General features: G+C 45.0%; 2 protein-coding genes and 1 pseudogene across 3 annotated transcripts; all 3 read left to right on the top strand.

Moving 5' to 3' along the window:
• Positions 1-4,789: 4,789 nt before the first annotated feature.
• On the top strand, positions 4,790-29,027 carry LOC117719285 (cytochrome P450 2D3-like). Its single transcript, XM_076912311.1, has 6 exons — positions 4,790-4,874; positions 13,397-13,503; positions 26,426-26,597; positions 26,738-26,885; positions 27,103-27,286; positions 28,992-29,027. The coding sequence occupies exons 1-6, from the start codon at positions 4,790-4,792 to the stop codon at positions 29,025-29,027; spliced, it is 732 nt and encodes a 243-aa protein (XP_076768426.1).
• A 1,569-nt stretch (positions 29,028-30,596) lies between these two features.
• LOC117718592 (cytochrome P450 2D26-like) lies at positions 30,597-40,306 on the top strand. Its single transcript, XM_034516340.2, has 9 exons — positions 30,597-30,878; positions 31,419-31,590; positions 31,855-32,007; positions 32,086-32,246; positions 38,493-38,669; positions 38,853-38,994; positions 39,171-39,358; positions 39,729-39,870; positions 39,991-40,306. The coding sequence occupies exons 1-9, from the start codon at positions 30,690-30,692 to the stop codon at positions 40,167-40,169; spliced, it is 1,503 nt and encodes a 500-aa protein (XP_034372231.1). The 5' UTR covers positions 30,597-30,689; the 3' UTR covers positions 40,170-40,306.
• A 196-nt stretch (positions 40,307-40,502) lies between these two features.
• LOC117718698 (cytochrome P450 2D3-like) lies at positions 40,503-48,342 on the top strand (annotated as a pseudogene). Its single transcript, XR_013103389.1, has 3 exons — positions 40,503-43,690; positions 44,424-45,032; positions 45,114-48,342. The product of XR_013103389.1 is annotated as a cytochrome P450 2D3-like (transcript).
• Positions 48,343-60,948: the final 12,606 nt, after the last annotated feature.

Genomic DNA, 60,948 nt, shown 5'->3' with positions numbered 1-60,948 from the left:
AAGTCAGGACTGGGACTCAAGCAGGTCAGGAAGCTGGAGCTAAGTAGAGGCCATGGAGGGATGTTACTTACTGGTTTGCTTCTTATAGAACCCAGGACTACAAGCTCAGGGATGGCACCATCCACAATGGGTCCTCCCGCCCCCCCCCCCCCATCACTATGGAGGCATTTTCTCTACTGAAGTTCCTTTTTTGTGATAACTCCAGATTGTGTTAAGTTGACACAAAACCAGCCAGTACAAACAGGATGGACATGTGCTGGTTTCTAGCAGCAGCATTTTGGAGATGTTGTGGGGGAAGTGGACACAGAGGAATCCACAGGAAATAAGGAATGTGGGTAATAGTACAGAACAGTTGGCAATCCTTGGTTTGCTCCAGTGTGCGAGTGTGCATGTGTTGTCTTCCCATTATGGGACTGAAAGGCATGAGCAGTGGTGATGTTGTCAAGTCATGACTGTCCAAGAAATCACTGAAGCAGTGGGAGACTGATGAGTTACTCCACTGTCATCCTGTCTCTTGATAACTTCACCAACTGGCCTGGTAAGTGGTGTGGACAGGATCCAGATGTGGGCAAGAATAGAGGCACAACCTCTTGACTTGCTTAAAAGTTGTTATGGTTTGTATATGCTTGGCGAGATAGGGAAATAAACAGAGCACAGCACAGTGTCCAAGAGGTACCTGCCAAGGTCCCATTTGTCCTCTTCCAGGGTGACAAAGGACAGCAATCAATTATCTGTAGAAATGACTTCTGAGAATGGCAAACCTGGGAGATTTGCCCCGTGATGCCCAGAACTCAGCTTCCTGCTGTAGACATGGCACATCTGTGCTGCTGACATGAATATGCAGACCCCAGGCCCCTAAAGTCACATGATCCTGACAGACCACAGTTGTTCCCATGGCTGAGAGGGCATGGACTGAGGATGAAGTGAAGTGAACAGTGCCAGCAGGCAGAGGATTTGCAGAGCATCCAGGTCCTCTCCCAAGAGCTGGAGACAGAAAGGAAACCCATTACAGCACATACTGTATGACATCCATCATCTGTCACTTATATAACAAGGGCTAACTTATATGATGCAGGAAAATCCAGCCTGAGTCACCCCATCCCTGACTGGGGCCAGTACCAGTAAAGCACTGCTGATTCTTTTTGATAATATGATGTATGACAGACAGGTAGAGATGAGAGGCCGAGTGTGTTGTCCCAGCACTGACAAGCAGGTTTAATCACCACATACCAGAACGTACCCTGGAAGGGTCCTGGAGCAAATCAAGAGGAACCCAGCAGCCTGAGTCTGTCAGTGAGCTTAGCAAGTTGTCTCTCTAGTCTCTTTTCTGACCTTGATCCATGCTGGTGTCTTGACTCCTATGCAGGTCTCCTTTTAGGCCAATTGGAGCTCAGGAAAGTTTCTTGTCTCTGTCCCCACCTATGGTGCCATTCTATGGAACTTGGGTAGGGCCAAGAAGCATGGGCAAGAAGAGGGAGCAGGCTTTGAGCCATCAGGACAAGCATAAGCATGGAGTCACCCACAGGCTCCAGGGACACAGAGATGTGGAGTGTAGGGACGGCATGTTCAGCAGAGAGGAGAAGATTCCTGTGTAGTCCTTGCTGTGGGGCTGCATGGTGTGGTCTCTGTTCAGCCCCTGCCTTCCTTCTGCCACACTGATGGTGCAGCAGAGAGAGCCTGCCTGGATTGCACTGGGACTTTTGAGCATTTGGTCTTCAGAAGTCTGGATCCAGCAAGGACAAGGACTGAGCCTCTGCTGGCCCTAGTGGATGGTGAGCTGGCATGTGCAGTGTACCTAGTAGTGCCCAGCACAAAAGCACTCCTTGTAGGAAGACTCAGGAGTCATCTTTCTGTTTTCCTCGAGGCAACCCAGCCTGACCACAGGCCTCTGGCCTGAAGAGAAAACTACCTTACCTATGTCCATGCGGAAGACTGTTGCCAGGAGAGATTGAGCCACCAAGAAACAAAGGGTGAATAAGAGACAGAGGCTAGCATGTGACAAGTCCCGGAACCAATTTAGTGGCCCCTCAAGATTCTCTGTCTATTTCTAAGCTCCTTCAGGGTGGGTCTGAGAACTCCCGTGTTGTATGTGTTTTTGCCTGATTAACAGGATGACCACAGACCTGTACTGAAGACAGTACAGGCTCCAGCTGCGCTTACCCACTGTCCCTCACTCACTCACTCACCCACCATGATTCCAGCTGCCATCCCCCACTGCCCATCCCTCATCATAGGGTATCCAGTCTCTTTCCATCAACTGCAGGAGACAAAACCCCCACTGCTCACACACACCCAGAAGCCATTGACTGGATGCTGGGAATTTAGGAATAGGAACAAGAGCAAGATCTGTACTCTGGAGTCCCTGGCTAGAAAGGCAAGCAAGGTCAAATATGGCAGGAGTGCCTATAACAGCCACTACCTACAAATACAGGTGACAGTGTCTGTACAGGTCACTTATCACATATCCCTGTCATAGTATTAATGAAAGCTGAGAAGCTTCTAGGGCTGAGGTTATATTACAGGATCCAGTGTGTGTGGTAGAGGCTATGCCTGTGAATTGGGTGACTAGGGTCTAGTAAGCCTTACCCTGTCCATCTTCACACTGTGTGTTTCCTGCCAGGGAACCCTCATCCCCAACCTGTCCTCTGTGCTGAAGGATGAGACCGTCTGGGAGAAGCCCCTCGGCTTTCATCCTGAACACTTTATAGATGGCCAGGGCCACTTTGAAGCATGAGGTCTTCATGCCATTCTCAGCAGGTGCCTCTGGGGGGCCTGGCTGACTGGCTGTCCCCAGGATGCATTGGAAGGTGGAGCCCCAATCACATCCCAGACTGACTGAGCCCCTCTCCAACACACAGTGTGTGGGGCATGCCTGGGGGACCCCCAACCCCCACGGAGCTCTTCCTGTTTTCACCTGCCTCCTGCAGCATTTTGGCTTCTTCGTGCCAGCTGAGCAACCCCTTCACAGCAATAGTGGCATCTACACAATGCCAGTTACCCCAGAGTCCTACCAGCTTTGTGTAGTGGTTCCCTAGCAGGAGCACCGGCTCCATCCTTCTCCCCAGTTTGGGCTGATTGATATCCAATAAACATGTTCTGTGTGTTGGTATCAGGATTGACTCTAAACCCAGTGACATCACACCCAGGTGACAGATTGCCAAGGCTATGGCCATCCATTTCCAGAATCCACTTGGCTCACCTCCCACCTTTACCTCTGAGTGGCTATTTCCCTATCCAAATTAAAGGCAGACCCCTCTGATGTCTCTCTCTCTTTCCGTCCCCACCTCTTCAATGCCACCTTTGCCCTTTTCTCATACAATAAACCTTACATGGAACTGTTTTGGCCTAGTGTGGTCTCTCAAGATGCCAGCCGCGTTTCCAACATAACATTGGTGCAGAAGACTCCAAGAATCCCTACCCAGGAGAGCTGCGGATTCTAGGCGGCCGTCACCTCCTGATGTGACTCCGAAGCTGCCTGCTGCCACTGCTGCACCACGTGTACTGCATTTGCTGCTGCTGCCGCCATCGCCACACCTAGTGGATTTCCACTGCTGAGGTAGACCACTGCCTCCTGCCACAGTGAGACTTAAAGAGACTTATTTCCTGTGAGCTGTGCTGCTGCGGTCTACCGCCAGGTGGAGCTAGCCTCTGCCACATGGGTTATGCAGCGGGCCAAGTCCTCACTAACCATACAGTTCCACATTTCCTGCCACCAGACTGCAAATTCCTGCAAACACACACTCTCATATTGATTGGTAAGGTGTTTCTCCAGTCGGTGGTAGGAACCCTAAATGCCCAGATAGGGCCTGGTCAGCCTTTTTTGGGCTCAGGGGGTGGCATTTCAATGCTGCCGTCTTTATGCCTGGCCTCCTGGCTGACCTACAAGAGAGGACTTAGACCCTTGGGTGACTTCCCTTCTTGAAAGCGGTTCATAAATCCCTTGGGCTCTTGCAGCCACTCCAAAATTCCTAGATCTAGGTGGACCGCTTTCTGACAATTCCAGGACATCGCTGTAGCCTCTGTTATTCATGTGATGACCTGAATATCAAGCTTGACTATAAACTCGTGACCTGTTACTGACCTGTTCTCGGGACACCTGTATGAATAGTTCACTAACAACCAAATCACCAAATAGGTGCTAAATTGTCTTTGAACATATCACCAGGCACCCCACTGGGATGTCTCCTGGAAAATCTCAAATCTCTGACTTGATGCCTGACTTGAGGGCATCAAAATCGGTACACCTCTGCAATAAGGTCTGGATTCAGTACCCGCTAGATAATAGCTCCAAATCTCCACTTAATGACACATTAGGTCCAATTATTTTAAGGGACCTTCATACATACTGCCAGGGGTCTGGTAAATGCAAGGAGGTCCCCTATGTTCAAGCATTCATCTATCTTTGCTCCCTCTCCTCTTTGTGTTTTGCTTGTTCCCCAACCCAACTTCTCTTAATCATGAAACCTACACACCACCACTAGATGATGCTGCAACCATGTATGCAGCAAACGGATCATCTCCCTTCCACCACAGACCTGTTTCCATGCCTCTGAAAATCCAAACTGCAGCCTCATTTTCTCCTTCTCACCAGACAAACGAACATCAGCTCCCATGTCCCCCTCTCTCCTTATCTCTCTTAGCTCCTCCTCTTCCTCCTCTCTTTACGCCTCCTCTTTCTCTCCTTACTCCTCCCACTTTAGCTCCTCCTATAAGTTCCAGTATATTACTCAATCTTACAGCTTGACTTTCCAGGATGTACATATGATCCTTACTAATAATTTACTTCCAGATGAACGCAGATGAGTTTGGGAAGAGGCAAGAATGCATGCAGTGCCTGGCCAGGATCCTCAATGGAATTATAATTCTGGTAGCTGGTAATTTAGCCAGAGATAGATTTATAACGTGCCTTCTGGATGACCCAAGAAAGGCAGCCTTAAAGCCAGTAAATTTTGAAAAACTCTGAGAGGATATCCAGGAAAAACAGGAAAACCCATCTCAATTTTTAGAACAGCCCACAAAGGCTTTATTGCAACACACTAATCTGGATCCTGAAAACCCAGAAGGTAAGCAACTTCTGATGACCTAATTTTTTTCTCTCCCAGAGTTACCTTGACATAAAGCTAAACTTAGGCTTTTGGAGTGGGGGCCCCTAACTCCATAGGCAGAAATCTTGGCACTGGCCTTCAAGATATACCACGAGAGAGATGAGAAAGCCTCAGAACAAAAATACCACATGCCAGCAAGGCTGTCTGACCAGCCTCAGCTGCTACAGCGGTCTTCTAAGACTCAGAGATGGGCTGGTGAGATGGCTCAGTGGTTAAGAGCACTGACTGCTCTTCCAGAGGTCATGAGTTCAAATCCCAGCAACCACATGGTGGCTCACAACCATCCATAATGAGATCTGATGCCCTCATATGGGTGTCTGAAGACAGCTACAGTGTACTTACATAAAATAAAATAAATTCTAAAAAAAAAAAAAAAAAAGACTCAGAGACAATGAGGCCTCTGCTATAGGTGTGGTCATCAAGGTCACTGAGTTAGGGCTTGCCCTATTTCGTGCAAGCCAAGAGGGCCATGCCCTAGGTGCCATCAGGAGAAACATCAGGGTATCGATTGCTCTGACACTGTGCAGGACAGAGGGGCATCACTATCAGGTAACCCTCCAGCCAATCTCCTAGGCTTGGCTATAGATGTCTGAGGAGGCCCAACCTCTCTCAACTTGAATGCTACTATCACTAGCAGGGAGCCCCGGGTAGCTATCATGGTATGTGGGTGGCCCATCTCCTTCCTCTTGCACACTAGGGCTACTTACTCAGTCCTGATGGAGTTTTGGGAACCCACCTCCTCTTTGCACAATTTTTAATCATCTGCATAGGACCACCAGACCCCACTTTTTGGTAGTTCCAACATGTCCTGTTCCCTTATTGGGAAGGGGTCTTCTAGCTAGTTTGGGAGTCTCTATTTCCTTTGCTCCCCCAATTCACCTAAACCCAAGCTAGCCAGTCAACCTACATCATTCTCCTGTTGTCATCCAATTACTGGACTCTACCAGGAACATCACCCAAGCTCAATTCTCTCTCTCTCTCTCTCTCTCTCTCTCTCTCTCTCTCTCTCTCTCTCTTCTCTCTCTCTCTCTCCTCAGGGGACTTTAGCCTATCATTTCTGACCTCTTTGTGCTATACACTCCTTCGCCCCACCTCTTCCCCCTTTAAAACCCCTATACTAGCAATACTAGCAGCTAAGAAACCTAATGGTACCTATCGCCTGGTTTAAGATGTCAGATGCATTAATTCTGCAGTGGTTCCCCTCCATCCTGTGGTGGCTAACCCTTATACACTCCTTTCCACTATCCCCTCGGGAACTTCCCATTTCTCATTCCTAGATCTCAAGGATGCATTTTTCTCTATCCCTCTAAACTTCCAGTCACAGAACATATTTGCCTTTACCTGGACAAGTCCTGACACCCTCTTTTCTACCCAACTTACGTGGACTGTTGTTCTACCTCAGGGATTCTGGGGCAGCCCACACCTATTTGGCCAGGCCCTGGCTTCTACCTTGCTCTCTTTATCTTTCCATAAATCTAAAATTGTGCTTTACATAGATGATGTCCTCTGTATCCCCTCTCTAGAGACTAGCCAAGCTGACACCTCTGCTCTTTCAAATTTCTTTTCAGTCGAGGCTACAGTGTTTCACCTTCTAAAGTCCAACTGTCCACTCCTCAGATCACCTATTTTGGACTAACAATTACTGTTGTGGTAAATCTCTGACCCAAACACGTCCGGTCAAGGAAAACACAACTCAATATTTATGATTATAAACTTCAAGCCTTGGATTGGGCAGATTTACCATTGTATTACTCTATTCCCCAGCTATGAGATCCCTTAAAACCTGTGGTTTTCTAAGCCATGTCCTTCTCTTCCTCCTTGTCCTTCCATCAACGACTCCAAGGGCTCCTCTCCTCATCCGGCTCTCTCTTCTCTCTTGCCTCTCCCCCAGCAACTCCTCTTCTCCCTCCTCCTCTTCTGACTCTTCCCCTTTTTCTCCACCTCGCCTTCTACTGCTCAATCACTGGCTCTAGCCTTTATTTTACAAATTCAATTGGACAGAAGGTTCACAAGATTCACTCCTTCTCTGCAGCCCCTCCGAGGAGTAGAAATACCATGAAAACAAAAGGCTGGGGCTATCCACAACACTTCCCCCTTTTTGTCCAAAGTCAGCCTATTGCAAGGAAACCTCTCAGAGAAGGAGACTTCTCTCTTGGATCTCCAAGAGCATGCTTCTTCCCTGGCTTCCTCGGGACTAAAAAAGGACTCACGGCTCAAGACCTTAGAAATTGCTCTTGAGCAGAAGAAGGAAGAGTGCCTAAATATGGAGAGATCTAATCGAACTCTAAAGGAGATGCTTAACAGGCAAAAGGAATCAATAAGAACCCCCAAAGATAGATTATATATCGCTTTATTAACCTTAAATTTTTTGAATGCTAATGAACAAAGCACCACAGCCGATGAGAGACATTGGATGGTGGAAAAAACTACTGAACTAAATCAACTTGTTTATATTAAGGATATTCTGACGTCAGAATGGAAAGTGGGAAATGTGTTACGCTGGGGGAGAGGTTATGTTTATGTTTCCACAGGAAAAGAAAAGCTGTGGGTTCCTTCCAAGTTGATAAAAATCAGACATGACAAAGGGAGACCCCCTGAAGACCTCGTCGACACAGAAGAAAAGGGAGACTAACTCAACCAACCAAATAGGTGATGTATATATGGTGTTGTTTATGCCTCTTTGTTGTTCCAGAGTTGTTTATGACAGTGCTGGAACTGGCTGGGGCTAAAATGTCTATACAAAGCCAAGAACATTTAATTGGGTACTAATTTCTCATGACTTAATACATGCCATCCTTTATGAGGACATGTATACAAAGTTATATTATAGTTTGATTAAGTGATGAAACTAACCTGAAGAGGGCAGTTGCCTTTCTTTATTGATCTTCATTGACCACAAGCTGTGTGCCCTACATGCTCCACGTGAATGCTGCTGCTTTTAAGTTTTATATGTTACAGGATGAAAGAAAAGAAACACAGCCCTAGCAAGATTTATACTCGGGGATGCCGAGACTCCAGGACCTTCTATTCCAGCTTTGTGCTTGATTCTACTTCAACTACATCGAAGCTGTTTCTTTTAAGGACTTGCTTCCAGAACTTTTCCAGAACAGCTAGCTTGCCTGTCCAGCCTTTCTGATTGTCACAGTCATGGTGTCAGCTAAACAATGAACTTTCTCAGCACATAGTGACTTCAAGGCAAATGATGCCAGCTAGCTCTCCTTTGACTAAGCCAACTTTCCTATTTCCTCTTGGGCCCCCAGATGGGAATTCTTCACCCCAATTCAGCTGGAAGCAGACAAAAGGAGATCATCATCCCAGTTCCTTATGTTGGGGTGGATGGTTCTGGTTACTTTAGAAATTATACATGTGTTGTCATTAAAGAATACTTTACAAATGTAGCTTCGGACAGGGAGGGAACTAGAGAGCTTAATCTCAGGGATTTCTACCTTTCCTGTCCTCTTCTCTATCCTCCCTTCTTAGGTAAAATGGAGGAAGGAAAGAAAGGGGGAGACATAGTAATATCATAGAAATAGACAAATAGGGTTAGGTTAGCAAATTTACTCTTAAGTGAAACATTACATAGGTATATCTTACATTGGTAGAAATTTTTATGATTGTTACAAGGTTGAAGTTATAATCTCTTATATTGGTATAGAATTTATTTTGTACAAATTTAGGGTTTTCACTGGTGTGAGTTTCTTATTGATATAAAAATGGGATTAATATTTTTACTCTCATATAGGCATTGTGCCTGTATAACTCATTTAGAAATACAAGGCTTAGACCCAGTCCTTTTTAAACATTAAAAAAAAACTGATTTGAGATGGTTGGCTTGTGAGTCAGGGGCCTACAGCAATTGCATGTCTCAGAGCTTACCGTTAGGGTGTTTTCTAGATTTTAATTAGAAATAGTGAAAGGAATTAACAGACAACAGTTCAGATTGCTTTACATAGATAGTTGGTTTTCAAAAATGTCAGAAGTCCACAGAATTGATGTTACAAGCATTCCTGTATTTTATCTCCATTTTATTATCTCCATTTTATTGGAGATCTGTCTGCTCCTGACAGCTTCCCTGTCTTGGATTCTAAGAAGAAATTGAGCATCTTTGAAGTTACTCCAGTTGTGGTGAGACAGCCACTAGGCAAGAATTGCTTCTTTTCATCTACAGACGAAATACTGTGCAGAAAAAAGACACACTTGCAGAATAGTTGACTGATTATATCTGTCAAGACAGAGTAATCAGCCCTTAGTAATTCTGCATCACTAAGGTCTGTCAGATGATTCTGGGCCAGAAGGGTGAAGATTTGATGCTCCAACATTCTGTAGTATAGGGGCTTTCCAGGTGTTCAGCGGTCTCCATAAATTAGCTAGGTTTTAGAAGCTATGCTTAGTGCTTCCCATACTTTCAGTTAACCCAGTCATTCTGGATTTCTGACGGGGTTGAAAACCTATAGTCTCATAGCCAATCCTGGCTATTTACTTTGAGAGAAAAGATCTGAGTGGATGGTTTTCAGCTGACATTCATTCTGAAGACAGGACATAAGCCAGGTTCAGAACTAAGTCTTTTAGTTGAGAGAGATGGCAGAGGTTCTATTTAGTTAACAAAAATGATGGACTGGGTATTAGGCCTATCTTGTACTTTAACAATTACAGCATGGTAATATAGTTTGTGTTCAATTTATATCTGAGAGAAAAGTCTTTTAATTGGACAAAAAGGGGGAAGTGTTGTGGATACCCCCAGCCTTTTGTTTTCATGGTGTTTCCACTCCTGGGAGGGGCTGCAGAGAAGGAGTGAATCTTGTGAACCTTCTGTCCAATTGAATTTGTAAAATAAAGGCTAGAGCCAGTGATTGGGCAGTAGAAGGGGAGGTGGAGAAAAAGGGGAGGACTCAGAAGAGGAGGAGGGAGAAGAGGAGTTGCTGGGAGAGAGGCGAGAGAGAAGAGAGAGCCAGATGAGGAGAGGAGCCCTTGGAGCCTTTGGTGGAAGGACAAGGAGGAGGAGAAGAACTTGGCTTAGAAAACTGCATGTTTTAAGGGATCTCATAGCTGGGGAATAGAATAGTACAATGGTAAATCTGCCCATTCCAAGGCTTGAAGTTTATAATCATAAATATTGAGTTGTGTTTTCCTTGACCGGACGTGTTTGGGTCAGAGATTTACCACAACAAATTACCCCAACCCACCAGGATGCTACCTTAGATAGAAAGAATTTGATTCAGGCTCTAACTGTTCTTTCTGCAAAGCAAGAGATTTTATCATTCCTAGGAATGGGTAGCTTTTTATGTTCCTGGGTTTCTTCCTTTTTCTTCCTTTGTCGCCACTTATATTGAAACAGTGTTAGGCCCCACCCATGAACCTCTTCTTAAACCTGTTATGAAGCCCTTTCAAAGGCTCCAACAGTCTCTCCTTAAGGCCCCAGCCTTGCAGAACTGACTCATCCTTTTTCTCTTTACATAACTGAAAAAGACAGATTTGTCCACCAACTGGGACCTGTAGCATGCTTGTCACAAAAGCTAGATCTAACCATCCAGGGATGGGCACCTTGTATTTGTACCTTAGCAGCTGCTGAACTCCTTATTCGAGAGTCAAACTAACCTTGGGGTCACCTATAACTGTCCTCTCTTCTCATAACCTGTTACAGTTCCTAACTTACAAAGACTTACAGACTCTACCTCCTCCCCAGGGTTTTTTCTCTTCAGGTAGCCCTAATAGAAGACTCTACACTCACCTTCCAATCATGCCCACCTCTTAATATTTCCAATCTTCTTCATCAACCGGATACGAACCAATCCCTATCTCACTCCTGCACTGATACATCTATACAGATTCCAAATATGCTTTTAGTATCCTCCTGTCCCATGCAACTATCTGGAAGGAGCGTGGGTTACTTACCACAAAAAAGGATCAGTAACTAATGCAAACCAAATTATGGCTATGCTAAAGGCTTCCCATCCCCTCACAGCTATTGGAATTGTTTACTGCAGATCTCACCAGACAGATGACTTTATTGTCTCCAAGGGAAACAACTGAGCTGACTAGGTAGCTAGAGCTGCAGCCCATAGGAGCCTAGACTCATCTCACCCTCCTCAGGACATCCTTACACTGCAACCCACACCCCCACCTACACCCCCTGACACTAGTCAAACTTTGTCCTATCTTCACCAACTCTTTCATCTTAACAGCCAAGTGTTGTCTTATTTTGTTAAGACTCACCAACAGCCTACTTATGAAGACTTAAGTTTCTTGAAATCTATCACTGCTTTTTGCAAAATCTGTCAGATATTAGACTCCAACTCAAGTTATCATAACACCCCTTTTTCCTACCCATCAGTCTAGAGGTTCCCTTCCTGGAACTGACTGGCAACTTGAATTTACCAACATGTCTATTGTCAAACATACCAAGTACCTCCTGGTCTTGGTGGACACTTTCTCAGGGTGGGTGAAGGCATTCCCTACAACTAACAAGAGGGCTCAGACAGTCTCTGATCTCCTCCTCTGAGAGATCATCCCCTGATTTGGTGTCCCAGCCTCCCTTCAGTCAGACAATGGTCCTGAATTTACTTCCCAGATTTCTTAAATTCTATCTAAGGCCCTAGACATCCCCTGGCATTTTCATATTCCCCACTACCCTCAATCTTCAGGTAAGGTAGAAAGAACCAACCACTCTTTAAATACCACTCTTGGTAAGTAGTCACAGGAACTTCACTTTGATTGGGTAAAACTACTTCTGGCTCTTTTCAGGCTACTTGCTCTCCCCAAACAGCTTCTCCTTATCTTACCCTTTGAACTCATGTATGGATGTCCAGTCTTAACTCCTGGTCTTTCACCTATATTCCCTCCCCTCCCTGATCATCTACTCACCCTATTACTTTGCCACCTCTGTTCTCTCCTTTGGAACTTTGCTGACCAACATATACCTTTGCCACACACTGTCTCCTTTCCACTGCCTGACAACATTGAAGACCAAGTCCTTCTCTCCCATTCAAGTCATCATCCATCACCGTCTCTCCCAAATGACAGGGCCATTTTAAGGTAATTCTTGTGACCCCTACAGCTGCTAAACTCGAAGGACTCTTTCATTGGGTCCACCTGTCTCACCTCAAACATTTTATCCTTCCACATAAAAATGTCTCTTCTTTATACATGTCGACCCTAACATGACCATGCTCCCTTAAGCTCCAGAGGATGCTGAGACCACCCACCTTGGCCTGAATCCCAGAAAATGAAAGAACTCCAGCAGCCGAGCTAGACCTCACCAGACTAGACATAGATATCTCATTCTTCCCCTGCTGCTTGTTTCTATTTAAGTCAGCCTTTACATCTGGAGTTTCAAGGTCCAAGAGACCACCACAGATAACAGTCTTTCCAAATAGGGTCAGGAAATAGCTCCATAGCCAGATTCCAGAAACTAATCCCAATTGCTGTCATTCTTAAATCTGTTGTCCCATCTAAATATTATGATCTCTATACTTGCTTTCTCTTTGACCAGAAAAAAGCATTATTATAAAAAAATGGCCAGATGATTATGGAAGCTGCCCATATTGGTCTTGTCAGATACATATGCTAGGGTCACGGATCAATCATTTCTTCTATCAACACCGTGAGACATTCTTTTTTTTTTTTTTTTTTTTTACATACAAGATCCATAGGATTCCAGGTAGGAAGACAGGAGTTGTTGGTAAGCACTAGTATAAAAATCAACCCGGGTCCCCAGTAAGTACCATCCACATCCAGAGAAAATATGTCTCAATTGCCCAACCTCTAAATATTGGAAAAGTAGGGGAAGTAATCAAACATTCCTCTGAGGTTCTTACCTCTTTAACATCACCCCTCATAAATGGCACTGACTTGTCATTTCACCTTTTGCTTCAGACATTGACCTCAGCATACCAACTCCTTAATGTCACCAGACCTGGTCACTTTAAAGATCGCTGGTTCTGTGTACCTCCTGGATCCAATTCACAATTGCTACTTACAGCCTCTCTGGTGATTCTGCTGAGTAACCTTACCTCACCTTTGGCCAGCTGCCTTGACTCTGATGTTGCCATGACTCTTTACCTTTTGTCTATCCTTCTTTTGGGCATGGCAAACTGTTTGAAGACTTCCAGGACATGTTCTGTAGGAATGCTAAGCTCCCTAGACTGCAATAGAACCACAACCCTTGATATCATCTCTGCCACAATGCCCTGTAGTCCAAAACATGCCAATTCTTTGTGGCACTCAGGTATATCATCGCCTACCTGCCAGCTGGTCAGGTGTTTGCATGTTGGTACTCCTTTTCTCTGAACTAGGAGTAATCCAGGGAATCGAGCTCCTGCCAATTTCAGTTGTTGATATGATCGCTGCCCAATGTAAGAGGGCAGTTCAGATTGTGCCACTCTTGGTCGCTGTGGTGCTGGTACTGGAATTGCAGGGATAATGACTTCTATGACCAAATATAAAAAATTCACTTTCAAGCATAACAGCAATTTTCAAAAAATGTCTGAAACCATGATTATTATCCAGAAACAGACTGATTCTTTGGCAGCTGTGGTGCTTCAGAACCGATAGGGGCTAGATGTTCAGACAGCTAAAGAAGATGGCCTTTGCCTGTTCCTCCAAGAAGAATGCTGTTTCTATGTCATCGAATCAAGGTAGTGAGAAATAAAATCCAGGAGCTACAATTAGACATACAGAATTTCAGTGAGGGGCTGGAGAGATGGCTCAGCAGTTAAGATCACTGATTGCTCTTCCAGAGGTCCTGAGTTCAGTTTCCAGCAACCACATGGTGGCTCACAACCATCTGTAATAGGATCTGATGCAATCTTCTGGTGTCTCTGAAGAGAGCAATGGTGTACTCATATACAAAAATAAATAAATAGATAAATAAATAAATAAATAAATAAATCTTTAAAAAAAAGAATTTCAGGGAACATGAGACTTCCAGTTCTGGGTGTCAGGAGCCTTAATGGGACAAGCTAATAACTAGTAGGTGATCATCCTGAAATAGCTTGCCTTGGATTATTATGTAATCTGCGACAGGTGCACCCTTATTCAGCAAGGCTGTAAGGGGTTCACTTTAGGAAAGATTCCTGCTATTAATATGCTTTTCCTATTATGATTAAACATATATAACAATCACTAAGCAATAGCACACCCCTTTGGGGCAGATCTCTGTAGATCCACGAAGATGTACTGTCTTGTAGTGATGCTATATTGACAAATAGTTGACTTCGTAAGTCTTAATGATTATCCTATAAGATTCCTAAACTTATATGAATAATTATTAAGCTCTTTTATAATGGGACTACTATTAGGTCTTTTTCTGATAGTCTAAACTGTGATGAGAACTCTGCTAGTCCCCCAAGTGTCACCAGTTAATTACTCTTAGATAGTAACCAGACTTTCTCCTACTCAGAGCACATTCCAAGAGGTTGTAAAACAATTAACCAAAGGTCATAAAAAGGGAACCAATGATTTATTATAGGTGCTAAGACAGAAGATAAAATATTGCCTGACTTTATCTATACAAACTTAATTATAGTTATAAAACTTCAGTGAACCTGTGGAGCTAACAGGTGATGGATTTTTAGCCAGATAATTACTCTTATGGATATGCATATAAACACTCTTTGTTATAACCTTCTATTTCAATTTATGATTTGATTTTTGGTGTGAACTTGTGATGAACTTTGTAACATGTGACCATGTATTCTAAAAGATGTATCAGTACTGAAGACAAAGACAAAGAGAGGTTCATCCCTTTCTTTCCTTTTCCCCAGCCTAGAAGAAATTTTTCCCTTAGAATAATTTTTTTCCTTTTTGCCACTTAGGATCTTTCTGCTTTTCCCCTTAGATAGCTTTCATAGGAAACTTTTTACACTTAGTAATTAACTCTATAATCACTTCTCTAAGTGTCTTTTCTTCCTGGGACCTCAGACTAGCAGGTTAGAGCTCAGTAAGTTCTAGTAAGTTAGAGCCCAGCAGTTCCTACTGAGATAGTACAAAGGCTATTTACATAATCCTTTTCTGTTTTTAGAATGAGGTGATAAAGTGCCAGAAACTGCAGTTTCTGGCCTCAGAGGATCACAGAAGACAGGCCAGCTACAGTAGCATAGTAACTTAGATTTAGACAAGTAAACTTCTATTATACAGCAACCCTAAATCTCTTATAAGACAAAGTCTTACCCCCTGACAATGCTCTTCCCCCTCTGCTGTTTCAAGAAGAACCAAAAAGAAAGAAGATCATCACCCGAAGCCAAGGCTGGCCCCCAGCATCTGGGATTTTCAAAAACCCTATATGGAAGTGGGTACTCCCTGTCATAACACCTCTCCTAGTCATCTTCCTGGTTTTATTATTTACTCCCTGCCTCATTAATCTTGTTTCTACACTCCTTCAGTGACAAATACTAAAAATTCTAACCAAACTATTAATCAGTTCCTGTTACAGTATTACCACCCACTGTCCACAGAGGAGCCACTGTCCACAGAGAAAGCAGATGGAAATGTTTACCAAGTGGACCCCAATGGTGAAACTCAGCTACACCACAAAACTGACAATGCCCTTAAACAGCAGGAAGTAGTTTCAGAGACATGGTGCCCTCACTACCCCTTCACCATCGGCTTCCCCCTCCACTTTTTTCTTCTCTTTATAAGAAGAAAGAAGGTATGTTGGTTCAGGATTGGTTCCGAACCCAGTGATGTCACACCCAGGAGACAGGAACCACACATCTGTTGCCAAGGCAACTACCACATACTCCCAGAATCCACTTAGCTCACCTCCCATTTTTACCTGCAAGCAGCTATGACACTATCCAAATAAAAGGCAGACCCCTCTGACCTCATCCTCTCTTCCCCCCTCTTTTTTGCTGCCACCTTTGCCCTTTGCTCCTGCAATAAACCTAATGTGGAACTCTTTTGGCCTCGTGTTGTCTCTCCAGACGCTAGCCACACTTCCAACACAACACTGTATCTGCAACACAGATTCCTGGTCTAACACACAGCCTTGTCTTGATTATATCATAAGACAACAGTCTATAAACCTTCTTGCCCTCTGCCTCAGGCCAACCTATAAACAACTTTAATGTGTTGAGAATAGAGTTTATTACTCCAGGAGCAGTGGCCTTCAGCAAAGCAAATGGGAGGACTATGCAAGAAGATGGCAAGTTCAAGACCTGCATTGGCTACGTAGCCTGGACTACTTTACAAAATCTGTCTCAGAAAGGGGAGAGGTGGGTAGTCATCAGGGAGTGCTGATGGGAGAAAGGAGAAGGGAATGAAAGGGAGGAGAGAGGGGAAAATCCAGAAAAAGAAGGAGGAGAGTTAGTTGTGCTGATGTTCAGTACTTGACCCTATATTACACAAAAAGAACCACAGTCAAAAGCATGCATGGCAACATGCAGTGTGTGACTTCAGAGAGAATGCCCTATTGCTTGAACTGAAAGATAGAGGTGGGAATGAAGGGCAACAGAGATTACAGAACCTGTAACAATGTTGCTGAAGACACAGCCTTAGCAGTTTCCTGATGACAGGCACTGCAGGGTGTGAGGACACATTGCTGTTTCTCAGTGTAAAGTGTAAATAGAAACACCAGGAAGTGGGCAGGACATGAGAGCTGATCTGGTCTATGGTTGCACAAGGCAGAATGCATGGAGACTCAAGTGTCTTTTGCTTTCACTAATAAAGTCTTGAGAGTATGGAAGATGGATAAGGGTTTAATGTATCATTTCAGTCAAGAAATCAAAGGGAGAAAGACACTGTGTGGTTTAAGACCTCACTGCCTAGCTCAAGACACCTGACATAATTCATATATGGTAGAGGTTTTAGAGGTCCAATGGCCATTTCCAGGCTCTGCTAAGGTCACAGCTGGGTGGTCATATCTGAGAAGACCTAGAATACGCGACATTCCTAGACACAAGGTCCAGATCTCAGGATGTGAATGTAGATCAGTGATAGATCATTTGTCCAACACCCCTGAGGGCCTGGGTACAATAAGTACCAATCACACAGGAAAAGGAGTTTTGTGTGCTGAGAAAAGACATAGAGTCTTATGTGCCAAATATGATTGTTGAAATCTGATTGATGTCTTCTTTGGAGGTCTTCTGACCCTTGGCCTTATTTGCTACAACACTGCAGAGATGTGTCCTATTTACAATTGGTCTTTAATATGGAGGTTCTGATCAATAGACAGAGATTTCTGCAGAAAACACTGGTGCAAACCATCTGTCAGTGTCCACAGTTGACCACCCTGGCTTCTTTCCCAGCTCTGAAGTTAAGAGATTTTGTGGGCAAAGTTGGTCAGAGATGGTCATGGGGCATAGGAAGCAACAGGCCAGTCCCAGTGACAGTGGTACCTGATCAGGTTATCATGGGAAAGTCACTTATTTCAAGAAGAACACAAAGGATATGTGCTGGTGTGTGGCAGCAGTATTTTTGAGAACTCGTTGGTGGAACTGGACCCTGGGGAACCCACAGGAAATAAGGAATGTGGATAATAGAGGACATATCACCTAGATATTTTTGGTTACATGCATAATGTGAGTGTGCATGTATTTCTTCCCACTTTATGGGCTTGTAGGCAAGAGCAGTGGTGATGTTGTCAAGTCATGACTGTCCAAGAAATCACTGAAGCAGTGAAGGACTGATGAGTCAGTCTACTGTCATCCTGTGTCTTCCCAACTTCACCAACTGGCCTGGTAAGTTGTGTGAACATTATCCACATGTGAGCAAGGATATCCACATGTGGCTATTGTCTTGCTTTCATGTTGTTGTGGTTGCTACATGCTTGACCCAGGAAGTGGCCCTATTAGAAGTTGTGGCCCTGTTGGAGTAGGTGTGGATGTGGGCTGTAAGACCTTCATCCTAGCTGCCTGGGAGCCACTAATATGCTAGCAGCCTTCAATTGAAGATGTAGAAATCTCAGCTTTGACTATGTCCTTTGCCTTACAGAAGCTTTCCAGTTTCATGAGATTTCATTCATCAATTCTTGATTTATAGCCTGAGCCACTGGAGTTCTGTTTAGGAAATTTCTACCTGTTCCAATAAAAGAGTTTGAGGCTATTTCTATCTTTCTTTTTTAATAAGATTTAATATGTATATATATGTCCTTGATCCATTTGGACTTGATCTTTGTGCCAGGGGACAAATATGAATCTATTTCCAATTTCTACATAAAGACTACCAATTAGACTAGCACCATTTATAGAAGATGCTTTCTTTTTCCATTGTATTTTTTTTGGCTTCTTTATTAAAGATCAGGTGTCTGGAAGTGTTTGGTTTAATTTCTGGTTCTTCAATCCTACTCCATTGATCAACCTGTCTGCCTCCACACCAATGTCATGCAGTTTTCATCACTGTTGCTCTGTAGTACTGCTTGAGGTCTCAGACGGTGGTTACCCCAGAAGTTCTTCTTTTGTTAAAAATTGGTTTTGCTATTCTGGATTTTTTTGCTCTTCCAGATTGATTTTAGAATTGCCTTTTAGTGTCTTTGAAGAATTGTGTTGGAATTTTGATGGGGATTGAGTTGAATGTGTAGATTGCTTTTGGTAGGATAGTCATTTTTACTATGTTAATTTTGCCAATCCATGAGCATGTGAGATCTCTTCATTTTCTGAGATCTTTAATTTCTTCCTCGAGGGGCTTGAAGTTATTGTCATGTTGATCTTTCACTTGTTTGGTTTGAGTTACCCCAAGATATTTTATATTATTTGTGACTATTTTGAAGGGTATTATTTGTCTAATTTCTTTCTCTGTCCATTTATTGTTTGTATAAAAGAAGGCTACTGATTTATTTGAGTTAATTTTATATTCAGCACTTTACTAAAGTTGTTTGTCAGCTGGAGAAGTTCTCTGGTAGAATTTTTGAGATCACTTAAGTATACTATTATATTATCTGCAAATAGTGATACCTTGACTTCTTCTTTGCCAATTTGAATCCCCCTTGATCTCCTTTTGTTGTCTTATTGCTTTATCTAAAACTTCATGTACTATACTGTATAGATATGTAGAGAGTGGTTATCCTTATCTTGCCCTGACTTTAGTGGAATTATTTCAAGTATCTCTCCATTTAATTTGATATTGGTTGTTGGTTGGCTGTAAGTTGCTTTTATTATGTTTAGGTATGAGCCTCATTGGCAATCTACAGATTGAGAAAAAAATCTTCATTAACCCCACATTTGATTGAAGGCTAATATTCAAAACATATAAAGAAACTAAACAACTGAATCAAAAAATGGGGTATAGAAGTAGACAGAGAATTCACAGCAGAGGAATCTCAAATCACTGAGAAGCACTTAAGAAATGTTCAAAGTCATTAGTGTTCAGGAATATGCAGGTCACAACTACCCAGTGATTCCATCTTACACCAGTCAGAATGGCCAAAATCAAAACCTCAGTTGACAGCTCATGTTGGCAAGGATGTAGAGAAAAAGGAACACTCCTCCATTGCTTCTGGGATTGCAAACTGGTCCACCTACTCTAGAAATCAATCTGGAGGTTCTTCACTAAGCTGAAAATAGATATACTGGAAGACCCAGCTATACTAACTTGGACATATACTCCAAAGATGCCCCACAATGCCACAGGGGCAGGTGTTCCACTGTGTTCACAGTAGCCTTGTTTGTGATATCCAGAAGCTGGAAACAGCCCAGATTCCTACAACAGAAGAATAGATACAGAAAATGTGGTTCATTTACACAATATAATACTATATAATTATTAAGAATGAGGATATCATGAGGTTTGCAAGCAAATTGATGGGACTATAAAATATCATCCTGAGTGAGGTAACTCAGACCCAAAAGGACACGAATGATATTTACTCACTAATAAGTGGATATTAGCCAAAAATTACAAAATACCCAGGATACAATCCACTGAACTCAAGGTTAACAAGCGGAATAGCCTAAGTAGGGATGCCTCAATCCGACTTGGGAGGGAGATAAAAGCAATCACAGGAGGAGTAAGGGAAGGAGGGACCGTGAAGAGAAAGAGGACAGGGAGAGAAAGATGGAAATGTGACCATGTATTGGTGCATGGGAAGAGGACTTGAAGCCCATAGGGCCACCAGAAAAAACCGAAAACAGGCAATCTTGGGAGGTAGGAGGTGGGGTGCCCCCTAGAATAGACCAAAGATATGGGAAGTGAAGACTCTCAGGAATCAAAGGGAGGGACCATAGATGAAATCCTCTAAAGTGATGAGAGGGAACTTTTGGAGTCCATTCTAGTAGACAGGCAGGGCATCAAGTGGGGGGATAAGTTTGTCATACACCAGTCAAAACCTCTGACCCAGAATTGTTTCTGTCTGAAAGAACTGCAGGGACAAAAATGGAGAAGAGCCTGAGGCAAACTGGAGGTCCAGTGCTAGGCCCAAATTGGGAGCCAGCTCAAGGGGAGACCCCAAGGCCTGACACTATTACTGATGCTCTGGCATGCTTACAAAAAGGAACATAGTCTAACTTTCTGCTAAAAGACCCAAGTAGCAGCTGAAAGAGTCAGATGCAGGTATTTACACCCAACCAATGAACAGAAGCTGGTGACCCTTGTGATTGAATTAGGGAAAAACTGGAAGAAGCTTAGGAGAGCAACACTATAGAAAACCAGCTGTCTTAACTAACCTGGACCCCCAAGATCACTCAGAGACTGAGTTACCAACCAGAAAGTATACAGCAGCTGATAGGAGGCCCCCAACACATATAGAGCAGAGGACTGCCTAGTCTGGACTCAGTGAGAGAAGATGGACCGAATCCTCAAGAGACTTCAGGCCCCAGAGAGTGGTGGGGTCTAGTGGGTCAGAGGTTTGTGGGTAGAGACATTCTCTTGGAGAAGGGGGAGTAGGTATGGAGTGTGGAATTGTCAAAGTGTAGACTGGGAGGGAGATGAAGACTGGACTGTAAAAATAAATAACTAAAGAAAGAAAGAAAGAAAGAAGAAAGAATTAAAAAAAAGAAAGAAAAATAAAGAAATCTCAGCTCTACCTGCATCATGCCTGTCTAGATGCTGCCATGCTGCCACCTTGATGATAATGGACTACACTTTTGAATCTGTAAGCAAGCCCCAATTAAATGTTTTTCAGTATAAGATTAGCTTTGGTCATGGTGTCTGTTCACAGCAGTAAAACCTTAACTAAGACAGAATTTGGTACTAGGAGTGGGGTATTGCTATGCTAGAACTGGCCATGCTTTTGTCTAGAAGAATGTGGATTAATGGACTTTAGATATGGAAAGCAATGGAATGTTTTATGTGGGGCTTCATGGATCATCCTAGTAAGACTATGGAGAACATTGTTGCTCAGATTTATTTGAACAGTGCAGTCCTGTCCCAAGATAGTTTTCTGAAGAAGAATTTCTTTATGTGGCCTAGAGACTGTTTTTGTGGTATTTTGGTGAAGAATGTGGCTGCTCTTTGTCCTTGTCTGAAGAGTCTACCTGATGCTAAGGTAAAGAGATTTATATTAATTACATTAACTAAGGAAATCTCAAAAGAACCCAGCAGAAACTTTGCTCTCTATTTAAATCACATGAAGTGCATTTTAAACAAGAATAGAGAGCTGAGCAATGAAAAATATAAAGTATATGGTTTGAGTATTAAAGGGGAACCAGGAATTGAAACACGGCTGAATCCTGTGTTAAAGAATATTAAATTGAGTTTAGGAAGTGACTAAGACAACTCAGTTAGCCAACAGGGTCTCAAGGGAGGAAGTGAGGATTGAAAAGAAGAAGACAATTAGACAACATTATAACATGACTTAGCCAGTAGTGAAGCAGAAGGGGGTTTATTTTTTCCCAGTCAGCTTTTATATCATTGTAGGTACTTGCAGAGAAGACTGTCAGTTCTTTTTTTTTTTTGTTTTTTGTTTTTTTGTTTTTTTTCAAGACAGGGTTTCTCTGTGTAGCCCTGGCTGTCCTGGTACTCACTCTGTAGACCATGCTGGCCTCGAGGAAGACTGTTAGTTCTTAGATCAAAGACAAAGTAATCAAACAATGTAATAAACAAAGATCAAACTAGGCAACAAAGCCACTTGGTCGCTGTTTCTAGGGCTTGTCAGGATGAGCAAGATAAAAGATATGCCACACATTTTTGGCTGAGTTTATCTTGAGCTTTGTCTTGGCCCAAATGTGAATATTTTTATCTGAGCTTACTTCCTTGAGCCCAGTGAGAAGCACTTGCCAAATTTCTAGAAGCAGCCCCCAAAGCTCTCCACATCTCTCCATTTTTATTTCATAAACAAAACTGTGTCTGTCTTAGGTTGTTCTGACAAGAATGCCTTTCTTGCCCATCTTGGAATATGCATTTTCAAATGTAATGCATAACTCTCTTAGGTTGGTAAGGCACTGTGCAGAACCTCATCCATGTTTGACTGCCAGCCTGTTAAATTAATAATTCTGTTTGCAGATACATTTTTACTTTCAAGTTATGGATTTTGGCTATCAACATATTAATGGTGTGAAAAACAAGTTTTTTCACAATGGGCAGGAATAAAAGTATTCCCAGGACAAAAAGGGCTAGCATGATTAAGCTATATAAGCCATTCTGGAAGCTTGACCAATATGGAAATACTGACCTTAAGCAATAAATAATTTTATCTGCAATATTCAGAGTGTCAAAAAATTTATTAAAGTTAAGTGATTGGGTGAATCTCAGGAGAGACTTTGAACTTTGGACTTTTAACATTGTTGAGACTGCTATAGGCTATGGGAACCTTTGAAGGTGGCCTAATGTATTTTGCTTTATGCTATGTTTAGGTATGGCTCCTATAGACTCATTTGTTTGAAGAAGCCTATGTTGTTCAGAGAGTGGAATGTATATGCTTGGCCCATGGAGTGACACTATTAGAAATTGTGGCTTTGTTGGATCATGTGTTTAACTGTGGGAGTGGACGTTAAGACCCTCATCAAAAAAACCCTCATCCTAGGTGCCTAGGAGCCTGTATTCTGTTAGCAGCCTTCAGATGAAGATGTAGAACTCTCAGCTTTGCCTGCACGATGCCTGCCCAGACTCTCCCATGCTCCCACCTTGATGATAATGGACTAAACCCCTGAACCTGTACACCACCCCCAATTAAATGTTGTTCGTTATAAGACTTGCCTTGGTCACGGTGTCTGCTCACAGCAGTAAAACCCTACCTGACACACATGTGCACTCCCTTCAGCCCCATAGGAAAAGCCACAGCCTGTTTTGTAGTTCAGCTCTATCAGCCATCTTAGAGTGGTTGTGGAGCTTGGTTCCCTGGAAAAGAGGACTATTACTGTTTCTTTTTTGTTCGTTTATCTGTCAGTCATTGTACACTTGTGAACCATGTGGCTGTGGGCATGGATGTCCAATATCCCTCCAGGGAGGAGCCTTTTTTGTCTTCTCTATGTGTTCTCCTAGGGGATCTGCTGGGTGATAGCATCCTTAGTAGTTTAATTGAGGGATTCCTGTACATTTTTTCTCATTCCCTGTTCATATTCTATGAAAAATGTACAAGGCTTTACAAGCTCTGCCCCTGGAAGTCAGTGTTTCCAGGGCTGTTTTGATAAAACCACGAAGTGTGGTTGTGGCATCATTATCCTAATAATGAGTGACAGTATGCATGTTTATGTGCTTCTTGGCTGCTTGTCTGTGCACTTTGTACAAGTGTCTATGCACACATTGACTCATGTTTGCTACAGATACCTGATATATACATTTATTTCTGACTGTTACTGTTTTTTCAGATCTCTGGATTACCATTACTTTCTTTATCTTATAGTTTGTTCCTCTTCCTTCCTTTTAGCAGTGACCCCTTTAAAGAGTATTTGGTATTTTTTAAAAAATTTGGGTGTATGTGTGGGGTTTATGCCACTTGTATATGCAGAGATAAGAGGAAGTTTGTTCAACCATAAGAAGTTAAGACACTCCTACTATGTGGTTCCAAGAGCTCAAACTCAGACTGTTGGGCTGGGTTGCAGGTGTTTACTCACCAAGTCATCTCAGCAGCCAGGAAGTAACCTGTGACACAAAAGTTTTTTAACTATAACAATAACACTGTTTGGGTTTAATTCTATGATGCTTGGGCCACTCAAACTATGTTCTCTGTGACCAGAAATCTATTTGGATCCAAGAAAAGTTTTACAAACCCCAGCTACTTCTTCAGTGTTGGAGGTGGAAATGGAGGTTGCTCAGTGTCATGATCCTGCTCAGCTGTCCCCTTTGTGTGCATTTTAAGAATACACAAAATACTCCTCCAAAAATTATATATGAGGTTGATTCTCAATATTTTACATTTAGTTACATACCAAGCAAATTATCTCAAGCATTGGTTCTGTGGTTTGAGATTTCATGGGTAACTGACTATGGTAATGGATGATAGTCCTGCTGTGGCCTTGCACTATAAAGGGTACAAGAACCATCCAGAGATGAAAGTGTCACCAACCATAGCTAACCGCATTTATTCTTTGTCATAACTAAGCTTTCCCAAGGAAAAGAGCCACAATCCTCCAAATGAGTCACTTCCCACTTCTGAGAATGCTTAGGGAAAGAAGGAAGACCTAGAGATGGCTCTGGGATTCTCTGTTGGTCCTCATTTCAATGAATTAAGACAAATCAAAGGCAAGAAAGAGAGATAAGCAGTGCAAAGGACAGTACAGGAGCAACATATTCTGGCTCCATTTGTCCTCTTCCAGTGAGTCCAAAGGACAGCTATCAATTATCTCTACACATGACTGCAGAGCATTGCAAACCTAGGAGACCCTCTGCCTCATGATTCTGAGGACTTAGCTTCTGGTTTTGAACATGGCACACCCTTGCTGCTGACATGAATGTCCAGACCCCAGTATACCTAAAGTCACATGATCCTGACAGAACACAGTTGTTCCCATGGCTGAGAGGACATGGACTTAGGAATAAGGGAAGTGAGCAGTGCTAGCAAGCAGATGGTTAGCAGAACATCCAGATCCTCTCCCAAGAGCTGGAGATAGAGAGGAAACCCATTACAGCACACAGTGTGTGATATCCCTCATCTGTCTGTACAATTACCTCACAAGGGCTCACTTACCCGGTAAGAAAATCCAACCTGAGCCAGCCCATCCCCCACTGGGGACAGCACCCATTCAGCACCATTGCTTCTCTTTGATAATGTCATGTATGACACAGACAGGCAGAGATGAGAGGCTGAGTGTGTTCTCCCAGCACTGACAAGCAGGTCATCAGTAAACAAGCAGTTTACTCATCAGGCACCAGAAGTTACCCTGGAAGGGTCCTGGAGCAAACCAAGAGGAACCCAACAGCTTGAGTTTGTCAGTGACCTGAGCAAGTTGTTTCTTTAATCCCCTTTGTGACCATGATCCATGCTTGTGCACTTACTGCCATCCAAGTCTTTTTTTCAGGCCAAGTTGGGGCTCAGGAAAGACCCTTCCTGAGCATTGTGCCATTCTAGGGAACTGGGTTGGGCAGGGCCAAGAATCATGGCCAGAAAGAGGGAGAAGGCTTAGAGGCTTCAGGCCAGCAATAAGCATGGAGTCACACACAGGCTTTAGTGACATACAGGTGGTGAGTGCAGGCATGGCATGGACAGCAGAGAGGAGGAGACCTATGTGTAGTCCTTTCTGTGAGGCTGCATGGTGTGGTCTCTGTTCAGCCCCTGCCTCCCTTCTGCCACACTAAAGGTGCAGCAGAGAGACCTTGCCTGGATTCCACTGGGACTTCTGAGCATTTGGTCTTCAGAGGTCTGAATCCAGCAAGGACATGGGATCAGGCTTCACTGACTCTAGTGAATGGTGAACTGGCATGTTCAGTGTCCCTAGCAGTGCCCAGCACACAAGCCCCATTTGCTGGAATACTCAGGAGTCATCTTTGTGTATTCCTCAAGTCTGCTCAGCCTGACGACAGGCCTCTGGCTTGAGGAGATTTCTACTTTTTCTATGCCTATGTGGAAGACTGTTGCCAGGAGATTGAACCACCAAGAAGCAAAGGGTAAATAAGAGACAGAGGCCAGCATGTGACAAATCCCCAAAGCAACTAAGTGGCTCCCCCCAACAAGATTTTTAGACCCTTTCTGGAGCCAGATGACCAGTGGGTAAGGAGCTTGCCAGGCAAGCATGGCATTTGAGTTTCATTCCAGGAAGCCATGTAGTAAGGTCACTGACTCTCTATGCTTTTCCCCAACCTCAACATTTTTGTTGTGGCAACAGCATTCCTCACACCATGTGCACATGAACACACATTGAAATGATAATGATTATTTTTTTTTCTTTTTTTAAAAATTTTTAAATTTTTATTAGATATTTTATAATGATAATTATTATTATTATTAGAAATCTTATATATTCAAGACATTAAATTAAATTCAACAGGAGTCCTAGAACATTCTATGGCTGTTACAGGTTCTGAAGACATTCCCAATTCTGCCCATCCCAGGGTTGGCTGACAAAGTCTTCCCTGGGCAAAAGACACTTGTCACCATGGTGGATAAGCTGGTGACTGAGCACAAGAGGACCTGGGACCCTGATCAGCCACCTCGAGACCTGACTGATGCCTTTCTGGCTGAGATAGAGAAGATGAGAGACTATGGGATCTGGTGTCCTTTGTGCTGTGAATAACACAGTGATACTAAAGTGTAACCACCTTGAGTCCTCTGTAGGGTATTATGGGGGCATTCTAATCTCTACACTAAATTTGCTGTCTCACTGTGTCCTAGGCAAAGTGGAACCCTGAGAGTAGCTTCAATGATGCAAATCTATGTCTGGTTGTCCTTGACCTGTTTGGTGCTGGGATCATGACCACTTCAATCACTCTGACCAGGGCTCTGCTACTCATGATCCTGCATTCAGGTGTGCAGTATGAGCCTGGCTGGGCTGGGAAGGAAGGAGGAGGAGTGTAGAGAGAAACCCCTTAAGCTTACTTGAGACACTTGTGGCTCACAGCACTGGTTGGACCCAGACTCCAGTGAGGATGATGGCCATTTTCCCCCAGGGACCCAATCACAAAAGAGAGGTAATGGAGGGACAAGGGGCACCTACCTGAGTCACCTTACCTGAGGGCATGCTGTCCTTATAGGCAGAGTACATCAGGAAATTGATGAGGTCATAGGGCAGGTCCGGCATCCAGAGATGGAAGACCAGGCCCTCGTGCCCTACACCAGTGCTGTCATTCATGAGGTTCAGCGATTTGCAGACACTGCTCCAATGACTTTGCTACATACAACATCTCCTGACATTGAAGTGCAGGGCTTCCTTATCTCCAAGGTAGGCCTGAGTCCCTCCAAAGTCTACTCAGTGTTGAGAGCATGCCAGTGGCCTGAGTTGCTCAGTTAAGAAGGACTGAAGTATTGGCTACCCAATTTTTAACATGTATGTACATCCTCATTTTTGGTTTGAAGTCAGGTCAAAGTTGAATGTGCTCTTTAAACCCTCTCCACCATATTAGCTGAGACAATGTTGCTCTGAACTTGGAGCCCAATCATTGAGGTAGACTGACTCACCAGCAGCCCCAGAAATCCTCCCTTTTTTGCATCTCTAGAACTGGGATTGTGGAAGTGGTTGGAGTATATTGATGCTAGGAAATGAACCGACGTCTTCAGCTTCCACAGCAAGCACCATACTGTGAGAGTCACTGCCCTGCCCTAACACACTTACTCTTTTTGATGCTAGTGTATGTGTGATACTGCTTGTCATTCTATTCTCTTTACATTTTTATTCATTGTTATTTCATATAGCATATTCATTGTTAGATTAGGAAGGAATAAGTACTTTTTTGTGTTGACTTTTTACCTTTGCTGAAATTGTTTGATGTTCTCAGATGGTATTGTGAAACATTTCTTGTTTCCTACATGCACAATTATATCATCTATGATCAAAGAGCATGTTCTTTCTTCCTACCTGGGATCTGTTGTCTCAGGTGAGACATGCTCACATAAGGTTGATGACCTTGCCCCACCTACAAGTCAAGTGTGCCCCAGGGGAACATGATTGAGTGATTGCCAGGCATTGCCCTACACCTTAACCCCTTGGACTATGTTCTTTGGGGCTATAAATCACAGGCCCTCCCTATCTAGGTCCCAGAACAGTTTTGCCAACTGCAGTTACTTCTTCAGTGTGGGAGGTGGAAATGGAGGTTGGTCAGTGTCATGATTTTGCTCAGCAGTCCCCTTTGTGTGCATTTTAGGAATAAACAAAAAAATCCAGGAATTATATGAGGTTGATTCTCAGTATTTTACATGCCAAGCGAATTATCTGAAGCATTGGTTCTGTGTTTGAGATTTCATAGGTAACAGCCTGTGCTAATGGACCACAGTCCCACTGTGGCCTTGCACCATGAGGGGGTACAGTAACCATCTGAGGATGAAAGTGTCCCCAACCCTAGTCTACCTCTGGCCAAGCTTTGCCCCAATTAAGCTTTCCCAAGGCGACACTCAAGAGTCACAGTCATCCCGGTGAATCATATTCACTTCCCACAATGCTTAGGGAAAGAAGGAAGACCTAGAGATGGCTCTGAGACTCACTGCTGGTTGTCATTTTAATCAAATGAGGCAGAATAAAGGCAGAAAATGGAAAATAAACAGAGTCCAGAAGAGAAATGCCCAGGTTCCATCAGTTCTCTTCGAGTGAGTCCGAAGGACAGCAATCAATTACCTGTTGACATGTGTGCAGAGAATTGCAAACCCAGGAGCACTGCTGCCCACTGAAGGCCAGGGACTCAGCTTCCTGTTGTGGACATGGCATACCAGTGCTGCTGACATGAATGTCCAGACCCCAGTCCCCTTAAAGTCACATGATCCTGACCAACCACAGTTGTTTGCATGGCTGAGATGACATGAACAGAGGATGAAGGGAAGTGAACAGTGGTTAGCAGAGGATCCAGGTCTCTCCCAAGAGCTGGTGAGAAACCAGGAAACCTTTTACAGCATACACTGTGTGACATGCTGCACCTGTTTATGTTCTTCTCTCACAGGGGCTCACTTACCTGTGGCAGGAAAATCAGGCCTGAGTTGTCCCATGCCACATTGGAGGCCACCACGCAGTCAGCACCATATATGACACCCCAAAGAGGCAGAGACTGCTACAGGAAGGGACGGCCCTGGTATTAACCTCCATGTCCTGGTCTTATCTGATCCTATGTCGTCCCAGAAGAAACCTACCTGCCTAAGCTTCTCAGTAACTGCATCTAAGTTATCTCTCATCTCCCACCCCTGATATGTACCTGTGTTGACTCTTGTGCAGCAGTTCCTTATGGGCCAGAATGAAGCTAGAGAAAACCCGCTTGTCAATTCAAGTTGCCATTTTATCATAACTCAGCTAGGCAGGGCCAAGAACAATAGGCAGGAAGAGGCAGTGAGTCTGGAATAGGGACCTGGGGAGTGAACCTGCCCACCCAGCCCACAGGCCTCTGGTATGAGGGAAGCACTGCTTTACTTATATATCTCCATGTGGAAGACTGTCAGGGGAACGACTGACCCACCAAGAAACCAAGGGTGAAAAAGACAGAGGCCACCATATGAGAAGTACCTGGTTCAACATATGGGCCTCTGGGACTCTCAACAATTGTTGACAGTTTCTGAGCTTTCTCAGATCTGACCTGAGAAGCTTCCAGGTTCTGAGTCTGGCTCCCCGATCAACCCAGTAACCTTAGACTGGAACACAAGATTCCAGGGGCTGCAGCTACCTTCTTCCCACTTCCCCTCACCACAAAACCAGTCAGTGGTACTTGCTGTCACAGCTGGGTGCTGTGTCCTGCAGTGCCTGTAAGTTCATTGTGTCTTACCCCAGTGTATTTATCTAAAAAACACTGCCCTTGTAGCATGAGGAAGACACCTCTCCATCCCTCTTAAGATAACCGTTAACACAAGGCTTGACCTAACAAGAAGCCAAGAGTAAATAAGATTAGATAGTGGTCTTTATGTGACAACCACCTGGACATCTAGCTGGCCTCCCCAGGAGTCTATTGACAGTTGGTGACAGCCTTTCAGCTTTCTCTGGTGAGAACTGAGAAGTCCCCAGGTTTTAAATTGGACCTTCCTCAAGAGTTGAATGACCTCCCACCTGTACTCAAGGCTCCACAGGCTGGAGCTGCCTTCCTCACACCGCCTCTCCCTCACCCTCATCAGCCAGTCACACAGGCCACTTCAGTGGCCCTTGCTGCATAGTGGTAGTGCCCATGGTATCAGTCAGATGTCATATCCTGCTAGCCAAGTGTTCCATGAAGCCTCCAAAAGGTCTTGTTCCATTCTGAGACAATGCCCTCAGGCCCCTCGGATCTCTGCCCATGTGGCAAATCAGCTCATGACCATTGTTCCTTGAGGCAGGGTCCATGGTTATGTTCCCACTGTGCTCACAGTGTCCAGCCCAACATAACCACTAGGCAGCTCTTTGTGGAGATATCAATGCCACTGCCCTGGATAAACAACACAGGAGAGAAGAAAGGGCAGGAACCTCTGATGTTGACTTTCCTTGGACTTTTCTGACACCTGTTTCCCCCATACAGGCTCTGTTTGAACATTAACACAGCTACTTGGCTCAAGGCAGAGAACAAAGTTCAGCCTTACCCTCTTTATAAGGGACCAGATTCCCAGTGTGTCATAAGAGGATCTTTCCTGATTCTAAGTGTCTGGAACAAGTATTTCTTCAAAAGCCTGGAAGCAGTGGAGCAGCCATGGGGCTGCTGATTGGCGATGACCTATGGGCTGTGGCCCTATTCACAGCCATCTTCTTGCTTCTGGTGGACCTGGTGCATCGGCGCAAGTTCTGGACTGCCCACTACCCTCCAGGGCCTGTGCCACTCCCTGGGCTAGGAAACCTGCTGCAGGTGGACTTTGAGAACATGCCATATAGCTTTTACAAGGTGAGAGCGGTGTTGGTAGAATACAGTAGATGTCAGTAGAGTGTCCGAGGCAGCATGTGGTGGTGCTGAAGCCACAGGAAAGATAGGAAGATGGCCCCCATGAGAAAAAAGTTTGTTCGGGCGAAAAAAGTGGAGAGAGGGTCATGTGTTCAATAGTCTCTTCCTGCTCTGTGGTCTCAAGTCTGGCTGCCCATTTCAGAGACCTGAATTTTCTCTTGTATGGTCAAATATGAAGAGGCTCAAGGACCTTTCTTAGGTTGAGTCCCAGCTGAATGATAATATTGACTATGAGTTCTTTGCTGAAATGAAAAGATATAGTCACCAAGCAATAAGGTGCTCCAATCATGGCTGGGGATGTAGGTCTATGATAGAGTATTTGCCCAGCATTTGTCAGGAACAAAGTACACACACACACACACACACACACACACACACACAAAGCGAGATGGGGGCGGTTACAGAGACAGAGACTTGTGTGAGGAGCATTGATCTTTCTGCTGGGGACCTTTACTTCCTAAGTGCTCTGTCCCATTATTTCAGCTTCGAAACCGCTATGGTGACGTGTTCAGCCTGCAGATGGCCTGGAAGCCCATGGTTGTGATCAATGGACTGAAGGCAGTGCGGGAACTGCTGGTGAACTATGGAGAGGACACTTCTGACCGTCCCATACTGCCCATCTATAATCATCTGGGCTTTGGGCACAAATCAAAAGGCAAAGCTCTATAGTGTGGACAAGCAGAGGCAGTAGGGCTTGAGAGTGCTAAGCAGAAGATGGATAGGCCTAACAGAGATGATGTGGTCAGACAATACAAGGGAAAGACGCTGGGATGGAGGGTGGAGTCTATGGAATGGAAGGTGGCAATATGTGCTAGAAAAGTGTTGGTCACTGAGTGCTAAGATTGACCACAGGAAAATGTTGGGAACAGAGGAGACAACATAGCTAGCTGCCCTTGGTTACACATAGATGTACCTGCAGGTGTGATTCTTGCACCTTATGGACCTGAGTGGAGAGAGCAGCGGCGATTCTCTGTGTCCACCCTGCGTGACTTCGGCCTTGGCAAGAAGTCACTGGAGCAGTGGGTGACAGAGGAGGCTGGTCACCTCTGTGAAACCTTCACCAAGGAGGCTGGTGGGTAATGTTTGAGATGGAGAGTGTGGGCAGGGACTGATGAAGAATATCATGACTTGCTTGCATCTCTGTTCCTAGAACATCCCTTGGATCCCAGCCCCCATCTGTGTAAAGCTGTGAGCAACGTGATTGCCTCCCTTCTTTATGCTCGTCGATTTGAGTATGCAGACCCTTTCTTCAACAGGATGCTAAAAACATTGAAAGAAAGCTTTGGAGAGGACACTGGCTTTATTGGAGAGGTATGTGGCTCAGATCAGTGGGCATGGCCAAGTCTATGCTATAAATCCTCTAAGAGAAAGTATGAATTCAGGGTGGTTAGGTCAGGGTGTGATGTGATAGTCAAATGAAGGGAGAAAGTCTTGGACATTGACAAACCTCAGATAAGGGGAGGGGAGGAGTGGACCAAGGTCGATGGCTCTAGAAAGGGAGTGATCCTCTGCCCTCTGTCTGCAGGAAAACCACACAAGCCTGTTACATTTAAAGGGTAGAATATTTGTTTTTTTCACCCTGGGCTACAAGAGAGCATGCAGGCTCGAACTGAGGAAGAAGCAGGTGATGGGTTGGAGACAAACAGATCCTGAGTCCATTTTTGAAGAAGTTGAGAACTGGGACTGTGTTGCAGCCCAAGCTACCCCACATTGAATGCCAAAAGTGTTGAGAACTGCAATGCCCCACATTTGGGCGCCAAAATGTTGGGGACCACTCTATCAATGTTGGAACCCACACTGCCAAAAGCCTTGGGGGCTAAGTTGTTAGAGCCTGCACTGCCCCAGGCTGCTCCGGTCTGCAGGTCAGGGTTCAGCAAGAGAGAGAGTGAGCATGGAGCGAAGAATGGAGACCAGGCAGAGTGTGATTCAATCCTGTTTATTCTTCAGTCTATCTTCTTCTTTTAACGTCCCAAGTCTTAAGTTCCTAGCCCCTATTTCCTAGTCTCTAGTGCCTCCAAGAACCAAGTTTCTTCTTCCAAGTGCTAAGTGCCTAATGTCTAATTCATATTTGCTTCTAAATTGCCAGTCTCGAGTACGTGTCTAATCCCTAGTTGCCTGTCTCAATCTCAAATGCCTACTCTAAGTGCCCAATACTTAATAATAATTTCTTCTTTCTGCCTCTTGCCTTTTATATGTCTCACTTCTAAGCCATGCCTCTAAGTCACACCCTTAAGTCACGCCCTTAGGTCTTATCTCTAAATCACACCTTAAGTCACAACCTTAAGTCTTGAATACCCAAGGGAAAATCCTGGGTATCTAAAACAAGATGTTATCAGAGTGTGCTCAGCTATTGTAGGCTATTGTAAGCAAGTCTCTTGTCAGGGTATATGGCTCAAGATGGCTGCAAGGATGATAGCCACCTTCTGTTGGCTCCCCACAGGTCCCCATTTTAAATTTTTTTCAAAAGGGAAGGCTGGGAAATTTTACAGATACTGTGCCTGCCTTAGGTTGGAACAAAGGACCCCAGCCTCCCTTTCCCAGCTTTGGATACTCAACAGCCATTGGTTGAGTTCCTGTCTTAAGATGGTGAAGCCTTCCTTTTTAGGGGTGAAGGTCTTGAAATGTTCTCTTACCCATCATTGACTATCTGGCTTAGTGCATAAGTTAGGGGTTAATCCTCATTAGTCTTTATGACAGAGATTTTACAATCCCCTACTTCCAGCCTGTAATGATGGACCTGTATGTGTTTCATTTGAATAGCATCTATCTGTTGTAATACAAAAGCCATCAGTTTGTTGAACAGCATAGACCTGAGAGACAAGAGACTTAACAATGTCTGAATAGTCAGTGTAATAGAAACACTCTTTTTAAGGGCAACACATAACTCCCTCTATCAGAGGAGTAAAAGCATAAGCCCCTTCTATTCTGTTTATAAATGTGTTATAGCAGAATCTAAATCTATAGAAATACAGAACTGATCATAGCTTTGATCTTAACAAGACAAGTAAGGAAATCCCTGTTCCTGCTCTAGTCAATCTCAAACCCAAAAAACAACTATAGTGACTATGGTAGTGAGTTTTCTCCTGGGTCTAAATAATGTTCTCCACTAAATCATAAGTTGGGGAAACCAAGAGTTCAATAGAGCCACCCTGGACGTATGGGTGGATATATCTCCTTCCACACTGAGGACTTCCCAAGTCAGGTTCGCTGGTTGATCTGTTCCAGTTTGAAGGCAATTGAGAAGCATCTTCATATTTCCTGCAAAGAAAAAATATGCTTCTCAGGGGGTTTCTCGTCCCTGGATTTGTTATTGTTGTCTATTTGTTTAATCAGTCTCTCTGGCAGCCAGCATGTGGCATCTGCAGTTTGGGAATACATGCAGAGAGAACCTCTTCCACAGATAAGCACTGGATCTGGCCCATTCCAGGTTCCACTTAATGGGTCTTTCCATAGGATTGTTGCAAAAATTCTTTTTGGTAACAGGATGCCAGAATCTATCTGCAGCAGATTTTCCTTCAGAATCCAAAGTTAAAAATTTTAAAATAAAGAACATGTGATGAAGGATATTTCTGGGGGATCCTTTGGTAGGGTACCATTCCCCCTTTTTAATTTTTTCAAATTGACATTTAATGGTTTGATGTGCCCTTTCTACCATACCTTGACTCTCTGGATTATATGGAATACCTGTGTTATGTAGTATTCCCAATTTTTCACAGAATTGGCAGAAAGTGGAGCTTGTATAACCTGGGCCATTTGCAGTCTTTATCTGTTTAGGCACACCCAATACAGCAATTGTAGCAAGCATATGAATGATCACATGCTTGCTTGTTTCTCAAGATTGTAATGTCTCATAAATGAAACCACTGTATGTATCTACACATACATGTATATATTTTTGATTGCCAAATTCATTATAATGAGTAACATCCATTTGCCAAAGACTGGTATCAGTCCCTTTGGACTTACACCCAAATGAGAAACTGGTAAAAGTGTAACACATGAATGACATTGTTTAACAATTTGTCTAGCTTGTTCTCTGGTAATTTTAAACATAATTTTTAAAGTTTTAGAATTAAGGTGATGTAACTCATGAGCCTTTATGGCCTGATCCAAGTTAGATAATCCCTTCTTCACCTTTTCCTAATCTTTTCCCTGGGAAAATTCAGAGTTTACCATTTGAGTCGTGATTACTTCATTAGGGCTGCACATAATCAATCCCAACTGCAATAACAGTTCTCTGCTCCAGAGATTAATGGGGAGGCCCGGGATGACATAGGGTTGTATATTCCCTGTATTACCTTCTTTATCTTTCCACGTCAGTACCTTAGAGCTTTGTTGTGGATTTTAACTTTGGCCAATAACCCTTAGATTGGTTAAGGTTGGGGCCAGAGGCCAGGTGGCAAGCCAATCGCTCTGTTTTAGGATAGTCACATCAGCTCCTGTGTCAATCAAACCTTGGAATGCCTTTCCATCTAGCCATAGTGTTATTATAGGTTTTTGTTTAACTATAGGCTGTACCCAGTATGCATCAGAGGAACCAAAACCTTGATCCCCTCTCTTAGGACTCATATTTGTGATTAGTAGGGTACAATGGAAGTAACAATAGTTGAGCTATCCTTCTTCCTGTAGGAATGGTGACTATATTCTGAATTGCCTGTGCTATTACCTTAATCTCACTTTGATAATCATTGTCTATAACTCCAGGAAAAATTTGTAGTCCCTGCATAGTAGTACTGCTTCTTCCCACTATCAAGCCAAACACATTTGGATAGAGTGGTCCAAACACTCCAGTGGGTAAGGCCTGAGGTCCAATTTCTGGGGTTAATACTGTGTGGGTGGCAGAGCTCAGGTCTAGTCCTGCGCTTCCTAGTGTTGCTTGACTAAGTTCTGAAAGGGATTGTTGTTTGCTGGTATAAAACTGACTGCTCCATAAGCCTGTTTTGGCTTGCATTGGTTTGGGGCCTGGAGCTGGCCCCTGTTCCCATTTTCCTGATTGTGGGAAAGGCTGTTTCCTTGTGCATCTCTTTTGGACCTACATTTACTAGCCCAATGCCTTCTATGTTTGCAAAGTGGGCAGAGCCCAGGCTGTTTTCTGGGCTGTCTTTGGGTTAACTCATTTTCTGCCTCACAATCTCTTGCAAAGTGTCTAGGCTTGCCACATTTAAAACAGGCCTTTTAGTTTCTACTTGCCAAAAAATCTCTTACTGATTGTCCTTGCATGGCAGCAGCCATAGCCAATCCCTGTTGGTAGGAGGGACCTATGTCAGAAAAGAGTCTGATATACCCGAAAGGTCTGTCTTTTTCCTATAGGGTCTAATGGCTGCTTGGCAGGCAGGATTGGCATTTTCATATGCAAGTTGTTTCACATAATCTATACCTGCCTTGGCATTACCAAAAATCCTCCCTGCTGTTGTCATTAATCGATGAACAAAATCAGAAAATTGTTCATCAGGTCCTTGTCTGACTGCTGTTAAGGATGCACCAGGGTTCCCTTTTGCAGGGAGTTTACGCCAAGCCTTCATGGCTGCATTTTGTATTTGAGCGAATAAGCCTGGGTCATATTGCATCTGGTTATCGCTAGAAGCAAATTGCCCTTCTCCTACTAAGGCATCAAAGGACCAACCATTGCCTGCCTGAATGTTTCTCTAGCTGTTTCTTTACAATTCTCGTGATACTCTGATTTCCAGATAAAATAGTCACCACTGCTAAGAACTGCTCTCACTAGTGTATTCCAATCACTAGGAGTCAGCTACTCCTCTGCGGCAGACTCTAAAATTGCAAGAGTAAAGGGAGCAGTGGTACCGTATTGTGATACTGCATTTTAAAATTTCTTAATCATTTGAAAATTAAACCCTGTGTGATGTCTCCAAGCAACCCCTTGATTGTCTCTGGTCTCTGATACAGGGAAAGCCTCAGCGTCTCTCTTCTCTGAATGATCTGTGGCTAATCTTAAGCTAGGGTACAGGGACTATGTTTGGACTCCTGGTTAAGAAATGCCAGGAGCTGGGGGATTTTCGAAGTTTACCTCTTGAGACAGCTTCCCTGTCCTTAATTTTTGTAGCTGATTAATTAAGTCCTGATACTGTTTTCTAACTCTATTTTTTGTTTAAGAACAGATATTTTTTTTCCTTTAACTCCCATCTAGGATCTAGAACCACCATCTCCATTGCAGGAGCACTTGGAGGTGGAGGTGTGTAGGGAGGGGTTCTTTGGGAAAAGGGCCATTCAGGGTCATAATGTTCTGCTGCCTCTTCCTCTAAGTTAGCACAATCTGGCTCTGACATATTGTTATCAACCTTTGGTTGTATTTTAGATTTTAATTTAGGATAAATACATTTCTTTTTATTTTGAACATGAAAGATAGCATTCGATCAACGAAACAAAGTAGACAATTAACACACATGAGCATCAAACAGCAAAATAAAAACAGAGAGTTGAGTTCAGGCTGACTTATTTCTTGCCCCATTTTCATTAACATGACTTACCTTTCTCAAAGCTGTAGATTCCTGTGCTGATCACCTTCATTTCAGTTCTGAATTTTTGGCAGATCCTTCTTCCAGTAATGTCTTTCACTGGGTCTCTCATTCTTGCTGCCCCACATTGGGTGCCAAAAATGTTGTGGACCGCCCTGTCAGTATTGGAACCCACAGTGCCAAAAGCCTTGGGGCCTAAATTGTTAGAGCCCGCACTGCCCCAAGCTGCTCCAGTCTGCGGGTCAGGGTTCATCAAGAGAGAGAGAGAGTGAGGATGGACTTGAAGAATGAAGACCAGACAGAGTGTGATTCAATCCCATTTATTCTTCAGTCTCTCTTCTTCTCTCCAAGTCCCTAGTTCCTAGTACCAAGTCTCAGGTCCTAATCCTAGTTCCAGTTGCTAGTCTCCTTCCCAGTTCCAAGGTCTCTTCCAAGTATCTGTCTCGAGTACAAGTGTCTAATCCCTAGTTGCCTGTCTCAATCTCAAGTGCCTACTCCAAGTGCCCAATACTTAATAATAATTTCTTCTTTCTGCCTCTCACCTTTTATATGTCTCTCTTCTAAGCCATGCCTCTAAGTCACACCCTTAAGTCACGCCCTTAGGTCTTATCTCTAAATCACACCTTAAGTCATGACCTTAAGTCTCGGACACCCAAGGGAAAATTCTGGGTATCTAAAACAAGATGTTATCAGAGTGTGCTCAGCTATTGTAGGCTATTGTAAGCAAGTCTCTTGTCAGGGTATATGGCTCAAGATGGCTGCAAGGATGATAGCTGCCTTCTGTCGGCTCCCCACAGGACTGGTCCAGGTGAACACTGAGCAGAAGAAGCAGCCAGGGACAAAAGAGATAGATGGTCAGTGGGTAAAGGAGCTTACCAAGCAAGCCTGGAGACCTTAACTGGATCCCTGAGTCCTATATAAAGGATAGAACTTACTTGTTAAGTTGTTCTCTGACTACCAAACATGAGCCATTATCCACATGTGATAGTGCAATGCAAGCACATGGATACACAGACACAGAAATAAAATAATGAATTCTTAATAAAAAATAAAAGCAACTGGACCTGTTTTCTTTCTTTCACAGGTACTGAACGCAATCCCGATGTTCCTTCAAATCCCTGGGCTTCCTGGCAAAGCCTTCCCCAAGCTGAATTCATTCAGAGCCTTAGTGGATAAGATGTTAATTGACCACAACAAAACCTGGGATCCTGCCCAGCCACCCCGAGACCTGACTGATGCCTTCCTAGCAGAGATGGAGAAGGTGATTGGCAGCTCCAAGAGATGTAGCCAGGGGCTGTGGGCTGAGGTCCTGGGAGCTCTAAGGCCAGAATGATGTGGTCCTGTGCATCACCATGTAACTCAGCACCTGGGCTGCCAGGGGGACAATGGGAGGCCACGTGGACCTTCCTCTCCCTGCTGAGCCCACTCTTTCTGTCTGGACCAGGCCAAGGGGAATCCTGAGAGCAGCTTCAATGATCAGAACCTGCGCATGGTGGTGATGGACTTGTTCATGGCGGGGATTGTGACCACCTCATCCACACTGTCCTGGGCCCTGCTGCTCATGATCCTACATCCTGATGTGCAGCGTGAGTCTGGTTGGGGCTGGGAGGGAGGACAAGAGCCATTTGAGATGCTAGTGGCTCCAGCACTAGCTTGACGTAGGCTCCCACATGTCTGATGAGAGCCTTATCTATCTTATTAAGCCAATGGTACAAGTTCAAGGATGAGTTGCTTTTTCACGGAAGAAATCCAATCTATCCAGGCCGTGTCCACCAGGAGATCGATGAGGTCATAGGACAAGTGCGTCATCCAGAGATGGCAGACCAGGCCCGCATGCCTTACACCAATGCAGTCATTCATGAGGTGCAGCGCTTTGCAGACATCGTCCCTACGAATGTAGTACATATGACATCCCGTGACATTAAATTCCAAGGCTTCCTCATCCCCAAGGTAGGTATGGTCACCCTGGTCCCAGAATTGCCACTAGGCAAACAAGGGTGATAAAGACCAAGACCAACACACCCTGGAATTCCACATGGGAACAGGATTGAGCTGGGTGTGAGTACACTGCAGCCATTGCTCAAGATTCCCTGGAGAAGAGGACGTCCAGTGAAATGAGCTTCAGGGGTTTTAGGAAGCACTGCAGACAGGAACTTTGTCACAGGGCTTGCATGGTGTAGAGAAGCTGCTGGGAGGCTCCAGGGTTGAAGTTGAATGAAAGGATCCCATGTGTGAGGTAGAGACCGTGTGTGTGAACTTGGTGACCAGAACCTAGGCAGCCCTACCCTACTCCATATTCACACCACATGCCTCCTGCCAGGGGACGACCCTCATGATCAACCTGTCCTCTGTGCTGAAGGATGAGACTGTCTGGGAAAAGCCCCTCCGTTTCCATCCTGAACACTTCCTGGATGCCCAGGGCAACTTTGTGAAGCATGAGGCCTTCATGCCATTCTCAGCAGGTGCCTCTGGGAAGCCTGTCTGTCTGTCTGTCTGTCTGTCTGTCTGTCTGTCTCCAGGTTTTCTTGGAGGGTGGAACCCTCATTAGTTCCCAGACTGACTGAGTTCTCTCCCACCCACAGGCCGCCGAGCATGCCTGGGGGAGCCCCTGGCCCGCATGGAGCTCTTCCTCTTCTTCACCTGCCTCCTGCAGCGCTTTAGCTTCTCAGTGCCTGTGGGACAGCCCAGGCCCAGTGACCGTAGCATCTACACATTTCCAGTTACTCCAGAGCCTTACCACCTCTGTGCAGTGCTTCGCTAGCAGGGGTGGTGGCTCCATCCTTCTCTCCAGTGTGGGCTGACTGATGTCTAATAAGCAAGTTCTGTGTTTGCAACTCAGATTCATGGTCCAACACCCAACCTTGTCTCAATTGTATCCAATACACCAGTCTAAAATCCTTCTTGTCCCTCTGTCTCAGTCCAACCTATGAACAATTTTAATGTGTTGAGAATAGAGTTTCCTACTCCAGGAGCAGTGGCCTTAAGCAAAGCACATGGGAGGACGATGCAAGAAGATGGCAAGTTCAAGGCCTGCATTGGCTACATAGCCTGGACTACTTTCTAAGTTCTGTCTCAGAAAGGGGAGAGGTGGGTAGTCATCAGGGAGTATTGAAGGGAGTAAAGAGGAGGGGATGAAAGGGAGGGGAGAGGGCAGCATCCACATAAAGTAGGAGGAGAGGTAGTTGTGCTGATGTTCTAGGCTTGACACTATATTACACAAAAACACCTACCAATGGCTGCTGTGTTTGTCACACACTGCAAACTGAAGTCAGACTCAAGAATTAGAGTGAGTAAAATATGAGTGGCTTGTGCTGGAAATCAGCACAATTTTTCCTCCAGTGACAATGTTGATATAGGTCCCCAAGACCGTGAAGAGCTGCATATGATGGTTAAGTCTGCTCTCACAACTAGAAAAGCTGCTGTCTTCACACTCGGACTTGGTGTAGTCAAAGGATATGGAAGAAATCTGCTGTAGCAAATGAGAACAGGTCAGATTCTAGGAAGATGGGCAGGATACCACTGTTCTTCTGGCAATACCTGCCTAGACGGAGAAGTGTCCTCCCCACAACCATGTGTGACAAATGTAGTTGATGCTACTCACTAGGATAGTTCACATATTTTGGAGTCTTCAAAGTTTGTGTGTGTGTTTGATGAGGCAGGGCAGGATAGTTCTAGAGGCATGTGACACTTTGCAAGGCTCATTTTAGACTCTATATAATCTGAGATCAGACTACAGCATTCCAAGTCCCTGACCTATATGTCCTGCCTTGAAACACAGTTGTGTGCAGACACTGATATTGATTTTGCTTTTGTGAAAAGGATAATGTTCCCCCACGGGCTCTATTTAATTAGGAATATTAAGGATGCTCCGCCCACAGCTCATCAATGGTCACACACTGGATTGTAGGATGTACAGGACTGGCCCAGTCCCACGGAACATTGAACTGGGTTCCAGAGGACCCGAAAGAGAGAACTGGAGGACAGGGGAACACAAAGAACAATGGCTTGTCTAGAGTCGGAGCATGTTGTAATGTTAATTTTTTCACACGTGGAGTTATATACACATAGAAGCAGGATGTGGGGATGGGGATGATGTAGAGTCTTCTTTGTTTATGGAGAGCTCAGGTGTTCTCGGGGGGAGTACAGATGTCTTCCAGAATAGGATATTGGCTAGGTGAAAAGTTTACAGAAGAAGCAGGGCAGACCAGGTCACTATAATCCTGTCCATAAGCTCTATTGGTCATTTATTCTTATCTAAATTAGTATTTTCCCACCAAAGCTACATGTCCATAAGATCTCTGATTATTTGTTTTTATCTAGGTTGGTACTTTCCAACCAGGGCTACCTGTCTATAAGATCTATAGCTATCTGTTCTAGGGTTAGTGCTTTCCCACAGAGACCAAGATTTGTGTCAGTAGGCATGTATGGTAGACTTAGGCCTATGGCTGACTTATGACTAAGGCTGACTTAGGCCATTAATGTATAAGCAAGGTTGCTCCCAACACAGGACCAAACATTCACCATGCTGCAGAAAGTATACTTCACAGAGCCCCTCCTTGTACCTACAGAAAAAGTCACATGTTTTCACTACCCACTCCTCTTGGTTCCACCACTCCCCTTTATTGTTATTGTATATCCATGTGTATTTGCCTGCATGTGTGCAGTGTGTACAGAGGAATGTATAAGATCCCCAGGGACTTGAGTTGCATTTAGTTGTAAATCATCCTGTGGGTGCTGGGAGTCAAGCCTGGGTCCACTGGAAGAAAAGCCAGTGCCCTTCACTGATGAACCATCTCTGCAGTCCTCTTTCCCCCCTTTGTGATGGTGCTGGAAAGTCTTACTCTAGTCTGAGGTAATGTCCTTTAGCTTCTTAAAGCTCTGTGTGTGGCCTGTCAGATGAGTGGCTCATGAGCCTGCTCCTTGAAACAGGGGGTTCACTGGACACTTATGCCCTATGCTCACAGTGTCATCTTAAAATAACCAGTTTACATACTTCCTGTGGAACCAGTTCTATATCTGATGCCCTCTAGTGAACCAGCACCAGGTGGGGAATGGAGAAGAAGTGGAGAGAAACTAGGAGGCAAACCTTCTTAGAGGACTCTGGTCTCTCCCAGCACCTAGACTGAGAGAAAACACAGGAGCTCAAATCAAGGCAGAGAACAAAAATCAGCCTAGTCTCCTTTATTGGGGACCAGATGCCATGTGGCAGTAAGAGGCCTCCTTCGTGATCTTAGGTGGCTGTGGTGTTTTATATAAAATGTTTCCAAGCAGTGATGTGCCCATTAGGTAGCTGACTGGAGAAGAACTGTGGTCTTATTCATGGCCCTTTTATTCTTCTGGTCAGCCTGATGCACTGATGCACAGATGCAGGTTCTGGAATTCCAGCTGCCTCCAGGTCACATGCTACAACATGCATGATAACATGCAGTGTGTGACATCAATGAGCATGCCATATGGCTTGTACACAGAGAGAGATGTGGAAATGAAGGGCAACAGAGAACATAGCACCTGTAGCTCCAGCTACACTTCTCCACTGGCACTCACTCAGCCACCGGGATTTTAGCAGCCCTCCCCTATTGCCCATCCCTCACCCATAGGGGCTCCAGTCTCTTTCCATCAACTGCAGGAGACAAAACTGCCACTTCTCACACACCCACAGAAGCCATTGACTGGATACCAGTCACCCCTCATGTCCTGACAACAAAGTGCTCCATTATGGTGTGGGAATTCTCATATGTCCCTGAGGCAATGTCCTCAAGTCAGAAGAGCTTTGAATGTGTACCACACCAGGTGATTTTTCTGTACACAATGATCAGATCATCCATCTTGAAGCAGGAGTCTAGACATCTGCCTATCATGTTCAGCCCAGCAGAATCAGCCTGCCCAGCTCCTGGAAGGGAATGATCATCTCTGGCCTCTCCCTACACTTGACCAAACAAATCCAGTATTGAGGCTGGGCACAGAGGACAAAGGGCAACCCTGGCATTCCTTTATAAGGTGGCAGGAACTAAGCTTGGGGCTTTCTGATTCTAGGTGCTGTATTGACTGTTGTTCATTGGTCTCTGGGTAGCCTGGGCAGCAGCAGGACAACCATGGAGCTTCTGACTGGGACTGGCCTGTGGCCTGTGGCCATATTTACAGTCATCTTCATAATTACTGGTGGACCTGATGTACTGGTGTCAGCACTGGACTTCTCGATACCCACTGGGCCCTGTGCCATGGCCTGTGCTGGGTAACCTGCTGCAGGTGGACCTAGATAACCTGGTGTACAGTCTGTACAAGGTGAGTGACTTAGTGCTGGATGCTAACTGAGAGTATGGTGTCTATAGTGGTACATAATGGGGGATGGGACACAGGTTAGACAGGCATCTAGGCCCCCAAGAGGAGACAGGCTTCGTGGTAGCCACTGGGACTTTCTAGGTCAAAAGTTTTGGGGTAATAGTCCAGGAGATGAAGCAGGATGTGACAGCAGTGTTCAGTCTAGTTGGACAGGGCAGCAGCCATAGAGGTCCCAAGTCACTTATGATCCCGTAAAAGACATAATTTTGGCATTCTGTGAGGTCTACTGCACCATGTCAGTCAGGATACCAAGTGGAGAGAGGCGCTGTGGCTGCCTGAATCTCTTGCTGCTGTGAGTTCTCTGGCCTCACTGCCCAACTCAATGAACCAGAGTTCCTTCCTGTGTGAAGAAATGCTAAAGGACCCCAAAACACTTTTCTGGCTCTTGTAAAGACACAGCTGGGATGCCACATTTATTGTGATTCCTTTGTTGAACTTAAAAGGTAAGATGCCCCAGTGGCAGGCTTCCTCATGCTGGGGATGGAGTTCAGTGATGAGCACTTTTCTAGGATATATGACAACCAAGGTTCTCACACACACACACACACACACACACACACACACATGCACACTGGAACCAACATGTGCACACTCATCTACTTGCCCATGTTTGCACAGTGAGCCTGGTTGTATGTGGGGACCTCCACTTCCTATGTTCTCTGTCCCTCTACTACAGCTTCAATATCGCTATGGTGATGTGTTCAGCCTGCAGATGGCCTGGAACCCTGTGGTCATGATTAACAGACTGAAGATGGTGCAGGAACTGCTGGTGACCTGTGGAGAGGCCACTGCTGACTGACCTGAAATACTCAGCTTTCCACCCCAGGCTATAGCCAAAAGCTAAAGGCAAAAAAAGGCTTTGTGGGGGCAGATATGGGGTCAGAGCCAGCCATGGGGTACAGAGAGCAGAGGAAGGTGAGGACATGATGCAGGTAGTGATGGAGTTAAACAATCCAACAAAATTCTCTGAAACCCATTGTGGAACCTCCTGAGCCTACAGGAGGAAGGTATAGAGCTGTGATTGGGAGGAAGGGTAAGATTATGGGAGAACACCGATCAAAGAGAAGAAAAATAAAGAGGGGAAATGGCAGCACAGCCAGGTGTCCTTGCATACACACAGATGTACCTGGAGGTGTGATTCTTGCACCTTATGGGCCTAAGTGGAGAGAGCAGAAGTGATTCTCTGTGTCCACCCTGTGCAACTTTGGACTAGGCAAGAAATCTCGTGAGCAATGGGTGACGGAGGAGGCTGGTCACCTTTGTGATGCATTCACCACCCAGGCTGGTGAGTGATAGCTGTGGTCTGCAAGTGGGGACAGGGAGGCAGGAACAGTATTACAACATTTACTTGCATATCCTCTTTCAGGGAGTCTCCTCAATCCTTACCCTCTCCTGGACAAAGCTGTGTGCAATGTGATTGCCTCTCTCATTTATGCTGGTCGCTTCGAGTATGGAGACCCAGACTTGATCGAGATTCTAAAAGTTATGAAAGAAAACATGAGGAAGGAAATTGGTTTGATCCCTGAGGTAGGAGGCTCAAGAACAGCCTGCAGAGCAACTTCTGTGCTGTCTTCTCAGGGGAAGCTGTAGATAGGGGATTTGGAAAGAAGACATCTAGAAGCATCAACCACAGAAATAAAACCCTGGAGCTTGTCAAGCCTGGAGTAGTGGGAGGGGAGAAGTGGACCAAGATCATGACTTCTAGAAGCTGAGAACCTGGCCCTCTACCCATGTGAAAGCCAACAAATGCATGTGATATATCCTGGTAGAATATTCTTTTGTCTACCATGAAGCTACTAGAGCCAAGGATAGAACTAAGGAGGAGTGAGGTGATGGGTGGGAAGAAATAGGGCCTGTGTCCAACATAGAAGAGGCTGATACTGGCTGAGATCAACACTAAGTCTTGTACCCAGGAGCCAGAGTGATGATCAGTAAGGAGCTTGCCAGGCAAGCATAGCACTTGAGTTTCATTTCTCAACCCATGTAGTAAGGTGAGGACTGACTCCCAGACCCCAGCAACTTAGTTGTGGCAATAGCACTCCTCACATTATGCATACAGGAACACACATTGAAATTATGATGATTATTATTACTACTAATCTTATTTATGCAACACATCTAATTAAAGGCAGCAGGAAGTCCCAGAACATTCTATGGTTGTTACAGTTCTGAAGACATTCCCAATTCTCACACATCCCAGGGTTGGCTGGCAAAGTCTTCCCTGGGCAAAAGACATTCCTCACCATGGTGGATAAGCTGGCGACTGAGCACAAGAGGACCTGGGATGCTGACCAGCCACCTTGAGACTGTTGAGGCCCACATTCTGCCTCAACACTTTTGCCTCAACACTTTTGGGGCTAAGTGCTCTGGTCAAGAGAGAGTGTGGCTCTTGGGGCAAGAGACGCGAAGAATGGAGACAAGACAGGGTGTGATTCAGTCTCTTCTGTTTTCTCAAGTCTCCCTCAAGTCTCTCTTATTGAAGGGAATTCTGAGGTATTTATATACACAAGCAGGAGAACACAGGTGAAAACACTTTACCACGTGCACCATACAGCTGAGGTCACTAAACAGCAAAACAAGCTATGTGGGATAAACAATATATTTATCAGAGTGTGCTTCAGCTGTTATAGGCTTTTGACAACCAAGTCTTTCATCAGGGTATATGGTTCCAGATGGCTGCAAAGTTGATCTAGCCGCTTTCTACTAAAGTTGGCTCCCAACATGAGACCTCACTGATGCCTTTCTGGATGAGATGGAGAAGGCGAGAGACTGTGGGATCTGGTGTCCATTGCACTGTGAATAACACAGGGACACTAAAGTGTAACCACCTGGACTCATGTGGAGGGTATTATGGGGCATTGTAGTCTCTATATTGAGTCTGTGGTCTCACTGTGTCTTAGGCAACAGGAAACCTCAAGAGTAGCTTCAAGGATGAAAATCTACATCTGGTTGTCCTTGACCTGTTTGGTGCTGGGATTGTGACCACTCCAATCACTGTGACCTGGGCCCTGCTGCTCATGATCCTGCATCTGGATGTGCGGTGTTTGTCTGACTAGGGCTGGAAAAGAAAGAGGAGGGTAGAGGCAAACTCCCTAAGCTTACATGGGACACTTGTGGTTCTCTGTACTGATGTGACCCAGACTCCAGCAAGGGTGGTGGCCATCTTTCTCCCATGGGTTCAGCCATTACCATAGAGGTAATGGAGGACAAAGGTCACTTCTCTAGTGTTTCTTAACTGAAGGGATGTGGTCCTTCCAGGCAGAGTACAACAGAAAATTGATGAGGTCATAGGCAGGTGTGGCATCCAGAGATGACAGACCAGGCCTGCATGCCCTACACCAGTGCTGACATCCACGAGGTGCAGACATTTACTCCAATGACTTTGCCACACACGAGTTCTCGTGACATTGAAGTACAGGGCTTCCTTATCCCCAAGGTAGGCCCGGGTCCCTCCAATGTCTAGTCAGTGTTGCCAGCTAGCCAGTGGCCTGAGATGCCCAGTTAAGAAGGACTGGAATTTAGGCAACCCAATTCTCATGTCCACAGAACTGACTCCCCTAGTAATATAGGAATAGGAACAAGAGCAAGATCTGTACTCTGGAGTCCCTGGCTAGGAAGGCAAGCAAGGTCAAATACGGCAGGAGTGCTTATAACAGCCACTACCTACAAATACAGGCGACAGTGTGTGTACAGGTCACTTATCACATATCCATGTTATAGTATTAATGAAAGCTGTGGAGCTTCTAGGGCTGAGGTTATATTACAGCATCCAGTGTGTGTGGTAGAGGCTGTGCCTGTGAACTTGGTGACTAGGATCTAGGAAGCCTTACCCTGTCCATCGTATGTTTCCTGCCAGAAGATGACCCTCAACCCCATCCTGTCCTCCGAGCTGAAGGATGAGACTGTCTGGGAGAAGCCCCTCGGCTTCCATCCCGAACACTTCCTGGATGCCCAGGGCTACTTTGGAAAGCATGGGTCCTTCATGCCATTCTCAGCAGGTGCCTCTGGGGGGGCCTGGCTGACTGGCTGACCCCAGAGTGTCTGGGAGGGTGGAGTGCCAATCAGTTAGCAGACTGACTGAGCCCTCTCCCTCCCACAGGCTGCCAGGTATGCCTAGGGGAGCCCCTGGCCCACATGGAGCTCTTTTTATTCTTCACCTGCCTCCTGCAGCAGTTTAGCTTCTCGGTGTCCACTGGACAACCCCTTCTCAGTGATAATGGCATCTATAGAATGCCAGTTACTCCAGAGTCCTACCAGCTTTGTGTAGTGTTTCCCTAGCAGGAGCACTGGCTCCATCCTTCTTCCTAGTTTGGGCTGAATGATATGCAATAAACATGTTCTGTGTGTTGGTATCAGGATTGACTCTGAACCCAGTGACATCACACTCAGGTGACAAGAACACACAAGTCTGTTGCCAAGGCTATGGCCATTCATTTCCAGAATCCACTTGGCTCACCTCCCACCTTTACCTCTGAGCGGCTATTTCCCTATCCAAATTAAAGGCAGACCCCTCTGATGTCTCTCTCTCTTTCCCTCCTCACCTCTTCAATGCCACATTTGCCCTTTTCTCATACAATAAAACTTATGGAACTGTGTTGGCCTGGTGTGCTCTCTCAAGATGCCAGCACTTCCAACATAACATTGGTGCTGAAGACTCCAGGAATCTTTACCCAGGAGAGCTGCGGATTCCACGCAGCCATCATCTCCTGGTGTGACTCTGAAGCTGCCTGCTGCCACTGCTGCACCATGTGTACTGCATCTGCTGCTGCTGCTTCCGCCGCCGCCTCCGCCGCCGCCGCTGCCGCCGCCGCCATAGCCACACCTAGTGAATTTCCACTGGTGCGGTACACCACCACCTCCTGCCACTGAGAGACTCACAGTCTTTTTCTATGTGAGCTCTGTTGCTGTGGTCCACCACCAGGTGAAGCTAGCCTCTGTCACATGGGTTGTGCAGAAGGCCAGGTCCATACTAATCATACAGTTGCACATTTCCTGCTACCAGACTGCAAATGCCTGCAAACACAGACTGTCATATTGATTGGTAAGGTGTTTCTCCAGTCGGTGGTAGGGACCCTAAATGCCCAGATAGGGCCTGGTCAGCCTTTTTTGGGCTCAGGGGGTGGCATCTTATTGCTGTGGTCCTGTTGAGTGGCCTCTTGGCTGACCTACAAGAGAGAACTTAGACCCTTGGGTAACTTCCCTTCTCAAAAGCGGTTCATAAATCCCTTGGGCTCTTGCAGCAAGTCCAGAATTCCTAGATCTAGGTGGACCGCTTTCTGACAATTCCAGGACATCGCTGTAGCTTCTGTTATTCATGTGATGACCTGAATATCAAGCTTGACTATAAACTCGTGACCTGTTACTGACCTGTTCTCGGGACACCTGTATGAATAGTTCAGTAACATCTCCATCACCAAATAGGTGCTAAATTGTCTTTGAACATATCACCAGGCACCCCACTGGGATGTCTCCTGGAAAATCTCAAATCTCTGAAGTTAATGCCTGACTTGAGGGCATCAAAATTGGTACACCTCTGCAATAAGGTCTGGATTCAGTACCCGCTAGATAATAGCTCCAAATCTCCACTTAATGACACATTAGATCCAATTATTTTAAGGGACCTTCATACATACTGCCAGGGGTCTGGTAAATACAAGGAGGTCCCCTATGTTCAAGCATTCATCTATCTTTGCTCCCTCTCCTCTTTGTGTTTTGCTTGTTCCCCAACCCAACTTCTCTTAATCATGAAACCTACACACCACCACTAGATGATGCTGCAACCATGTATGCAGCAAATGGATCATCTCTCTCTTTCACCACAGACCTGTTTCCATGCCTCTGAAAATTCAAACTGCAGCCTCATTTTCTCCTTCTCACAGGATACACCAGAGACTTCTAGCTCAACCTCTCCCAACCCCTCCCCTCCTTCTGTCCAGCTGCAGGTCACTCCAATCACCCGCACTGGTGCTGACCTTTCCCCCTCCTATCACATTTTCTAAGGCCACAGTTAAACCTCCAAGTCCTTATCATCCAGGGATACCTGACCCAGCATCTGTCCTTCCTCTAAGAAAAGTTGCTGGGCTGGAATACTTGCTCCTTTCTTGCTAAGTGAACTTTCTCAAATAGAAAGCAAACTGGGTTCCTATACCTCTAACTCCTACTCCTTTATAAAAGAGTTCCTGTAGGAGGAGCAAAGGTGGAAAGAGTAAGGAGAAAAAGAGGAGGAGTAAAGAGAGGAGGAGGAGCTAAGGGAAAGATTGAGAACAAGAGAACTGGGGACATGGAGGCTGATGTTCGTTTGTCTGTAGCAGTCAAAGGCAGTTGGTATATCTAGGTTGGGTATTGGGTTACACCTCTGATTGTAAGGGCATCTTGTTATTGATCATTACTAAATATATAAACCTTTAGATAATCTAAGCATTAGAGTCTCATCTATACCGAGCCCGTGTGGTTGGCAGGATAGTCTGGGCACTGCCATCCCCCATGCTAGCATCTTGTGGGTGGCAGGGCTGGCCGTTTCTAGCTGTGGTGCACACGTGGTTTCTGACCACGCAACATGGCATCTCAGCTAGGCAGAGCTGCTGCAGCTTAGATAGTCAGTTTGAGCACCAGCCATTTTAAATATTTACTACAACAAAGTGGGACACCAAGTTCAAGCACGAATTCACTAGAAATTTAAGTCTATTCACCTGAGACTAAAAGTTGTAGTTTTTTTTTTAAAGAAAGTGAGTGTGTGTGGGTGCACATCCAGATTCAACCATCATCCATCATGCCAATAAAGCTGTTTTGGAAACCTAAGGACATTCTCCTGTCATTGGGGCTGTGCCATGAGGAACCGTGAAGGCCTTTAATGAGCTGTTGTAGCTGCAGCCAAAGCACCTAACTTCCCGCCTGGAGGAACTTTCAGTGTTCCCAGCCAATCTACCTGCAGGTGGTACAACCAACCTGGAGCACAGTGACACAACTACAGAAACTGATACCATGGGTAAGCATGGAAAAGGTCTCAACTATCATGCTGCTGTCGAAGAGGACCTCTCTGCATTCCAGCCACAAGGGCAGCCCTCTTCAAGCAAGCTAGCTGGACTGCCAAGTCTGCTAAGCAAGTACAGTAACTGAGTCTCTACTGCAGGGTGCTGCTGGAGTCTTTTTCTTCTCTCTCATCCCACATTTCTCTTGCCTGTGGGCTGGTCAGTCACGAGCCCACCTGCCCCCAGTCTCAGTCCTTCTGCAGCCTTTCATCAGGCATCTGAGAGCCCAAGGTCTTGAGATCAGTCAGTCCTTGGCTGCCTCCGGGCCCAGGGATCCCCAATCCAAGAGCTCTGCACCCCCGTGGAACCAGACTGAGTGAAGATTCCCCATCATGCTCACCTGGTGCTGTGCAGAATAAACAGAGCCAAGATCTGGCATGCTCCTGTCATACTGAGCTGCAATTCCAGGTGACCACACCATGGCAGATGCGTGGACCCACAACACAACAGGGACTCATGCCCACACGTGCCTGCACAGGGGCCTACATCATTCCCTAGAGATGCTAGAGGATGCGTGCAAAACCAGCTCCAAGAGCACCCCCTGCTGGTGCCCTCGTAAAAAGCCTCTCCATGAGATAGTGCTCCCACAAGTCCAGCGAAGACAATGCCATCTCTTGGAACCTGCCTGGGACACCAAGCTGCCTTCTTCCAGCCATTTTGTCTGACTGAAGACCCCAGGCATGCACACTGAGACCCACACATGCACACTGAGATCCAGAGACACACACTAAAGACTCCAGAGACACGCTGAGATCCAGCAGAGACAACACCGCCTCCTGGAACCTGCCTGGGATGCCAAGCTACCTTCTTCCAGCCACCACATTTAACTAAAGACTCCAGAGACACATACTAAAGACTGCAGAGGCACATGCTGAAACCCAGAGACACACTCTGAATCCTACAGAAGACAGATCCAGACCTTCCAGCTACAGATAAACTCTTTTGCCAAATTCAAATAGCCAAAATTTACATGTTAGTAAAGAAAACATAATATCTATCTAGATTAATCAGATGTCATTACTCTCAAACTGTACCACCTGTATTTAATTGATTCAATGATTTCCTTGTCTTCCTGATCCTCACCCCCAGCTCCCCTTACCCTGTGGCTTAATTGTGCCACATCCTATGGCCTTCATAATGTTTTCTTTTGACTTCATCCAAAATTTTCACTACAGATGACAGTGACCCCAACCTTCTTTTTTAAAAAAGAAAACACGGGGAGATGTAAGACCATGCTAGGATGGCTGGTTTTGGTAGAAGCTCTGGCTGGAAAGTTCAGAGACCCAACAGGTGTCCATTGCCTGTAAGGGATGGCATATCTTCCCAGAATCCAGGCTCCTAACAGGTGGCATGGAACTTGATTGATCTGCACTGTTCAGTCACATTCAAGGCAATGCAGCCCCACCCAAAGAGCACAGGTAGAGGGCATGATTACAGGCCTTAGGTCCTAGAAAGATTTACATACTAATGAGATGCCTAAAGGCCATAGAGCGGAGCCAATTAAGCTTTCTTCCCCAGTCCCTCCTCCCTCTCTCCCTCCCTATTTAACTCAAGTGTGCCCTGATTTTCACAAGGGTGCACATCCAGATTCAACCATCATCTGTCATGCCAATAAAGCCATTTTGGAAACCAAAAGAAAAAAAGAAAGTGAGTGAGTTATTTGCGTGGATAGGAGTCAACGTGACTACCCCATGGGAACAAAGAAACTGCTGGCAGACTGCTGAGAGAAAAATAAATGCTGCCTTGAGCTAAGAGAGCCAAATAAATACGCCTCCACTTTGGAGCAGTTACTGTTTTAAGTATAAAGTTAAAATATAGGGATGATTTGCTTTTAGGAAAGATTTTTAAACAGATTTGTCAAAATCCTGTGGGGATTATCGCCCATGGTTTGGAACTTAGGCAAAATTGTCACTGGCTCTAGAGTAAAGAGTACAGTGTATAAGTGGAAGCTGCTCTAGAGTACAGAGCCAAACAGATAGATGGTGTAAATAAAAAAAAACTGTCCTAGGCAAAGGGCCAAACAGAAAGAGAGTGTAAATCAGGTGTGTTTAAATGATATAAAGTTATATTGCCTCACAGGAGACTCAGGTTCTGTCTAACATGGGCCCCATGGGAATTCTGGGTTCATTTCCTGCTTGCCAAAATAGGGACTGAAGATGGGTGTGATTTTCAGTTTTGTGGTTATATTTTTCCTCTGGGAAAGAGGTCAAGATAAAGGTTTTTCTGGTTACTGGCTCAAGGACATTCTGTTTAGGGAAAAAGATTTCGTCTGTGTGTTTTCAGAAGAGATGATTAAGATATTTCTGCCTTCCAGAATTATATGGATTAGACATGATGGAGGCAGGCCCCCAGAAGACTAGATTATGGATTTCAAACAAAAATTATCTTGATACTAAAATTTGTTTTGAGAACTGTATTTTGCAGAATACACAGCCTTGGTGTATCTACACATCAAGCAAGCTGAGCAGACCTACTCAAACCTCTGATGTTACTGGAATTTCAGCTGGATTCAATGAAGACACAGACATCAAAGGCTTCAGAGATGGCAGACCAGGCCCGCATGCCCTACACTAATGCTGCCATCCATGAGGTGCAACGCTTTGCAGACATTGTCCTAATGAACTTGCCACACAAGACTTCTTGTGACATTGAAGTGGAGGGCTTCCTTATCCCCAAGGTAGGCCTGGGTCCCTACAATGTCTAGTCAGTGTTGCCAGCTAGCCAGTGGCCTGAGCTGCCCAGTTAAGAAGAACTGGAATTTAGGCAACCCAATTCTCAAGTCCACAGAACCAACTTCCCCTGGGTTAAGTATGGGAAGAGAAACAACAGCAAGAACTGTACAGTAGAATCCACAGCTAGAAAGATAAGTAAGGTAAAATATGACAGAAGTGGTTATAACAGCCACGACCTACCAATATAGGTGACAGTGTGTGTACATCTGTCACTTGTCACTTATCCCTGTCATAGTATTAATGAAAGCTGAGAAGCATCTTGGGCTGAATTTATATGAAAGTATCCCGTGTGTGTAGAGACTGCGCATGTGATCCTGGTGACCAGGTTCTAGGCAGCCCCACCCCAGTTCATGTTCACACCATGTGCCTCTTGCAGGGGACGACCATCATCCCCAACCTGTCCTCCATGCTGAAGGATGAGACTGTCTGGGAGCAGCCCCTCCGCTTCCATCCTGAACACTTCCTGGATGCCCAGAGCCACTTTGTGAAGCATGAGGCCTTCATGCCATTCTCAGCAGGTGGCTCTGGGGGTTCTGGCTGCCTGTCTGTCCCCAGGGTGTCTTGGAGGGGGAAGTGCCAATCAGGTAGCAGACTTACTGAGCTCTCTCCCACCCACAGGCCACCGAGCATGCCTGGGGGAGCCCCTGTCCCACATGGAGCTCTTCCTCTTCTTCACCTGCCTCCTGCAGAATTTTAGTTTCTCATTGCCAGCAGGAAAGTCCAGGCCCAGTGACCATGGTATCCATGTATTGCCAGTTACTCCAGAACCCTACCAGCTCTGTGCAAAAACTCGCTAGCACAAGCAGTGGCTCCATCCTTTCCCCAGTGTGGCCTACTGATGTCTAATAAACAAGTTCTCTATCTGCAATTCAGATTCCTGGTCCATCCACCGCCCTGTCTCAATTGTGTCCAATACACCAGTCTACAATCCTTTTTGCCCCTCTGCCTCAGGCCAACCTATGAACAATTTTAATGTGTTAAGAATAGAATTTATTACTCCAGGAGCAGTGACCTTCAGCAAAGAATATGGGAGGACGAGGCAAGAAGATGGCAAGTTCAAGGCCTGCATTGGCTACATAGCCTGGAGTACTTAATGAGACCCTTCTCAGAAAGGGGAAGGATATGTCATCATCAGGGAGTGTTGAAGGGAGTAAAGAGGAGGGAACAAAAGAGAGGAGAGAGGGTAGTATCGAAATAACTTAGGAGGAGAGGTAGTTGTGCTGATGTTCAGTGCTTGACACTATATCACACAAAAAGTCCTACCACAGACTGCAAACTGAAGTCACACTCCAGGGTTACAGTAAGGAAAGTGTGAGTGGCTTGTGCTGGAAATCAGTAAAATTCTTAGTCTGGTGACAATGCTGACATAGGTCCCTATGATGCTGAAATGCCAAAAATAGTGGTTTAAACTACTTTCAAAACTAGAAAAGCTGATGTCTTCACACTGTAGAGTGAAAAATTATAAAGGTCATTTTATGAAATATGTGTAGATTTTTTGCCTTAGACCTGAGCAGGAAAAGTGCAGATTCCAGAACGAGGAACTGAAAATAACATTTCAGGCCTTCATTTCCCCAGAGCACATTCCGGATGGAGGACGTTATTCCCTGAATCAAGCCTCAGGCAGTAGGTCCGCCTATGGGTGGAAAAGGCCCAAGGCAGGAAGGCATTCCTGACCACAGATAAAAGATGCAAGCCACCTAGGTGGGGCTATAGCAGGAAGAAGTGAAGATAGTTAATCTGAAGTAGTTGGTAAACGGCAGGATAGGACACAATGACATGGTAAAAACCACATTTTTTAGAAGAATGCAGGGTGATTTCCACATGACACTAATCATTTAGGGTGAGTACCTCTGAATTGTTCCACTATTTTTATGTTTTGTATCCTTGACATCACCTCACTCCCCTTCCCACTCCCCTGGTTTGTGGTTTTTCCCTTTAAAACCCTCCACGGACTGGCTGTGGGGGTCGAACTCCACTCCTGCATGAGTGTGTAGTGAGACTGCTGGCTGCCAGGTTTCTTCCCTAATAAACCTCTGCTGATTGCATCCAGGTATGGTTTCTTGTGATCTTTGGGTGGTCATGATTTCCTGAGACTTGAGGAAGGGTCTCTGGAGTTTGGGGCTCTTCAACACCTGTGCTTGCTGCAGTCAAAGAATGTGGGAGAAATCTGTTGTAGCAAAAAGGGGGCAGGTCAGAGTTCAGGAAGATGGGAAACACACCACTGTTCTGTCTGGAAATACCTGTGTAGATGGAGAAGAGTCCTCCCCACAACCATGTGTGAAAAATGTAGTTGATGCTACTTACTAGAAATGTTCACGTATTTTAGAGTTTTGAAAGTGTGTGTGTTTGGTGGGGCCATGGTGGACAGTTCTAGAAGAATGTGACATTCCACAAAGCTCATTTTAGACTTCATATAATTTGAGGCCAGCCTACAGCATCCCAAAACACTGACCTCTATGGCCTGCCTTGAAACATAGTTGTGTATAGGCACTGATTTTGTTTTTGTTTTTGTTTTTGTAAAAAAACAAGATGTTCTGACCATGCTGGAGAAAGTATACTTCACAGAACCCCTCCTTGTGCCTACAGAATTGTCACATATTTTTACCACACACTCCTCTTCATCCCACCTCTCCCTTTATTGTTATTGTATATCGATGGGTATTTTCCAGCATGCATGCAGTGTGCACAGAGGATAGAATAGAGTATGAGATCTCCAGAAACTTGAGTTCAACTGAGGTCATCCTGTGGGTGCTGGGAGTGAAGCCTGGGTCCGGTGAAAGAGAAGCCAGTTCTCTTCACTGCTGAATGTTGCCTACAGACCTCTTTCCCCCCTTTTTAATGGTGCTGAAAAGTCTTACTCTAGTCTGAGGTAATTTCCTTTAGCTCCTTAAAGGTCACAATGTGGCCTGTAAAATGAGTGGCTCATGATCATGCCCTATGGAGCAAGAGTTCACTGGATACTTATGCCCTATGCCCACAGTGTCATCTTAAAATAACCAGTTTACATACTTCCTGTTGATTCAGCTGTGTGTCTGATGCCCTCCAATGAATCAGCATGAGGAGGGGAATGGAGGAGAAGAGGAGGGAAACTAGGAGTCAAACCATCGTAGAGGACTCTGGCCTCTCCCAGCACCCAGACTGAAAGAAAACACAGGAGCTCAACTCAGGGCAGAGGACAAAGACAGCCTTGTCTCCTTTATTGGTGAAGAGGTACCAGGTTGTAGTAAGAGGTCTCCTTCTTGATCTTAGGTAGCTGTGGTGGTTGATATAAAATGTTTCCAGAAAGACTTAGGAGCAGTGATGTGCCCATTAGGTAGCTGACTGGAGATGAACTGGTGTTGCCAGCAGCAACAGTTGAACCGGGTTCACCTGCAAGAGAGACTGAGGATGAGGAAAGGGCAAGAAGAGATGAAGCCAGGACAAGGTTCTCTGATCAAGGCTCAAAGTTTAATGTAAGACCATCAAATAAAAAGGGGGAGACCCCACCCCCACAAAAAAGAGTCTTCTTGGCACTTCAGCTCAGCAGTGTGGGTGAGGGGTATGCATCCTTAATCAGGGTGGAGGTGTAACAAGCAAGCTCAGCAGGCAGTCTATTCAACTCAACTCCTGTGACAGACTTCAGATCTCCAATGCAGGCAGCTTCCCAAGTCCTTTGTTATTCAGTCTCTAGGTGTTCAGCCTGCTCAGCCTGACAAGCTGGCGGCCTGGGGGAAGGGTACAGTTCAAACTGGGGTCATATTCATGGCCCCTTTCTTCTTCTGGTCCACCGGATGCACTGATGCAATTTCTGGAATTCCAGCTGCCTCCAGGCCACAGCCAAAAACATACATGACAACATGCAGTATGTGACATCAATGAGCATGCCATATGACTTGGACACACAGAAAGATGTGGGTATTAAGAGAAACAGAGATCATACACCTGGAACTACATACAACAGTGCTGAAGCCAAAGGACATACATGGAGCTGCACGGTTTCCTGGTGACAAGCACTGCAAAGTCTACGAACACTTTGTATTATCTCAGTGCAAAGTATGCACAGAAATACCAGGAAGTGAGCTAGGACATGAGAGTTGGTTTGACCTATGTTTGCAAAGACAGAATGTGAGGAGCCAAAAGAAGGCGGCTATCATCCCTGCAGCCATCTTGAGCCATATACCCTAACCAGAGATTTGATTGCATTAGCCTACAACAGCTGAGCATACTCTGATAACATTTTGCTTTAGATACCCAGGATTTTCCCTTGGGTGTGTGAGACTTAAAGGTGTGTGACTCAAGGGAGTGACTTAGAGATCAGATTTAGAGACAAGACCTAAGTGCATGATTAAAGGTGTGACTTAGAGGCGTGGCTTAGAAGTGAGACATATAAAAGGTGAGAGGCAGACAGAAGAAAGCAACAGATTATTAGGCACTCAGAAGTACAACTTGGAACTAGGAATTAGGTTAGAGAGTACAACTTACAGTACAACTTGGAACAGAGAATTAGGCATTAGGAGTACAACTTGGAGTAGAAATTAGGCACTTGGAAGAAGAACACTTGAGACTTGGAACTTGGAGGCACTAGGCACTAGGGACTAGGAACTCAAGACTTTGGACTTGGACTAAGAAGAGAGACTGAAGAATAAACGGGATTGAATCACACTCTGTCTGGTCTCCATTCCTCCCATCCATCCTCACTCTCTCTCTTACTGAACTCCCACCCGTGGACCGGAGCTGCTTGGGGCAGTATGCTCTAATAACTTAGCCCCCAAGGCTTTTGGCAGTGCAGGTTCCAACAATGACAGAATGGTCTGAGACATTTCTGGCCCCCAAACGTGGGGCAGCTCTGGCCGCAACAACCGAAGGCATGGAGATGCAAGTTTCTTCTGCTTGCACTAATCAATGATGTCTTGAGGGTATTTAAGAGACACAAGGATCTAAGATAGAATTTTAGTCAAGAATTCAAAGAGGGAAAGGCACTGTGTGGTCTTGGACATCACTTTCTGGCTCAAGTCACCTGATTTTATATATACATGGTAGGAGGTTAAAAGACCCAATGGCCATTTCCAGGCTCTGCTAAGGTCACAGCCAGGTGGTCATATCTGAGATGACCTAGAAAATGTGACATTCCTAGCCACAAGGTCTAGATCTCAGGCTCTGAATGTAGATCAGTGATAGAGCATTTGCACAACACCTGGGAGGGCCTGGTACAATAAGTACCAAACACACAGACATGGAGCCTTGAGTGCCGAGATAAATCATAGAGTCTTGTGTGCCAAACATGATTCTTGAAATATGATTGACCTCTCCTTTGGAGGTGTTCCGACTCTTGGTCTTATTTTCTACAACACTGCAGAGATGTGTCCTATTTACAATTGGCCTTTAATCTGGAGGTTCTGATCAATGGACAGAGATTTCTGCAGAAGACACTGGTCTAAACCATATCAGTGTCCATTGTTGACCATCCTGGCTTTGTACCCAGCTCTGAAGTCAAATGGTCTTTTGGACAGAGTTGGTCAGAGATGGGCATGGGACATAGGAAGCAATAGGTCAGTACCCAGTAGTTGTGCTCCCTGGTTCGGTCCTTAAGGGATAGTCACTTATAACAAGAACACAAGGAACATGTGCTGGTGTGTGGTAGCAGTATTTTGGAGAACTCGTGGATGGAACTGGACCCTGAGGAACCCATAGGAATTAAGGCATGTGGATAACAGAGGACAGAACACCCAGGTATTCTTGGTTACACCCATAATACAAGTGTACATGTGTTGTCTTTCCACATTACTTGAAAGGAGACAGTAGTGGTGATGTTATCAACTTGTGACTGTCCAAGAAATCACCAGAGCACTGGGTGACTGAAGAGTCAGTCAATTGTCATCCTGTCTCTTGCCAAGCTCACCAACTGGCCTGGTAAGTGGTGTGGACTGCATTCATATGTGGGCAAGGATAGAGGCACAACCCCTTGTCTTTCTTACATGTTGTGGTTGGTATATGCTTGGCTCAAGGAGTTGCACTATTAGAAGATATGGCCTTGTTGGAGTATGTGTGTCATTGTGGATATGGGCCTTAAGAACCTCATCCTACTGGCTCAGAGCCAGTAATCTGCTAGCAGCTTTCAGATGAAGATTTAGAAATCTTAGGTCTATGTTTGTTGCCTTACAGAAGATTTCCAGTTTCATGAGTTCCCATTTATCAATTCTTTATTTAGAAGCCCAAGGCACTGGAGTTCTGTTTAGGAAATTTCCCCCTGTGCCAATGAGTTTGAGGCTCTTTCCCACTTTCTTTTCTCTTAGATTCAGATTATGTGGTTTTACATTGAGGTCCTTGATCAACTTGTACTTGAGCTTTGTGCAAGCTGACAAATATGGATCTATTTTCACTTTTCTACATACAGCCTGTCTTTTAAACAAGCACCATTTATTGAATATATACATATATACATTTTTTGTATATTTTTGGCTCCTTTATCAAAGATAAAGTGTCTGAAAGTGTGAGGTTTTGCTTCTGTGTCTTCAATTCTAGGTCATTGATCAATATGTCTGTCTCTGTATCAATACCATGCCATTTTTATCATTATTGCTCTACAGTATAGCTTGAGGTCAGGAATGGTGATTATTACCCCAGAAGTTCTTTTATTGTAAAGACATTTTTTTAGCCATTCTGAGTTTTTTTTGCTTTTCCAGATGAATTTGAGAACAAGGGCATCATGAGTTTTGCAGACAAATGGGTTGAACTAGAAAATAACCTGAGTGAGGTAACTCAGACCCAAAAGGACATGCATGATATTTACTACTTATAAGTATATATTAGCCAAAAAATGTACAGAAAACACAAGATACAATCCACAGGACTCAAGAAAGTTAACAAACTGAAGGGCCCATGTAAGGATGCCTCAATTCCACTTGGGAGGCAGAAGAAAGTTATCATAGCAGGTACCAAGGAAAAGAGAGATAGAGACCTGCTTCAGAAATAAGACAGGGAGGGGATGAGGATGACATGATCAGGTATTGGAGGTCTGAAGCCCTGAGGGCCAACAGAAAGAATAAAAACAGGCAACCTCAGGAGGTAGGTGGGGGGACTATCTAGAATGTACCAGAGAAACCTGAGAGGTGACAGACTCTCAGGACCCAAAGGGAAGGAACTTAACTGAAATGCCTTACAGTGGGGATGGGGAACTTGTAGAGTCTACCTCCAGTAGAAAGATGGGGCATTGTATGGAGGGATAAAATTGCCATTCCACAGTTAAAAATTCTCACCCAGAATTGTTCTTGTCTGAAAGAACTGCAGGGACAAAAATGGAGAAGAGCCTGAAGTAAAGGAGGTCCAGTGACAGGCCCAAATTGGGAGCCAGCTCAATGGGAGGCCCCAAGGCCTGACACTGTTACTGATACTATGATGTGCTTACAAACAGGAGTGTAGCTTGACTGCCCTTGGAAAGGCCCAATAAGCAGCCAAAAGAATC

This window comes from Arvicanthis niloticus, chromosome 13, assembly GCF_011762505.2.
Source record: "Arvicanthis niloticus isolate mArvNil1 chromosome 13, mArvNil1.pat.X, whole genome shotgun sequence".
Taxonomy (NCBI): Eukaryota; Metazoa; Chordata; class Mammalia; order Rodentia; family Muridae; genus Arvicanthis; species Arvicanthis niloticus.
Note: the sequence above shows the minus strand (reverse complement) of the source record. Positions and strands in the feature narration are given on the sequence as shown.

Coding starts and splice junctions, on each gene's coding strand:
- LOC117719285 (XM_076912311.1), top strand. CDS start 4,790: ATGAACGCAGATGAGTTTGGGAAGAGGCAAGAATGCATGCAGTGCCTG. Junction 13,504..26,425: donor TCTTGGTCGCTGTGGTGCTG/GTACTGGAATTG, acceptor TGGCTGTTACAG/GTTCTGAAGACATTCCCAAT. Junction 26,598..26,737: donor CTTTCTGGCTGAGATAGAGA/AGATGAGAGACT, acceptor TCACTGTGTCCT/AGGCAAAGTGGAACCCTGAG.
- LOC117718592 (XM_034516340.2), top strand. CDS start 30,690: ATGGGGCTGCTGATTGGCGATGACCTATGGGCTGTGGCCCTATTCACA. Junction 32,008..32,085: donor AACCTTCACCAAGGAGGCTG/GTGGGTAATGTT, acceptor CTCTGTTCCTAG/AACATCCCTTGGATCCCAGC. Junction 38,670..38,852: donor TCCTAGCAGAGATGGAGAAG/GTGATTGGCAGC, acceptor TGTCTGGACCAG/GCCAAGGGGAATCCTGAGAG.